Source organism: Piliocolobus tephrosceles, chromosome 3, assembly GCF_002776525.5.
Source record: "Piliocolobus tephrosceles isolate RC106 chromosome 3, ASM277652v3, whole genome shotgun sequence".
NCBI lineage: Eukaryota > Metazoa > Chordata > Mammalia > Primates > Cercopithecidae > Piliocolobus > Piliocolobus tephrosceles.
This window is the reverse complement of record NC_045436.1, coordinates 7,831,807-7,903,895: the sequence shown is the minus strand read 5'-3', so window position 1 is coordinate 7,903,895 and position 72,089 is coordinate 7,831,807. Positions and strand designations below refer to the sequence as shown.

Below are 72,089 nucleotides of genomic sequence, written 5' to 3'. Positions count from 1 at the left end.
GGCCTTAAAGTATTATTGAGGGGAGAAGTTAAGACTTATTCTTAATTCTGGAGCTTCTGTTCTCAGTTCCTCTGACAAACTTAGTGATTGACATTTCAGCTATCATTATCTGGCCTTATGAAAAACACATAATAACTTGAATATGCCCAAACATCCCACAGAAAAAGAAAATATGCTGAGAAAACTGTCCCATATTTCCTTACCTTTGGAAAAGAATGAATTACTTCAGCAAAACAGCATTTGAAAGTAAACATGGTATCTTTGGCCATAAATATGCCTCCTCTTCTTTATAAAGGTACGATGTCCTCTGGACTATATTTCTGGCCATGGAGTCAATGCCATGATAGCTTAGTAAACATGATATAAGATAAACACTCTTGTTCGTTATTTATTTTCTTTGAATATACACCTAGTTAATGCAGACTGACAACTTGAATGGCTATCTAGTTATTTTTCAATTTCCAAGTTATATATCATATTGAGGCAGTAATAAATGTTGCACTTTCAAATCTTATGCAAATATGTTGTATTTCCATATATCTCATGTTTGGCAATTTATTACTTTTATGTTTTTATTTTGAAACTATTTATAACCTATTTAATGGCAGACTTGTACCTACCATGAAATATGGGGAACACCTTTCATTAAGTGGAAGGTTTTCTTTTATGATAGACCTTACAGAAGATTCAAGCTGTTAGTCAGAGGCACTTATTTTGAGAGAGTGGCAGCTTGGGTGCTGTAATACGTTTCCTCTGTTTTAAAACATCCCAAAGAATGCTGTCAGCTCTAAGTTTCTATACCTAGTATCTACTAAATCAGATCAAGCCATTTTTACATAACGGTTGCAAATGTGTTTTTTTGAATGTTAAATCTGTTTCTATTTTTCAATCAATTTAAAATGTGTAGAAAAAGTGTTCTGATTGTATATTATCCAATTTTCATCAGCTGCCGGAAGGAAGTGCTGTGAAAATCTGTGATTTAAAACCCTTAAAACTTCTGCTTGAAATGCATGTTTTGTTAAGAACATTAAATATGCAAAGTATTTTGAACAGAATTTTGATGTATTTATTAATAGGATTTAAAAGTTTTAGGATTTCAGATATTCATAGATTTTATTATCCTTGATTTGCAAGGTCATGTATTTTAGGTCTTTATATTTCTCCTTTAGGAAATAATTGGAATCGTGAAGGAAACTGGTCAAAGAAAAATAAAGAAATAATTATATTATTAATAATAATTTTATCTTTTCTCAGAGTTATTGGAAAGTATATTTTATATAAGGTATATATATGTATATATAACCACAAATATCAATAAACACTTACCTAAAACCCATTGTATATCAATCATTTGCCTGTGAGCTGTGTAACATACACAGGTCTTCCCTTCCAGGAGTTTGTGATCTAGTGAAATGTATAAAAATATACATGTCAAAGGAGTGGCTTAAGTACTGTTGGATTTTAGAGGGGGGAAACAACTTTTTCTTCCTCTAAGACTTTATGTCTGAAGCGGGATTTGAGTTGAATAAAGGTGATACATAATAGTAATGCATGACAAAAATAATACTGAATGACAAATTTAAATGCAATATTTGTTTTATTAAATCTAAACAACTTAGATTGGATATAAAAAATAAGAGTGGAAGATACAAAATAATCCAATTACAGCAGATGCTTTTTTATAGCTATATTTTGTTTCATACTAATTGAAAAATTAGAAGCAGAGAAACTCTGTTAATTAGTACTTTATTTAGTTTTTATTATATTTAGCTTTACCTCCTCTATGAGTCAGCATTCATGTTTATCCATATCAAGAGATAGCCAAAAAATTGTGACTTAAACATACAGGGATTGATTTTCTCACTTATGGCAAATCACCGGCATAGCAGCTCCATGATGTTACTGGGGTTTCTTTCTAGCCCTTTAACCACCCACTCCTATGGTATTGAATCAAGTCCAAGACAGCACCTGGAGCTCCAGTCATCACATCTCTCTTCTAGGCCTATATCAAGAGGAAGGAACAAAGAAGGGTGCCAGCCCTTCCTTGAAGAAGGCCTTAAGGAGGTACCATGTGCTGTTTTGCTTATACACCAGTGGCCAAGAGGTTGTCAAATAGCTGCATCTACTACATGGAGGTTGGAAAATGCAGTCTTCTAGATGGATGTGGATTGCCCAGACTGAAGACAGGGTTTGGTGGTAGTGCGGAAAGGAAGGAGCCTAGTGTAGGCATATGGCTGTTTCTGTCATTCTTGCTAAACATGTTTAAGGTTCCTGATGCACATTGTGGTGTTACTAATTTGAAATGAGACACCTGACATAAGGGCTGTTACTTACTGGGTGGAATTATGTTAGGCACTAGACATATTGTTCAGTCCTTAGGTAGGCTCCACACATTCTAGTTGTCTGCTCTGATGAAGATCATGAAAGAATTCACTGAAAATGGCTGAACCTAGTTTGAGAATGGTGGACATCTGGCTGTGTGTTTAACTTACGTACAAGGCTGCATATCATTATATTTGGGTGAATGATTAGGTAGGTATGTATATAGCTAACATATTGTATAATTGGGTTGATATAAAAATAGAGGGGGAAGAAAATGAGGGGGGCAGGAAAAGGAAGAGAAGAGAGAAGAAGGAGAAACGGAATTGGGAAAGTTCTTAGCAGTACATCAAGGATAATCTGGTCTATGGTCTAATCAAAATGTATGTCTGTGTATTAACCTGTTCTGCTCTTTAGTTTCATAGTGTAGGGCATGATTCTACTCTGGGATGCTGTTTTGGTTATGACCTTTATTGTTTTTGGTAGTTGATTATTTTTATTATTATTATTATACTTTAAGTTCTAAGGTACATGTGCATAACGTGCAGGTTTGTTACATATGTATACATGTGCCATGTTGGTGTGCTGCACCCATCAACTCGTCAGCACCCATCAGCTCGTCATTTTCATCAGGTATAACTCCCAATGCAATCCCTCCCCTCTCCCCTCTCCCCGTAATAGGCCCCGGTGTGTGATGTTCCCCTTCCCGAGTCCAAGTGATCTCATTGTTCAGTTCCCACCTGTGAGTGAGAACATGCGGTGTTTGGTTTTCTGTTCTTGCGATAGTTTGCTGAGAATGATGGTTTCCATCTGCATCCATGTCCCTACAAAGGACACGAACTCATCCTTTTTTATGGCCGCGTAGTATTCCATGGTGTATATGTGCCACATTTTCTTAATCCAGTCTGTCACTGATGGACATCTGGGTTGGTTCCAAGTCTTTGCTATTGTGAATAGTGCCGCAATAAACATACGTGTGCATGTGTCTTTATAGCAGCATGATTTATAATCCTTTGGGTATATACCCAGTAGTGGGATGGCTGGTCATATGGTACTTCTAGTTCTAGATCCTTGAGGAATCGTCATACTGTTTTCCATAATGGTTGAACTAGTTTACAATCCCACCAACAGTGTAAAAGTGTTCCTATTTCTCCACATCCTCTCCAGGATCTGTTGTTTCCTGACTTTTTAATGATCGCCATTCTAACTGGTGTGAGATGGTATCTCATTGTGGTTTTGATTTGCATTTCTCTGATGGCCAGTGATGACGAACATTTTTTCATGTGTCTGTTGGCTGTATGCATGTCTTCTTTTGAGAAATGTCTGTTCATATCCTTTGCCCACTTTTTGATGGGGTTGTTTGTTTTTTTCTTCTAAATTTCTTTGAGTTCTTTGTAGATTCTGGATATTAGCCCTTTGTCAGATAAGTAGGTTGCAAAAATTTTCTCCCATTCTGTAGGTTGCCTGTTCACTCTGATAGTAGTTTCTTTTGCTGTGCAGAAGCTCTTTAGTTTAATTAGATCCCACTTGTCAATTTTGGCTTTTGTTGCCATTGCTTTTGGTGTTTTAGACATGAAGTCCTGACCCATGCCTATGTCCTGAAGGGTATTGCCTAGGTTTTCTTCTAGGGTTTTTATGGTATTAGGTCTAACATTTTATTTATAGATTTAATAAATAAATCTAATCCATCTTGAATTAATTTTCATATAAGGAGTAAGGAAAGGATCCAGTTTCAGCTTTCTACTTATGGCTAGCCAATTTTCCCAGCACCATTTATTAAATAGGGAATTCTTTCCCCATTTCTTGTTTTTGTCAGGTTTGTCAAAGATCAGATGGCTGTAGATGTGTGGTATTATTTCTGAGGACTCTGTTCTGTTCCATTGGTCTATATCTCTGTTTTGGTACCAGTACCATGCTGTTTTGGTTACTGTAGCCTTGTAGTATAGTTTGAAGTCAGATAGCGTGATGCCTCCAGCTTTGTTCTTTTGACTTAAGATTGTCTTGGCAATGTGGGCTCTTTTTTGGTTCCATATGAACTTTAAAGCCGTTTTTTCCAATTCTGTGAAGAAACTCATTGGTAGCTTGATGGGGATGGCATTGAATCTATAAATTACCTTGGGCAGTATGGCCATTTTCACGATATTGATTCTTCCTATCCATGAGTATGGTATGTTCTTCCATTCGTTTGTATCCTCTTTTATTTCACTGAGCAGTGGTTTGTAGTTCTCCTTGAAGAGGTCCTTTACATCCCTTGTAAGTTGGATTCCTAGGTATTTTTTTCTCTTTGAAGCAATTGTGAATGGAAGTTCATTCATGATTTGACTCTCTGTCTATTACTGGTGTATAAGAATGCTTGTGACTTTTGCACATTAATTTTGTATCCTGAGACTTTGCCGAAGTTTCTTATCAGTTTAAGGAGATTTTGGGCTGAGACAATGGGGTTTTCTAAATATACAATCATGTCATCTGCAAACAGGGACAATTTGACTTCTTCTTTTCCTAACTGGATACCTTTTATTTCTTTCTCTTGCCTGATTGCCCTAGCCAGAACTTCTAACACTATGTTGAATAGGAGTGGTGAGAGAGGGCATCCCTGTCTTGTGCCAGTTTTCAAAGGGAATTTTTCCAGTTTTTGCCCATTCAGTATGATATTGGCTGTGGGTCTGTCATAAATAGCTCTTATTATTTTGAGGTACGTTCCATCAATACCGAATTTATTGAGCATTTTTAGCATAAAGAGCTGTTGAATTTTGTCAAAAGCCTTTTCTGCATCTATTGAGATAATCATGCGGTTTTTGTCTTTGGTTCTGTTTATATGCTGGATTACGTTTATTGATTTGCGAATGTTGAACCAGCCTTGCATCCCAGGGATGAAGCCCACTTGATCATAGTGGATAAGCTTTTTGATGTGCTGCTGGATCCAGTTTGCCAGTATTTTATTGAGGATTTTTGCATCGATGTTCGTCAGGGATATTGGTCTAAAATTCTCTTCTTTTGTTGCGTCTCTGTCAGGCTTTGATATCAGGATGATGTTGGCCTCATAAAATGAGTTAGGGAGGATTCCCTCTTTTTCTATTGATTGGAATAGTTTCAGAAGGAATGGTACCAGCTCTTCCTTGTACCTCTGGTAGAATTCAGCTGTGAATCCATCTGGTCCTGGACTTTTTTTGGTTGGTAGGCTATTAATTATTGCCTTAATTTCAGAGCCTGCTATTGGTCTATTCAGGGATTCAACTTCTTCCTGGTTTAGTCTTGGGAGAGTGTAAGTGTCCAGGAAATTATCCATTTCTTCTAGATTTTCTAGTTTATTTGCGTAGAGGTGTTTATAGTATTTTCTGATGGTAGTTTGTATTTCTGTGGGGTCGGTGGTGATATCCCCTTTATCATTTTTTATTGCGTCTATTTGATTCTTCTCTCTTTTCTTCTTTATTAGTCTTGCTAGCGATCTATCAATTTTGTTGATCTTTTCAAAAAACCACCTCCTTGATTCATTGATTTTTTTGGAGAGTTTTTTGTGTCTCTATCTCCTTCAGTTCTTCTCTGATCTTGGTGATTTCTTGCCTTCTGCTGGCATTTGAATGTGTTTGCTCTTGCTTCTCCAGTTCTTTTAATTGTGATGTTAGAGTGTCAATTTTAGATCTTTCCAGCTTTCTCTTATGACATTTAGTGCTATAAATTTCCCTCTACACACTGCTTTAAATGTGTCCCAGAGATTCTTTTATGTTGTATCTTTGTTCTCATTGGTTTCAAAGAACATCTTTATTTCTGCCTTCATTTCGTTATGTACCCAGTAGTCATTCAGGAGCAGGTTATTCAGTTTCCATGTAGTTGAGCTGTTTTGATTGAGTTTCTTAGTCCTGAGTTCTAGTTTGATTGCGCTGTGGTCTGAGAGACAGTTTGTTATAATTTCTGTTCTTGTACATTTGCTGTACAATTGCCAATTATGTGGTCAATTTTGGAATAAGTGTGATGTGGTGCTGAGAAGAATGTATATTCTGTTGATTTGGGGTGGAGAGTTCTGTAGATATCTATGAGGTCTGCTTGCTGCAGAAATGAGTTCAATTCCTGGATATCCTTGTTAACTTTCTGTCTCGTTGATCTGTCTAATGTTGACAGTGGGGTGTTGAAGTCTCCCATTATTATTGTATGGGAGTCTAAGTCTCTTTGTAAGTCTCTAAGGACTTGCTTTATGAATTTGGGTGCTCCTGTATTGGGTGCATATATATTTAGGATAGTTAGCTCTTCCTGTTGAATTGATCCCTTTACCATTATGTAATGGCCTTCTTTGTCTGTTTTGATCTTTGATGGTTTAAAGTCTGTTTTATCAGAGACTAGTATTGCAACCCCTGCTTTTTTTTGTTCTCCATTTGCTTGGTAGATCTTCTTCCATCCCTTTATTTTGAGCCTATGTATGTCTCTGCATGTGAGATGGGTCTCCTGAATACAGCAAACTGATGGGTCTTGACTATTTATCCAATTTGCCAGTCTGTGTCTTTTAATTAGACCATTTAGTCCATTAACATTTAAGGTTAATATTGTTATGTGTGAACTTAATCCTGTCATTATGATATTAGCTGGTTATTTTGCTCGCTAGTTGATGCAGTTTCTTCCTAGCCTTGATGGTCTTTACATTTTGGCATGTTTTTGCAATGGCTGGTACCAGTTGTTTCTTTCCATGTTTAGTGCTTCCTTCAGGGTCTCTCGTAAGGCAGGCCTGGTGGTGACAAAATCTCTAAGCATTTGCTTATCTGTAAAGGATTTTATTTCTCCTTCACTTATGAAACTTAGTTTGGCTGGATATGAAATTCTGGGTTTAAAATTCTTTTCTTTAAGAATGTTGAATATTGGCCCCCACTCTCTTATGGCTTGTAGAGTTTCTGCTGAGAGATCTGCTGTTAGTCTGATGGGTTTCCCTTTGTGGGTAACCCGACCTTTCTCTCTGGCTGCCCTTAAGATTTTTTCCTTCTTTTCACCTTTGGTGAATCTGACAATTATGTGTCTTCTAGTTGCTCTTCTCAAGGAGTATCTCTGTGGCGTTCTCTGTATTTCCTGATTTTGAATGTTGGCCTGTCCTACTAGGTTGGGGAAGTTCTCCTGGATGATATCCTGCAGAGTGTTTTCCAACTTGGTTCCATTTTCCCACTCACTTTCAGACACCCCAATCAGATGTAGATTTGGTCTTTTTACATAATCCCATACGTCTTGCAGGCTTTGCTCATTTCTTTTTACTCTTTTTAATCTTTTTACTCTTTTTAATCTAAACTTAATCTTAAACTTTTTACTCTTCTTAATCTAAACTTAAAAAGATTAAAAAGTAGGGACAGAGCGAGATAGCCGAATAGGAACAGCTCCAGTCTCCAGCTCCCAGCGCGAGCGGCACAGAAGACAGGTGATTTCTGCATTTTCAACTGAGGTACTAGGTTCATCTCACTAGGGAGTGCTGGACAATCGGTGCTGGTCAGCTGCTTCAGCAAGAGCTGAAGCAGGGCCAGGCATTGCCTCACCTGGGAAGTGCAAAGGGGAAGGGAATCCCTTTTCCTAACCAGGCAAACTGAGGCACACAACACCTAGAAAATCGGGTAACTCCCACCCCAATACTGCGCTTTACCAAGGGTCTTAGCAAATGGGCACACCAGGAGATTGTATCCCACACCTGGCCGGGAGGGTCCCACTCCCAGGGAGCCTCCCTCATTGCTAGCACAGCAGTCTGGAATCTAAGGGCAAGGCAGCAGCGAGGCAGGGGGAGGGGCGCCCGCCATTGCTGAGGCTTAAGTAGGTAAACAAAGCCACTGGGAAGTTCTAACTGGGTGGAGCCCACAGCAGCTCAAGGAGGCCTGCCTGTCTCTGTAGACTCCACCTCTGGGGACAGGGCACAGGTAAACAACAACAACAACAACAACAATAGCAGCAGAAACCTCTGCAGAGGCAGACGACTCTGTCTGACAGCTTTGAAGAGAGCAGTGGATCTCCCAACACAGAGGTGGAAATCTGAGAACAGATAGACTGTCGGCTCAAGTGGGTCCCTGACCCCTGAGTAGGCTAATTGGTAGACATTCCCCACTAGGGGCAGACCGACACCCCACACCTCACAAGGTGGAGTACACCCCTGAGAAGAAGCTTCCAAAGCAAGAATCAGACAGGTATACTCGCTGTCCAGCAATATTCTATCTTCTGCAGCCTCTGCTGCTGATAACCAGGCAAACAGGGTCTGGAGTGGACCTCAAGCAATCTCCAACAGACCTACAGCTGAAGGTCCTGACTGCTAGAAGGAAAACTAACAAACAGGAAGGATACCCACACCAAAACCCCATCAGTACGTCACCATCATCAAAGACCAGAGGCAGATAAAACTACAAAGATGGGGAAAAAGCAGGGCAGAAAAGCTGGAAATTCAAAAAATAAGAGCGCATCTCCCCCTCCAAAGGAACGCAGCTCATTGCCAGCAACGGATCAAAGCTGGACGGAAAATGACTTTGACGAAATGAGAGAAGAAGGCTTCAGTCCATCAAACTTCCCAGTACCCAGTGCAAAGAAACTAAAAATCTTGAAAAAAGAGTGGAAGAATTGATAACTAGAATAATTAATGCAGAGAAGGCCATAAACGAACTGACAGAGATGAAAACCATGACATGAGACATACGTGACAAATGCACAAGCTTCAGTAACCAACTCAATCAACTGGAAGAAAGAGTATCAGCGATTGAGGATCAAATGAATGAAATGAAGCGAGAAGAGAAATCTAAAGAAAAAAGAAGAAAAAGTAATGGTAGTTCATTCTTTATTTCCACATTTGCAGATGCTGAGAGTTTACCTTAAGTAGTCCCAAATAAGTTTTTTTTCTAATATTTTATAATATGTTGTCTTCCTTATTTATTTCTTAATAAGATGATGGCTCATCTGTCTATTCATTCATCTATCTATACATAGTCCTTCCATCCATCTATATACCTATCCATCTATCAAATCATCTATCTGTCATCTATCCATCCATCCATCCCTCCATGCATGCATGCATCCATCCATCCATCTGCCTACCTACGTGTCTGCCTATCTACCTATCTGTGTGTCTACCTACCTACCTACGTACCTACTTATCTTTGTATCTATCTATCTATCTATCTATCTATCTATATATATATATATATCTACCTCTCTATCTATCTATATTATGAATGCTCTTTGTCTATTGGTCTATGACCTAATCAGTGTTCCCTCTGTCCTTGGCAGGCTGCATTTCTCATCTAGTAGAAGGGTAGAGTTCTAGTCTATTCTCGTTTCACAGTTACGAATCAACTCCTCACGTAGTTTCAGATGAAAGTGGGATTGCCACATTGGCAGCTCCTTGATACTGTGTGTGTTATCCCAGTAATTATCTCTCTGGCATAGAAGAGCAAGACTGTTCCTATCTGACAAGTCCACACGCAGAAATATATGGGTCAACCTGCAGAAATCAACACAGTCAAGTGACATAAATTCAGAAGAATAATATTCAGTACCATTTGTATAATGAACTGCACCGGCAAAAGGAAAGAAAGTGGGAGGAGGGAGATAAAGTAGAGAGCGGGAGAGAGGAAGGAAGGAAGATGGAAAAAAGAAATTCTCTGAGGAGTTTTCAGTGGAAGAAATTACCTCCAACCACATTTAAAATGTTTTCAATGACCTTCTTCACTGAATTTGAGCACTGGAAATTTCTCATTTCTCCCTGCAATAGATACAGTCTACTAAAAACTAGGTAGAACTGACAGAAGCAGTGAAGGAAAATTGTTACCAACTTAAGAGAACAATATGCCCGGCTACCGACACTGCTCGTAATCTCGTCTCATGGGAAAGCATTTAATATCTGCAGTCACATTTAAATTTGAGAAGACATGGTTTTTAAAATTCGTATATAGCAATAACAATAGTTAATGAGGTAAATTTTATTTTCTTCAAAATATCTTGTATCCCTCTAACTCATAGAACGTTAGAGATCACTATGGAGAAGCCCCAGATGTGACTTCTGTGATATTTAGAAGAGACCCTGAACTCTTGCTCCCTCTCATAAAATTAGTAGATGCGCTTGTGGCACTTCGTTGATTGCTCAGTCCAAAGTGATCTGTCAAATATCAGCACCTGGAAGCCTCATGCACATACAAAGTTAAGAAAAAAAAGTGTTTTTTTGAAACATGTTTGGATTGGATTTTAAAAATAAAATAAGTAAACTTCTTTTTAGTGTGTCGAAGTTAATTTCCCAAAATTCAACTCTTGCATAGTCAATGGGGATGGGATAAATATTATGGGATTTTCATTTGCATTGCCCTTCCTGTTCTCTGAAATAATTTATTATAATTTTCATGAGACTTCATAATATTATTCATTCACTTCATAATTGAAACGTTGTTAAACTCTGCCTCATGTTGATTCCTGACCTATCCCAGCCAAAGGCACCTTCCTCTATTCCTTCTCTCCTTTCTAACTAAGGAAGTTAGCAAGTTTGATATCCAGTGATAACCTACACAGATGATTGTGATCTTATTGATTTATAAAACAAAAATGATACTTCTGGCTTCTTAGAAATATATAGTAGATTAATTGATAGGAAAAGTGTTTAAATATTTACATATGCAAAAATGAACAATCAAATATGTAAATATCGATAACACACGCAAATAATATGCAAATGTTGATTAACAAATAAATGTATGAATGTTAGCCATTAAAAGATACAGAAGAAGATTTAAAAAAATAAAAGACATAGGGGAATTAAAGTGTGATTATCATTTCATCAGTTTATCATTTTGACTGATATATATTGTTAAAACATAGTGACAACTTATTGTATTCAAGTTTATTACCCAATTTTTAGTAACATAGTAAAAGTAGTGAATATGGTGATAGTGACAAGGTCATAGAATGCCAGAAAATTGTGAACAACTACAGTAGTCCCTGGCACTTTAGTAGATGCTAAAAAAAAATTATTTGGTAAGCTCTCTCTCTCCCACCCTTTGAAAACAGATGAGAAAAAAATCTATAGACCCTTACTTTAGTTAAAATTTCATATAAATTCACAAAGGAGTTCCAGTTCGCCTGGCAAATGACAAGCCCTTCTCCTTGTGACAAAATCAATAAAATCTACAAACCATATGTACAGGGCTCCTCCTTTGACCAACTTCCAGTGCCAGCCCCCATGTCTCTAATAGAGGTCAGATCAAGTCTTCTGTTCCTGAAACCTAACAGTTATGTTTTGGGTTTTATTTTTGGCTTATCATTCTGTTATTTGGCCCAAGTTCATCTGAGTATGTAATGAGAATAACTCATTGAGCTAATATATTATAAAATAGCCTTAGACTTGAAGCTAGAATTCTGGGGGAAATCCTAGGCATGAAAGTCTACCCCCGACCTCCACCACTCTCTCCATTTAGGGATAACTCAGCTCTACTTCGACTCCACATTCCCTGGAAGATTTATTCCCCGACCATCTGATTACCAGAATAGCACAATTTAGGATACTCTTCGGGAATGGAGATTGAAAAATCATTTAGAGGCAAGTATGATGAGTCAATCAATCATGTTACTTCTCACCAATTTTCTAAACCTAGCATCAATAAGAAGAAAGAAACTCAGTGAGAGTAATTCACAGGGACAAGTTAAAGAAAAAAGGAAGTTAAGGAGAATAAGTTAAAATAAGTAGTTCAGAAGACAGACAGAATGAACATGAATATATTTATTCGTGTCTTCAAATGTTCATTTTGTCTGTCTTCAAATATCAGAAAAAAGTTATATTTGAAGTTAGAAAGAAAGGAGTAATATTTGTTGACCACATATTATGTACAAAGCATTATTCGACGTCCTGAAATATATTTGAGATCTTGAAATTGATCTTTGTTTTTGACCCCCTTGGCTTATTTTGCTTTACTTTTATTAGCATTAGTAGCACATATTAAAACTGTCACAAGTCAATGAAATATGAGTGGGACTGAGTATGTTTCCTGGAGACTTACAGAACTATGACAGAGACAATTCCAAAAACAAAAAATGCCAGATATTAACCCTTCGGTTGCCTGGGTTTTCTAACATTCTCAGCGGAATGAAATGGTTGCAAAAATTGTAACATGTAAGCTCAACAATTGATACATTTATCTCCTTACCAGGCATCTAGGCCATAAAAACAGCCTACTTTTTAGTTTCAAACTCTTAATGGCAGTTTTCTCAATTAGAATTATCTTCTGCATTATTCCTCACATTCAGGCAACTTCTGTGATTTTGTAAATTTTTGATTGAGAGAAAAATATGCACACCATTCGGAAAGTCAAACACTGCAGGGTGAAAATACTCGAGTGTAATTTCGAGTTAATTCTGGAAGTTCAAGGTTTTAGTCAAAAGAACATATGTTTTCAAGGGCTTCTGCAGTCCCCCCGTTGGCCTGCAGAGTTCGGCTGCAAGACCCTGGCTCTCCCGGCTGTGCCTTCATTATGAGGAAAAGCCTCTGCAGAGGGCGTCTGCTCGACTCTGCTAATACATTTTAAGGGAGATGCAGAATCAAAATGAGAAGCAAATGGATTAATTATTCCTCTACGTGGGAGCTGGGAATTCATTCATTACGTTTGTTCCTCATCACTTTGTGTACTCTTGGGCTTCTGCAGGAAGGAAATGTTAAATGAGAAATGAAAGGAGTGAGCCTTTATTTTCTCAGTGTTGGAACTTCCATTTCAGTGTTCCAGAAGAGAGAACTGTTCTGAGCACTGGGGCCTGCACAGTCTGCCACATAGGCCCACTTCTCAGAATTAGAGGGTGAAGACTGATACACAGCGGTGCCCATTCTCAAGTACACCATAGTTCAGCTGGGAAAACAAAAGAGCTGGGTTTTTAACCCTGACTTTGTCCCTCACTAGTTAGACTTCAGACACCTGGCATTGAAGACTTTCTTTATCAAATCAGAGGATAAAAACCAATTACTCCTAAGGTCTCCTCTAATTCTAAACTTTGTATTTCCATATAATTAATTCTAGGCTTTGACTGCTAGGAAGGGCTTCGGTAATAATTCCACAGTCCACTCACCTACTTCAACACTTTCTTCTAAATTGGTCCAGTGGATTGAGTTTTGAACATTGGAAATGGGAGATGGAACCTGTAGTCACAAACATAGAAGTAATGGCTTGTAATCATCAGATTAAGCTCTCAAAAGGTCTGATTAAGAGAAACAAGCCAACAGAGTAAGCAGTGATTTCAAAACAACCAGCAACATCAAATTAGCAGTGGCCCATCCTGGATAGAACAATTTTTCAATTATAATTTTAATTTTTTTAATATATAAATATTCCTGCAGATTGTCCCCATTCAAAGTAATGGCATGTTTTGTGTTTCATTTTGCTTTCAGAAGCAGTTGTGCTTATTAAATATTATCTTTTTTTGCAATCAATCTTTTTTTTTTTTTGCTTGTTTAATAAGTGGCCTAGTTCATCTAATATTTCAAATGATGGGTGAAAAAGCTTATTTCTCTGACCAAATTGTAAACTCCCCAAGAGGAGAGACCAAGGAACTAATACCAAAACATTGTGCTAAGAAGCTGTGTGGGTGCACACATGTGGGTGCACACATGTGTGTGTTTAGTAGAATTGAAGAGAGGTCCACCAACTCATTCAAATCACACATGCTAGCCATGCTTTACAAACTTAGTGAGGATACCCATAATACTAGATACCATGTCACTGATCCAACTATTTTTATGTTGTTATATATTTACAGCCCACCTCTTTTCACAAAGAATTGGAGGCAATATACAATTTTTTTTTTTCTTTGAGAAGGAATCTCGCTCTGTTACCTGGGCTGGAGTGCAGTGGCAGGATCTGCCTCCTGGGTTTACTTATGTCATTCTCCTGCCTCAGCCTCCTGAGTAGCTGGGGCTACAGGCACCCACCAAAACACCAGGCTAATTTTTTTGTATTTTTAGTAGAGACAGGTTTCACTGTGTTAGCCAGGGTGGTCTCGAGCTCCTGACCTCATGATCCGCCCGCCTCAGCCTCCCAAAGTGCTGGGATTCCAGGCGTGAGCAACCGCAATATACAATTTTTACATCCCTCAGTGAAATAATAAACTATAAATAGAAATAGAAGATTAATGGCAGGGACAAGGAGAATAGAAATATGCCAATCCTAAGATGAGTCTGGTTGCTGAACATCATGTTTTGTTTGAGCTTTCTGGTCGCCAGAAGAAAGAAATGGAAGCGTGTTCAGTTCAAGGTCCCCATTCATGAACGGGAGGCTGCATCCTGCTCCCTCGGGAAGCAACACGTCTTGATAAATACATTAAATAGTTGTGTTTCCCGGGAAAAACCCTGTGGAACAATTCTCATTATTTACACAGAACTCTAGATGAAGTGATAGTTTTTTCATGGCATACTGATAAGTTTCTCTGGCAATTGGACATCACATAGAACTTTCCATCCCAGATAACCAGTTTATGTGGCTAGCCTGGATAGTTGAAGGTCTCCTGTCTTGAATATCTAGGAATAACGTATGCTAAACTGACTTGAATTACTAAGAATTTCCCCTTTATTTCTGAAATTTTTCTAACTTTAATTTTTATTATAGTAAATATATATAATGTAAAATTTATTATTTTAACCATTTTAAGTATAAAATTCAGTGACATTAAGTACATTCACAATGTTCTGTAAATATCACCATTATTTCCTTAACATTTTCATCATCCCAGATAGAAACTGTACCCGTTAAACACTAACTTCCCATTCTCACTGTCCACAGCCCTGAATAACCTCTATTCTACTTTCTGTCTCTGTGAATTTCTCTATTCTGTGTACCTCATATAAAGTGGGATAATACAATATTTGTCCTTTTGCGTCTGGCTTATTTAACAGCATAATGCTTTCAGGTTCATCCGTGTTGTAGCATGTATCAGAATTTTATCTCTTTCGATGGCTGGATAATATTCAATTTTATCCCTTTCTTTTGAAAAACATAATCTAATCTTTTCAGCCTTTAGATTTTTTCCCTGTTCCTTGAGTTGTCAAAATACTAGCAAAATAATCTAAAATAACATCTACCTATCTCTTAAATAGTCCTACAATCAAACCATTGTCTCAGTTACTTTGCTGACCTCAGGGTTTTCCTTTGATACTATTCCTTTATCTATTATGGTTTGATTTGAGACTTTCATTGAAAGCAATTTTCCCTATGGAAAATGTTTACTTAATCTGTATAAAAATTTTTATAAAAAATCTTATTTTTGTTTCTTTGTTTAACAAATTACAAACTTTCTAGATCTTGGTATCAAAGGGGCAGCTTGTGAAATATTTCTTAATTTTCTTCATTGATCAATGTAATTATCAAATATTTTCACATTGCTTTTTGTATAATGTATAAGCATTACAGTTGCATCTTTTTTCCCCTTGTCCTGAGCAGCTACTTGCTTCCTGAGAATGCCCACTAGCAATCATTGAAAACTTCTCGGTCAGTCCCACAGCCTAAGGAAAAACTCTACAAAGTTCAAAAACTTTGAAGAGATTCAAGTTTGTTTGTTTGTTTGTTTTGAGACAGAGTCTAGCTCCATCACCAGGCTGGAGTGAAGTGACAGATGTCAGCTCACTGCAACCTCCCCCTCCCGGGTTCAAGTGATTCTCCTGCCTCAGTCTCCCGAGTGGCTGGGACTACAGGCATGCACCACCACACCCCGCTAATTTTTATACTTTCAGTAGAGACAAGGTTTCACCATGTTGGCCAGGATGGTTTTGATCTCTTGACCTCATGATCCGCCCGCCTCGACCTCCCAAAGTGCTTGAATTACAGGAGTGAACCATCGCGCCTGGTTGAGATTCAAGATTTCAAGACCATTGACTAAAATTTAAACAACACAACCTCTACTTGAGCATGAAAAAAATCACTCCCATAGCTATGTCTTCGTTTCATTTGACTCATATAAAAATAATGCATAGAGATCAAGATTTATATCAAATAACATCTTAAGTTGAAACTATCAGTTCAAAACTTAAATATTTCAAACATTAAATGCCACTTACAAGATACCTTTCTATTAGGTATACCTATATCTCATAACATGTTAACAAAATAATATGACGTATTTTCACTAGGCCATTCTTAGAGATAAAGCATTCAAAGAATAGACTTAATTTTAAAAGCTAGTTCATCTTCTAAATGTGGATTTGAAAGTGCAGTCCCATACGTGTGTTTTTAGGCAAGTCATCTCTTATATGAACATTTCAATAGGTAGATAAACCTGCTGGAAAAAGATCTGGCGGCATTTTCTCCTACAAGATTTTTTTGTTGTGGTTTTCTTGTTTTTTTGCTTGTTTGTTTGTTTGGTTTTTTTTGAGACAGTGTCTCCTCCATCACTCAGGCTGAAGTGCAGTGGTGTGATCTCCACTCACTGCAACCTCTGCCTCCTGGGTTCAAACAATTCTCCCTCCTCAGCCTCCTGAGTAGCTGGGACTACAAGCGTGCACCACCACGCCCAGCTAATTTTTGTATTTTCAGTAGACATGGGGTTTCACCATATTGATCAGGCTGGTCTCAAACTCCCGACCTCAAGTGATCCGCCCACCTCAACCTCTGAAAGTGCTGGGATTACAGGCATGAGAGAGCCACTGTGCCCGGCCTCTACAACTTTTTCTTCATTACATTTTGCTAAAAATTTTGAAAGTAGCTAGATATGAAATGAACTACAAATGTATTTTAATTTTGAAGCAAACTTTTGAGATAAACATTGGTTCAATACATGAAAATCATTAATTAAATACATTTAAATCACATGGATTCTTGGCATTTTCTCTGGATTCTCTCTTTCACCCAGTGTTAATAATTTATATGTATTCTATATGTCTAATTTATATATGATACAAATCAAGTATGTCATGCACATGCACTTAATATTCAGCTATACATTACCAGCCTTAAGAAAAATCTCTTCGGTTTGTTTCTAACTTCACATGCCTTCATTTCATATTCAAACTAAAACTTAAAAGTAATTTTTAAAATTTGGTTTAAAAATCTTACATCGTTACTGCTTTGATTTTGATATTACACCTTACTAATAAACTTTGGGTTAATGATCAGTTTTAATTCAGTTTAATTCAGTTTTAATTCAGTGATATTTCTAAATTGGGTAATGAATATCTGACATTATTCCTAGTGCCTGACACCTGCTTGAATGTCCTTTACCATGAGGAAAGTTTTCTGTTGAGCCAACATAAATAAAATCTGGAAGCTAGAGAAAATAGCTACCTTGACGAAACTTGGCTCGTAAGAACCCAGCAAATACTTTAAATACATTCCTGTTTTATTTCATGAGTTCTTCTACAGTGTACTTTTAAAAAGTTTTTCTTCCTGCTCACCTTATTTCCCCTAAGTGCCAGTCTAACAGACTGATTATAATAGGCAGTAGAAACACTAGGAAAAAAATGTCCTTTCTGAACCCCAGATTCTAAGCTTTAGTTACTGGTCGGGTCTTCCCAAATTAAATGGCTATCTTTACATGTACTTGTGTGATTTAAAAAAAAAAAAAATAGGATGTTTTACAGCCAGAACTTAAACTTACAGTGTATGCATTAATAACTAAATGTATTTACTAGACTGTTAATGTAAGCTTAATGATAGACTTGACAAAATACATTAGATTTATAATGACTATTTCCAATTTCTCTTTATTAGGAAATTAGTGATAGCTTTAATCTATTAGTAGGTGGCTCCAGGACTATTCTGGTTCTCCTTTTTCCCATTTAGTTCTCTTCATTCTCTTTCTTTCTCTGTGCCTCTCTATCTAATCTTCACTGGAATGAATGTTCCCTTGAATCATGCTTTAAATCCTGGCTGCAACCACAACTGCTTAACGTATTTCCAAGGGCATTTGCCTTCTTCCGACATTCTTCACTACAAAATTTGAAGTTCAGCGCTTCATATCTGAGAACAGTGTCTCTCTTCTGCATACTCTCGGATCAGCCTCTCGGACTCCAGGATACATTGGATAATTTTATATCCCCTGGCTTTTTAAAGATGAGATACAGCTTCAAAATGGGGAACAACCTAGAATAGCCTTTACAGTACAAAAATCTTGAATTCAAATCACTCTTCCTCCTTTAAACTATCAAGCATATTCCCTCGATTGAAGGATCTCAAGGATTTAACTTTTAGCTATTTCATGCCTACAATATATGCACTATATATGTACACATGAAAAAAAAGACAAGCAATAAAAACCATACCAAATAATCCTAAACAGCTTCCCATATGAGGCTCAATTTTATTTTATTCGATTCTATTCTATTTTATTGTTTTATTTTTTTGGAGACCCAGGCTGGAGTGCGGTGGAGTGATCTCAGCTCACTGCAACCTCTGCCTCCCGGGTTTAAGCGATTCTCGTGCCTCAGTCCCACAAGTAGCTGGAATTACAGGTGCTCGCCACCACGCCAGGCTGATTTTTGTATTTTTAGTAGAGCTGGGGGTTTCTCCATGTTGGCCATGCTGGTCTTGAACTCCTGACCTCAAGTGATCCACCCGCTTCAGCCTCCCAAAGTGCTAGGGTTCAAGGCATGAGCCACTGTGCCTGACCAAGGCTCAATTTTAGTTTGTCATTTCCCAACCTGCACTCTGATAGACCCTAGGCTTGTAGGTAAATGTTTAGATAGCCCATGAAAAGAACAAATCCATATCAGATTAAATTCACTATCTGTATTAGTCAGCGTTTTCTAGAGAAACATAACCAACAGAAATATATATATATACACAAACACATATATAATGCACATATATATATGCCTCTGTGTGTGTGTGTGTGTGTGTGTGTAGAGAGAGACAGAGAGACAGAGAGACTTAGAGGAATAGGCTCATGTGATTATGGAGGCTGAGAAGTCCCACAGTCTGACGTCTGCAAACTGGAGAAAGCAGGAAAGCCAGTGGTGTGATTCAGTCTGAAGACCTTGGGGCAGGGCTCCGTTGGAGGAGAGGTAACAGTGTAAGACACAGTTCTAGTCTGAAGGCCTGAGAACCAGGAGTGCCAATGTCCGAGAGCGGAAGATGTGTGTTGTAGCTCAGACAGAAGAAAATTCACTTTTCCTCCACCTTTTTGTTCTATTTGGGCCCTCAAGAGACTAGTCGATGCCCACCCTCACTGGGGAGGGGGATCTGCCTTTGTCAGTTCACCGATTCAAATGGTCTCTTCCAGAAACACCCCCACAGACACACCGAGGAATATTGTTTCACCAGCTACCGGGGCATCATCCCTTAGCCCACTAAAGTTGACACATTAAATTAACCATCACGCTACACTTACATGGTGATATGGTTTGGATATTTGTCCCCTCCAAATCTCACACTGAAGCCTAATGCCCAGTGTTGGAGGTGGGGCCCGGTGGGGGGTACTGGATCACAGGGCGGATCCCTCATGAAAGGCTTAGCACCATCCCCTTGGTGATGCAGGCATTCACGTGGGATCTGGTTGTTTAAAAGTGTGTAGCACTCCCATTCCCAGCCTGCTGTCTTGCTTCCACTCTCACCATGTGACATGCTGGCTCCCCATTCCCTTCTGCTATGATTAGAAGCTGCCTGAGGACCTCACCAGAAGCAGATGCTGGCAGCACCCTGCCCATATAGCCTGCAGACCTGTAAGGAGAAATAAAACCCTTTTTCTTTATAAATTTCCCAGCCTCACGTATTCCTTTACAGCAATGCAAGAACAGCCTAACACACATGGTATGTGTTTTGAGGCTGTTTTTGGCCTACAATCAATACTATTTAATGGTTATGGTAGTGGTGGTAGAGGTGTGAACAATTTAATTGAATGGGCAATAATTATAAATTAATCCTCAAATTAGTGAGGTTCTTCATGACTGTTCTTCCTTTGAACAGCAAAGATACAGAAAACTATAATCCTTGGAACTGTGCCTTCCATTGTAATATTTTCTGGTTGCATTTGGGAAGAGTGCGAAAATCCTAACTTCCTCCACTGTTGATGGATTCTATGCATATAAATGTTAAAACTATACTGCAGTATTAAATAATTTGCTTTTATTTTTCTTCTTCATTATTTTAATTAATTGGGATCTTCCTTATAAGCCAAAAATCTGAATTCCACTAGCTCTTAATGAATGATACAGAAAAATATAATTTCTCCGTGAACATTAGGTTGATTGGAAAATGTCATCCTCTGACCTACTCAGCCTTGCTAATCAAGAGAAGTCTTCAGAGGGACTAACAGTTGGATTAAGCAGGCTACAATCCATCAGCCACCCCCTTTATTTGTTTAAATTACAGTTTATGTCAGGTGTGAGGTTCAGTGTATCTGAGGAAAGCCACGCCAACATGGTTGAGAGCGTATATTGTCATGTCTCTGGTAATTGGATAGTGCGCTGTTTCACCTTAAGCTGTTTTGAATTAATGCAGGACATCAGCCACCGGCTTTAGGTGGTTTAATTATCAGAATTGTCACATTTTAGTTATCAGCCCAAGGGGTGCATACTGTACTGCGGTTGATTGTGAACATGTGGTACTACCTGATATAGGTTACCTGATGGCCAGATGTGGGTCACTTCAGGAACAGACTTAATTTAAAGGAGTACTGTCCTGATTCAGAAATATTTATAAATAGGAATCTGGCTTTCAAAGAAAAAAAAAAAAAAGACTACGAAAATACAAAGCTGCTCAGTTGAAAGAAGAAAAAAATAGATCCCTTACTATCTTAGCTTTATATATAGGAATTATGCTACTATTAAAAGGTTTCTAAATGTCAATATTCATTGTGGGCTTTTAAAAAATTTTTGCACTTAAGATTATTAAAATCAAGCAATTTATTCTAACATGTTAGACTAAACTGTGCCCCCACTCTATTATTAGAATGAAATCACTTCTTATCAGAAGTGTCTATTATAAAGCAAGTAGAATATAGTCTTGTTCATTATTTTTACTTAAAGGGGCCTCAAGCATTTATATGGAAAATCATTAGTGCCTGTAGGGTGGGTGAGGTTTTCAGCTCTGTGTGTTTAACTGCACTTTTACTGAAATATTTTAGTGGGTTGTTCAACTACCGAGCACAGTATCCCAATGACCATCACAGTGCCCTAAATTCTATTGTTTTCCTGGATGCTATTGCTTTCCTGAAGCATCAGTAAAAATAATGGAACTAATCCTTCTGAATCACTGCACTCTTTTCCCAGTTCAGTTCTAATAGTATTGACTACAATCTAAGCATTTTTGCTTCACTCAACACAGCTCTTAAAGGGCTTTTCCTTTTGCAGGCATACTCTCTGTGGGTGGTCAATACCCTTATGAAATTGTCAGACTTGAAAGTAAGATGGATTGTTACTGGAACATTAAGTAGGACAGAGAGCAGATGAAATTTAAATACAAAGTTGCAGCTGTTCATAAGCTCAAAAACTTGAATTAGTTCAGCCGAACTGCTAAATTCCAATAAGAAACAAACTGAGGACTTGGCTACTTGTTCCCTAATAGGAGGAAAATGCATCTAAAATATAAATTGAAGCCTTGTCATCTTAAGAAACCAACATTTGCACTAAATTATTCCCTCCCTAAACCACCCATTTAATCTAATATTTACAAATCCAGATGGTCTTTCCTACCACTCAGCACCTGCCATCTCTGCAGTTTTTGGTACCACAGTCCCCTCCTTCACAACCTCTTCCTTGGCTTCTCTTAGCCAGTCTAATACCTTTCTTATTTTCTCTTTCTTTCTCTCCTTTCTTGCTTCTATTTCTACCAGTTCTCTTCAGATCAAATTCTCAGACTTTCTACCCTTCCTCTATTTTTCTTTCTTTATCTGGTTCCTTAGATTGCTTATCTACTCTTGCCATGTCAACTATCACCTATGTGCTCATTATTAAACCTGAAGTTTCAGCCCATGCCTTTATCCTTCATTTATTTCCAGTTGTTCACAGAATATGTCCAATCAGGTGGTCATGTTTGTAAAGTCAAATCTAGTGTATGTGATGATCAAAAATGAATCCTTTGTCTAACTTTTTCTTATGATCTGAATGTGTTCCCACCAAAATTCAGGTGTTGCCAATGTGACAGTGTGCGGGAAAGGGGAGAGGTTGTTTAAGAGCTGATTAAGTCATTAAGCCATGAGGACTCCTTCCTCATGCATAGGATTAGGTACCCTTCAAAAAGGACTTAAGAAAGGAAATTCGACCTTCTTACCCTTTGACATTCTGCCATGTGAGGACATAGCATTTGTCCAGGAGAGACTGGACAGTCACCAGACACCAAACCTGCCAATGCCTTGATCTTGGACTTCCCAGCATCCAAAACTGTGAAAAATAAATTTCTAGTCTTTGCAAATTACATAGTTTGTGGGATTTTGTTGTTGCAGCCCAACACAGACTAAGACACTTCCTACTTCAATGAATGTCTCCTATGTTACCTTGCTTCTCTGAATTGCATATTTTGAAGTTAATTTTATTGCATCCCTCTCCCATCCCACACTCAGGTAGGCACTGAGTCCAAGTCTACATGCTTCGCAACGTTTCTGGTTTATTTCTCCTTCTCGTGTCATATGATGGTTACTCTAGTTTACCATCGTGATTTTACTTCTTATTTTTAATAGTTAACTACCTAGTTTCTCAGAGTCACCATTTTATTTAATGGTGGTTATACAATAGAGTCATTTTCACCATGTATTGCATTTGTTAAAAATCTATATTAGCTTCTTTCGCATATTTGAATAAATTTGAAAGTTTCAACCCCACATTAAGGGTGCATATGAACTAGTCCCAGTTTACTTTGTCGATCTTGGGACATTGTTGATGTATCCTAAGAGGGATGATTTCTTGCCTTTTAGAGCAGTCCTAGCCACCTCGGCCCCTCACATGCTCCTGTTCACTCCTACTCTTGTCTCTCGCTTTTTCTGCTAACTCCTACCCGTCTTTATCACTCAGCTCAAAATTTTCCCTCTCCGTGAAGTTTGTCTGAGTTAACATGAGCCCACGGTGGTTTTTCTCATGTTCTGAGTGGCCTCTGAATGGCACATACAGGCTGAAACTCTCTCGACATTACATAGGTTGCTTCCAAATTGTTTTCTAATTTATCGTGAATATATGAATTTCCTCTCAAACAAGATTTAACATTCCAGAAGAGGAAGAACTGTGAATTGTACCATTTTAAATGTGTGAATTCTACCATTGAATTTAAAAATAACTATTCCTAGTTTCTGGGATGTTTCCCCAATTCAGTTATTTCTAATCCCTGTGTGAGTATCAGAGGAACTAGGTCTTTAATGGCATAATCAGATCCCATGTCAAATAAATGACATTAAGAGTGTCATTAATATAATTCCGTATTCCCAGAGATGTTCTGGAAGGTTTATATGTATTCTCATTTATTATAAATACATTGAAGCATGCTTAAATGAAAAAGACTGAATAAAAATGAATTTAAATGACAAAAACGGTGTTCCATAAATGTAAGAATTAATGTCTACATTCTCATGTAACTTCAAGCAAAAATACAGAACAAGTGGGGTTCTACTGACGAACCCACACTCTGAACTTGTTTTGCATTATTCCACCCACTAAAATTATAAACCTTTGGAATAGACCTGAATGTTAATTATTATAATGTTAAGGTTATGATAATATAGATAATAAATTATAGTCATCTAAGACACATTTCAAAAATACAGAGGCAGGCATCTCTACCTCCACTTCCCCCACCTCCTGACCCCCCAACCATTCCTCTTAGGAGGCATCCAGTATTTTGTGGTTTCCAAATTAGGTATCAATAAATGCAAAGATTTTTGCTTCTGTAATATCATCTGTGTAATATAAAATTCATTGACATTTATATTTGTGCTTTTATGAAACTACTAATCCCAAATGAAATGTTCTCGTGAATATGCAAGGAAAATGCTTTTGTTAGTATTTGGTCCTGTTTCTACATTTGATTTGTATTTGGTTTTTAAATGATTAATCAGACTAGGAGAGCACAGCTGTAGGTTAAAATGTTTTAGCAACACAAGACAGTCCCACTCTATACAGAGCCATCCGATATTTTACCAAGGCCTTTGAAATAATTTGTAATTTTTTCTATCCATTTAAAATATGTATATTTTAGAGAACTGTACACTTAGAAAAGCATTTTTATTGCTAATAAAACTACCAATAAACAAACATCAAACATAAGATGTTGTGTTTTATATGTAGGAGGGAAAAAACAGGCTTGGTTAATCCTGTCTACATTTTTGAGAAGTTGAAAAAAAAAATTGAGTTCTAGCAGGTAAGAAGAAAACACAGTTTTGAAACTAAACACCTGCAAAGAGAATGTCACCAACTATGAGTTTCTTATGTTTTTGGATAAGGAGCTGGTCTTAGTTAATAGGATATGAGGCAACGATGATGTTGCTAATTTCAGAGTTCCTAATGAAACAGTAACACTACCCTTTAACGTAAGCCTATGATCTGGTTATCATTACCAGTAATAATGTAATGAGTAATGGCACTTTCTACTGTAGTTACACGAGGGCTAGGGAGAAAAGTAAGAGCACGAAGGTAGCTCTAATTCTCTCGAACCTTGTGCCATGGAGACCTACCTCAGACTTCACACAGAGATATTCTCATTTACAGGCCTGGCGTGACTGGCTTCACCAAAATAGTTCTCCATTATTTGTTGGCAGCTGATAAACCCATCAAAAGGTAACCAATAAGTAAGAACTTATTTGAAGAGTGACATTATCTTACTACTGTCAGGGAGTATGAGCAAAACAGCCAACAGTTTATCGTATTTACAAAGAGAAGAAGTGATTGGAAGTAGAACTTTTTCTTTTTTTAAGGTCAGAATCCTTAATCCCAAAGCTGCAGAAGATTTGATGTCTTGTAAATGGTCAATTTTATCTGTGATCTTGTTAGGGGCTTTGCCAAGTCAACGGTCTCCAAGTCAGTGACAGAAAAAAAGGGAAATTAGAACTTTCTCCAGCTTACGATAGAATGATATGTGAGAATTCACGGATGCCACAGAGTAGATGTCTGAGTGTGATTTGCATCCAGTTATGGCTGTCACTGTTTGTAATGCATGCATATTTATGCACACAGTGTGCAAACAAGGGCTAATGTTTATAAACATGAAAAATATTAGAAAATTCATTAATTAGGGTCATTTGTACAATTCCATTGTCAACTTTAATCACTTGTTTCAATTGATGTCTCCTTTGGAAAGTCAATCCGCCATAGTTACTTATTTATTCAGCAAGAATATTGTGTAGGGCTATCTTCTGCTTGACCTATAATGTTATTTCTAATAACATTCATTCATTTCATTCTAATAAGCAGAAGGTTAAGTTTAACACATCAACATATGCAGTTAAATTAATAAATACATATTAGCTGTTGGATTTCATCCCCGTCAGTGAAAATAATGTGTTTGTATTGTATAAGTATGTGTCTGTTGCCTATTTTTTATCTTTTAGCGAGACCCTAAACAAAATCAGTATTTTTGGCAAATTGAAACATCTATAAAGGCTTAGGTCATTCCATGAGGCAAATAATAAGTTTCCTTCTGAATTAAACTATATAAGAGATCCTGATTAACTTATCATTAGCTATTCCATTAATAAACATTATCTCAACACACACAGTTACACAGAAGATCTAAGCACCATCATTCAGTACACACTCATTCTCCCAGTTCCCCAGTTTTTCCATCTTTCCATCTTTTCTATACAACTTTCTATCTGGCTGATTTTTTTTTTTTTTTTTTTTTTTTTTTGAGACAGGATCCTGCTCTGTTGCCCAGACTGGAGGGCAGTAGTACAGTCATAGCTCACTGAAGTCTTGAACTCCCAGGCTCAAACAGTCCTCCCTTCTCAGCCTCTTGAGTAGCTGGGACTACAGGCATGCCACCACGACATCCAGCTAATTTTTAAAATTTTTGTAGAGACAAGGTCTCACTATGTTGCCAGAGGGGTCTCAAATGACTCCTGGCCTCAAGTGATCCTCCTGCCTTAGCCTTCCAAAGTGCTGGGATTACAGGTGTGAGCTATTGTACCCAGCCTGATTGTATTCTTTATATAAACCTTTCCCCTGCACCATGCCTGCCTCAAAGTTTATTTTAATTGTGTCTCCATTGGCAAAAGTCTGTTACATACCCAAGCTTTCTGTGACTGTTTAAATGTAGTTGTTTTTCTTCATAGAACAGACTCACTTCCTGACATTCCCACTGCTATTTGCTTTCTCTACTGTTATTCCTACTGTGTCTAAAATGTAAGAACTCTGTTTAAAGAGCATAACCTTTAATAGGCTTTCCTCCCCACTCCATTTACTGTCAGGTTCTGAATCAAGGGAAAGTGGGTATCCATGGAAGAGAGCAGGCATTGGGCTTAGGGACAATGGGTGACTGATTTGTTGGGAAGTGAATGAATAGTCTTTTTCCCCCAATCTAAAAACTAGAGAATTTGTTCAAGATTTTTTTTCATTTCTATAAAAATGACCTTAAGTAAGTCACTTAATCCTTCTAGACCTCCATTCTGTTGCCTATGAAATAAAAGTGTTCAATAAGCTCATCATGATGGTCCCTTTTAAAATTAAAATTTGTGATTCTGAGATACCATGCAAGGGACTTTTAGAAGAACTGAGAAGTTTTACTGAAGTTAAGAACAATGTTCTCAAAGACATCCTGGTATTTCTTGTAATTAAAATTTAGCGTTTGCTCTTCATCCTGAAAGGTGACAGCACCGGCTTTCCCCAGATGCATCTCAAAGCCCGCTGGGAAAATAATAAGTGTGAACCATCCGAAGCCATGGTACATGCTAAATGCACACACATGAGAAATGAGGATTCTCACAAAAAGTGGAGGCATGCACTGACCACTGGGGTGTATTTGATGAGAGTGGAAGACCAGGGCTTACGACCTCCAGCTCCCTTCTCTTCGCTAACACAGCAGTGGGCTTGGGTGTTCCGAAGGAATGCTGTCTCTCAGTAGACACCAGCTTACCAGGCCCTCAGCCAGCCCCCACCCAGATGCTCCAGCTGTTCCTCCTGCACACAGCTGGGCTCTGACTAATCCCAGGAGGCCTTGCCTGGTAGAGAGAATCCGCAGCATCACAGACCTCTTACAGGGTGAGGGCCCAATTGAAACCCCAAAATATGTCTCCACACTGGGGGAGACCTTCTTCCTGGAAGTCACCTTTGAGAAACTGAAATTCTGTTGCCCACCTTGTGCAGCCTTTGTTATCCATCCTAGCCCTGGAAAATAACTCCTCTTCACCCTGACATTCCCTTCCTGAAAAGGTTTGATTCCTCCATAGGGATTCACTTTAGCCCAATTGTTCCTTCTTCCCTTCAACCTACCAGCTCCAAAGTTGGCTATTTTTCACTAGTTCTACCCCCGGATCTGTAGCCTAGCATTTCAAACAAATTATTCAGCACATGAATTCAGCATTTCAAACAAATTATTTTGGCACAAATGAAGTGGTTAGTGGAATGGGTCTTATTGGCATCTTCCAATATTCAGCCCATTTTTTATCCGTGGCTCATTGATTTCAGCTTTGACGCAGATATAAAGACATACTAAAGAGCGTGAAATGTGTTATTAGTCAAAAGAAGAGCTCCTCCATCATTCTTCTTAGCTAAGTGTATCCAGGAATACATTTACAAGTGACTATCCAATTATTCTCTTCTGAACTAATTTCATACTAACTAAAAGGTAAAACATTGTTCCATTTTTAAACTTAGCATTCTTACGATACTGACTTTACATGAAAATTTAGAAGCATCTTAGTTTTCTTACAGCTTTGCAAGAAAAAGATTCATAACTTTGATCAAAGTTTTTGATTCAAAAAGCTTATCATCTGCATCTAAATCTGAAAGTTAGAGATCACTGGAAATACTGAACTTTATCTTCTTCAATTTCAAGTGTTTGAGGAAGCACTATTGGGCAAGGACAGTTTTTATGCTGGCCAATGATAGTGACACACTTATGTAAACAATGTATTTATTAACTGTATTAATGTTGGCATCTTCTGATGCCTTCAGCGTTATGTGATCAATAAATTTATTCATTCTTTCTTCCCCTTCCTTTCTTTTCTTATTCTAAACTTATATGGTCATACTTCCATCAGAAATTGGCTTAAAAGACTTGTTCTGCCCTTATTCACTCATTAAATATCAAAATCCTCACCAAAACTGCAGTCGCATTAGAGCAATGTAAGAGCCATATGACTCACCAACAATTCTATTTCCCTATTTCTCTAACAACTGCAGTCAGTGACGTAAGTGCCATTAGAAATTCTCTCTTCATCTGCTGTAGGCCAATACGATCAAGTAAAGCAGCTTTATTCACTTCATGCAATCCAACTTCATTGAAAAGAGAAAATGGAAAAGGATCAGTTCATACTAAAAATACTTCAGAGGTACTTCATCGCTTGTTTTTAAATAAAATCTTTGAAAAAAGCAGTAGTAGGTGAGTCAACACATCTGTAGCTACACACACACATACACACACACACCCCTTTTTATGATATTTCTGTCAATGGATAATAGTTACCCAATTCCAGTGCTTTATTCTAGGATTTTTTACTGTTTTGTTCTACATTTTTACTCATCTCTTCTATATTTATATCTAAAGCCTGTTGATGGTTTATTTTTTCCATTGATTAAACTTCCTTGGCCGGGCGCTGTGGCTTAAGCCTATAATCCCAGCACTTTGGGAGGCTGAGGCGGGCGGATCACGAGGTCAGGCGATGGAGACCATCCTGGCTAACACGGTGAAACCCCCTCTCTACTAAAAATACGAAAAATTAGCCGGGCGTGGCAGCGCCTGTAGTCCCAGCTACTCGGGAGGCTGAGGCAGGAGAATGGCGGGAACCCGGGAGGCAGAGCTTGCAGTGAGCCGAGATCGCGCCACTGCACTCCAGCCTGGGCGACAGAGTGAGACTCTGTCTCAAAACAAAACAAAACAAAACAAAAACTTCCTCTGGTTATTAACATAAAGGAAAGGAAAGTGAAGGTGGTCTAAGACCCATCAACTTTGCTTATTCACATTTTCATGATCCGTAAATTATTCTCTGGTCCCACTGAAATGTATGTTGCTCTATGTTCTAATCAGCAAACTTGAACTTCCCCAACTCATTAAGCTTCCTGGCATTCATCTTTCTGAATTAAGATGTTTGAAGGTTTTCATATAACCGATTACTCTTTAGACCAGACCCCTTGCTAAATTTCTGTTGGGAAAATATTCTTTGTGGTAAATACCTCCTCTAATATTTTTCATCTGTCATGTGTATGTGATTCCAAGGCCCCAAACTTTCTGCTTGTAATAATATTTCAAAATTTTTATCATTAAATGCATTTCATTCACTATTTTTGAATGTAAGCGGTGTTTTGAAGATATTGCAATTACATCTTTAATTTTATTGTTTACTGATTCTAAAAAAGAACATTCTGCTGAAATGATGAAGCAGTTGCTAAATTACAAGGTAGTCTTTAATGTATTATTTAACTTTTATTATTTAACAATTTGTAATAAAAACAACAATTTTACATTACCATATTATTCATTGTAATAGAGATTTTCATTTTCTACATTCTAAAATACTTATACTGAATATTTTCAAATATTTAATCTAAAAATAATACCAATAATTTGGGCTAATTTTTTTTCCAGAGAAAATAAGTAAAAATCATGTGATTTTTTATGTCACTTTTAATACTGTCTCTCTGCATCTCTTAACAGTTTTTGAATATCTTGAACTGAAAGTACTAGATTCATTAGAAGACTAGTTCTAGGTCCACATGTTATCTCAGAAGTTAAAAGTAAAAAATCTTGAGGCATATATTGTCTTTTTATCCTTAAGACTTAGGTAAAATCATTTAATTTTGTTTTTATTTGCTTATAAATTTAAAAATTAAGGAATATTTTAAAACTGCAAGATTTAGAGAAACATAGAAAGAAAAATACTTGATACAGTATTTACAAAAATGTGAAAGAAAACCAACAACAATTTTTAAACCAATTTTACCCAATTCTTTGTGTGGGTTTTTTTTGTTTGTTTGTTTGTTTTTGTTGTTTTGTTTTGTTTTGTTTTTGGCTTTTGATTTTTCTTGAGACAGAGTCTCACTCTGTCACCAGGCTGGAGCGCAGTGGCGCGATCTCAGCTCACTGCAACCTCCACCTCCCAGGTTCAAGCCTCCTGCCTCAGCCTCCTGAGTAGCTGGGACTACAGGCGTGCACCACCACACCCAGCTAATTTTTGTATTTTTAGTAGAGACAGGGTTTCACCATGTTTGCCAGGATGGTCTCGATCTCTTGACCTCGTGATCCTCCCGCCTCAGCCTCCCAAAGTGGTGGGATTACAGGCTATGTTTTTTGTATAGGATCCTAACAGTATTTTTATCAACTACACTGAATATTTTATTCTTGAAGTAAACCTAATTTTTTCCCACTGACCTTTTTTCTTGATTTTTAAAAATTTTAGGACAAATTTTTTAACCTTTCATTTTATATTGGTTGTAGTATTTATTGCTGTAATTAATTTAGCAGAGAGATGTTCTCACACACTCATAAATTCATGAAAATAACAACTTCCATGCTGAAATTTTTCACACTTCATCACAGCCCAAGTATGAGTTTATCTTCAAAATTTGAGGAGGATCTTAAATCTTCATTGATTTATGAGAACATTTTAAAGGCATCCTGATTGCCAATGCCAAAAATATTTTGGCTTCTTAGATTAATTTAGATTCAAAAATAGCTTAACTTACTCTTCAAATTTAGTGGAAAAACTTTTTCCATTAAGAGTTTTAATTAACTAAAAATATGCCATTTTTCATCACTTTACCTGGTTATCATCATTCAAAATTTCACAAAAACTTAAGGGAAAGTAAATAAATTTTGGCTCAAGATGTATTAAAATATTATTAGTTGAAAATCAGTATATTCTTTCACCTATCATATATAAATATAGTCCAATAACAAACATTCAGCAGTTCCAATACGTGTATTTGTTGTTTGTTTCCCGTTTAAGATATGCCTATATATATCTCCAGTTCACAACAGACAAATCCAGAGATTTAGAATTTCAGTCTCGACTTGAAACTGACCCTCTTGCAATATACTCTTGAAGTCTCCAAGCCCCTTGAGTCCTCTTTTTCCTTCAGTGCAATTCAATAAATTCAATTCCACAAGCATTAATTGGGCCTCTGCTCTGTGTAAAGCACTCAGTGTGAAGTACAACAAAGAATAGGCTTCTGTCCTTCTCCTCCGTGATTTCACCACAGGAGAGACCTGCTCCCTTCCTTTCCCCTGGAGCACCAGAGCTGCCAGTAGTATCATTGAGAACAGAATTATAACATCTGGATAGTGCTAGTTTCTTTATTCTCTCTCAAGTGGCAAATCAGCTCCCTGAGAGGCATCTATTTCTGCCTGAGTTTTTGTGCACCTGCCCACGTGTGCACACACTCCCATTTCCATTATTTTCTCCAAGGCACGTAGACTTTCATATTTTTAATTTTCTTTCAGATGGGAGCTCAATTTTGAGGCACAGAGAGGAAACCAATGATGCTGACTTGAAGCAAACCTTCTCAATGATCAAGGGACAGGAAGAATTTGACACTAAGCTTCCTCCCCAAAATCATAGCCCTTCTGTAACTAAGAAACTTCTAATGGTGCGAGGGGTCCCACATGTATTCTACCTCTGTACCAAAAAAAAATATATGAACCTGTCTGTCATGAGGAATCAAAGCTACTGGATGGAGTCACATGTCCAGTTACCTGGTGAGGTCACTCATGGAGTGACCATATCCACTATTCATGCCACCCTAGTAAGGATCTTGAAATAAATTTTACAATTCCTCTGCCACAAGGGAAAAACCCAACCAAAACCAAGCCTCTAGCCTGTCCCCTGGGGCTACCCAGAATGGGATCCACCTTTGAGGCTAAATTCAATATTTGATCTCCCAAATGAAAGGAAAAGGCATCAGTGTTGGCCAAAACAGTTATTTAGATGGGCCTCTGATCCTGCCTACAAGAATTATTTCAGAGATTTCCAATGGAAATTACCCAATATGTCATGAGAGTCTATGAGCTTTATGATCTTTCTTCCATGGCATGTGCTCTATAATATTTGCAGATATTTACTGAAAATACTCACAGCTGAAAGCCCCTAACACACCCCTCACATCAGCACACACATTGCCACTTTCTTTCCAGCTGCCCGCTATATTTAAAATCACAGAATTTCACCGCGATGTTTTCCCACTTTTGGATCTTGTTTAGTGTAAAGTTATGAATTAAAATATAAAATACCAGCAAAAATACCGGGTATATCAGAGTCTTCAAATTATTATTATAAAGTAAATTTTTATGTTTTTATCAAGTTTTCACATCCTTCATTCCCCCAAAAAAACTGCAAAAAGATTATTTAGCAAGTTATTTTCCCCCTCTTCTGTAATGGGAATTTTCATTCCTATGACTTAGATAATATGTAACAAAGAAGCACATTACAGGACTGGATAGTGTAATCAAATTAGAGCCATATGATGCCAGACAGAAACGTATGGCTTTGCATAAAAATCTGGAAGTCCATATGTTCTCGATAAAGAGGTAAATGCATGTGCATGTGAGCGCGCATACACACACACACACACACTTCTATAAAATTTGGAGATAGATATTTTTTATATCTTAAAAGAGCCAAAAAACCCTATTAAAAGAGCAGAAAATTTGTTTAAGTTCCTTGTAGATTCTGGATATCAGACCTTTGTCAGATAGGTAGATTGCAAAAATGTTCTCCCGTTCTATAGGTTGCCTGTTCACTCTGATGGTAGTTTCTTTTGCTGTGCAGAAGCTCTTTAGTTTAATTAGATCCCATTTGTCAATTTTGGCTTTTGTTGCAATTGCTTTTGGTGTTTTAGTCACGAAGTCTTTGCCCCAAAGTATTATAAATCATTCTACTATAAAGACACATGCACACGTATGTTTATTGCGGCACTATTCACAATAACAAAGACTTGGAACCAACCTAAATGCCCATCAATGATAGACTGGATAAAGAAAATGTGACTCATATACACCATGGAATACTATGCAGCCATAAAAAAGAATGAATTCATGTCCTTTGCAGGGACATGGATGAAGCTGGAAGCCATCATACTCAGTAAACTAACACAGGAACAGAAAACCAGACACCACATGTTCTCACTCGTAAGTGGAAGTTGAACAATGAGAACACAGGGAGGAGAACGTTACACACCAGGGCCTGTTAGGGGTTGGGGGACAAGGGGAGGGGGAGCATTAGGACAAATACCTATTGCATGTGGGGCTTAAAACCTAGATGATGGGTTGATAGGTGCAGCAAACCACTATGGCACATGCATACCTGTGTAACAAACCTGCACATTCCCCACATGGATCCCAGAACTTAAAGTAAAATAAAATTTCAAAAAGAGCAGAACATGATCCCCAAATGTAGTCATAAACACTCAGTTCCCATTGGTGCCTTGGTTTCTGAGACCAAGGACCATCAATGGTATCCAAACACACACATTTAGATATCCAAAGCATGTGCTCTTGGAGAAGCGGAAGTTTTTTTCACATGATACTGAGTGATGAGGTGAAGATTAACTGAAAGTAGCATTCGTTGTAGAATATTTAAGAACATTGTGTTTTACAATCGGTATTGATTTCAGCATCACCTGTATGAATGTAACTTTTTAATTTTAAGTTTGGGAAAAAACGCCTCTATTCTTTCACAGTTTGGTTGCTTTATCCCATGAGTGGTTTCCTACTGAGGAAAACAGAAGGCCTTAATTTCGTCAGCAAATAGTCATTGGATGCCCCACCTAGTACTATGGATCCTATTCACCACACTCTCTCAAGGAAGCATCTATATTGCTTTAGGATCTACTTACTTTCTGATTCAAAAAAAACCCAAAAAACAAAACTCAATTTCTGAATTAGTTTTTATGTGTGTTTATATATTTGCTATAGATTGTTCAACTCTTCCACCAATTTGAAGAAAAAAACAACCTTGGAGGAAAGAACATTTACCTTCTCACTGCAGTTAAACAGTGTCTAGAATTGTATTATGCATACAAAAGGTGCTCTGTAAAAGTCTGCATTTCTAAGAAACAAGTTCAACAGCTGATGCCTGTGACTGTTCCTGTCCCCTCCTTTCCTTGCCTAGAGATAGGAATGACTGGTAACAATTCCAACTTCATTAGGCGATACTCACCTCTGGTCCAGCCTGTCATCTCTCCAACAGAACACATCATCCCTAATCAACTCAAACCAATTACTGTGTGACTTTGGGTAATTAACCTCCCTGTGTCTCAGTCTCAACTTCTGTAAAGTGCAGGACTTGCAAAATATTGCTGCTAGGTTCTTCCATACCTAAAACACCTTTGGTCTAAAAATACATCACCTTGGGGAGCAAGCTTCCTTCCGTGCAAGTCAAGATTTGAATGCAACCTGGGGCCCTGCAGAGGGCCCCTCCTGATTCTACCCCTACTGTGCTGGCTATACCTTCTCTTCTGACCGATACATCCTCATTCTGGGCCTGACCACTGAGTGTGTTACCCAGGGCTCAATCCTCCTGCCTCTTCTTTTTCATTCTACACTCAAGTCCTTGTTGAGTTTCATGGTTTTAGATGTTGTCTCTATAAAACAATGATTTCCATTTATATCTCTAGCACCAGCCTCTCCCCTGAACTCCAGATATGTATATAACTGTCCCTTCAACATCTCCTCTTGGATGTTCTTTGGGCATCTGAAACTCAAATTGAAAACTGAGCTCTTGATATCCACTTCCATATTTACTGCAAAAACTGTTAATATTCTTAAGTATCAAGATCTCTTCCGAAGCCTGCAGTCCCAGAGCATCCCCATGATCTGACTGTTTCACATCCTCCATCGCCACCACCTTTGGATGCAATCCACTATCATTCCTCACATGATCTACGGAGGATCTAACACCCTCCTGACTGTCTCCTGCTTCTTCTCTTTCTTCCCCAGAGCCTATGACCCACCTAGCAGCCTTTTAGAACTAAGTGGATCATGTAATTTACATGATTAAAATATTCTAAGGATAAACACTTGAGGCGATAGATGCCCTAATCACTCTGATTTGATCATTATCCATTGTATGCCTATATCAAAACATCACATGTACCCCATAATTATATAAAACTAGTATGTGCCCATGTTAATTAAAAATACAAAAATCCAAAAACCGATTCCAAGATTTTCTGATCACAATTAAAGTGTTTATGTATGGCCTACAAGGCCTAAAGGGATGTGACCCCTGGAAGACTCTCAAGTCTGTGTCACTCACTCACTGGCCTCTTTGTCACTGTTCACAACACTCTGTCCTGGTTGCCAGCCATGTCCCTCCCTCAAACGCTCCATGATTCTCTCCTTCACTGCATCCAGGTCCCTGCTGGAGAACCATCTCTTTGTTCCAGGCTATATAAGATAGTGATATGGTTTGGCTCTGTGTCCCCACCCAAATCTCATCTTGTAGATCCCGTATTCCCACGGCATGGGAGGGACCACGTGGGAGATGACTGAATCATGGAGGGGGTGGGTCTTTTCCCATGCTGTTCTCGTGACAGTGAATGGGTCCCATGAACTCTGATAGTTTTAAAAATGGGAGTTTCCCTGCACAAGCTCTCTTTGCCTGCCACCATCCATGTAAGATGTGACTTGCTCTTCCCTTGCCTTCTGCCGTGATTGTGAGGTCTCCCCAGCCACATGGAACTGTAAGTCCAATACATCTCTTTCTTTTGTAAATTGCCCAGTCTCAGGTATGCTTTATCAGCAGCATGAAAATGGACTAATACAGATAGTACATGCTCCTGTGTTTTCTCTATTCTTCTGCCTTGGCTTATTTTTTACAGCACATATTGTTCCTGGCATAATTATGCATATTTCAGTATGTATTTGTTATCTACTTCACTTACTGGTGGTAAGCCTTCATCAGATCAGGGACTAGATTTGCTTTGTTTACAATATAGATACCAAGTGTCTGCAACAGTGCCAGACACATAGTAGGCATCTAATAAATATGTATTAGACCATGACTCACAGTCTTGATTCATGAATTCCAGCTGCTGGGCAAATCTAACTTGAGCTGCTGAGGTGATCCTATAGAAGAGCTCAGTTCTAAAGGATTTCCTAATGTCACACATGATAGGGATAGTAACAATACCTACCCACTATGTGGCAGATAATGAGCTCAGCTTTTTTTTTCCTGGCTCTTTTAAAGATGTTTTCTTTTACATGAACTACTATGAAAGAAAAAATTAAATAACAAATAGAAATGTTTAATATGTTTTGATGTTTTCATATGATATACTATTTATTTATTTATTCATTCATTCTGTCACCCAGGCTGGAGTGCAGTGGCACAACCACGGCTCACCTTAAAAGCCTAGTATGCTTCCTAATTCTCTTGATTAGTTAGCATTGACAAGTCAACTTGAAATGGCTAGAGAGAGTCTACCAGGTCATCCTCAGTCTGCTGTTCCTCCTCCTGTCTGTGTTTCTTTGAGATTTCATCATTATCTTCCACAGCCTTTCCTTTTCTTCGTAATTACATTAAGTGCAAACTCAGCAGGATGACATTTCTCCAACTTCGGCTTCAGAACAGCAGTTTCTTCAGATCTGGGTGGTATATACTTTTTTACTCAATTTCTCCTGCTTTTCATTACATCTAGTAACTGTGACAAGCAAGTTCTGTTCTGTCTCAAAACCAGCCTGTCCAATAAACAACTTTCCATAGTAATTCCAGCCCTGAAGGCACTAGATAAAATGGCAGGCAGGGCAATTTGGGAAGGTGTGTATAAATGGTAAGCAGCCGTCAATGTGATTCTGTTAAGAAGTTCATCAACTGTTTTCCTCAAAATGTCTGGATTCTCCAGCATTGTATAGTAAGTCTGTGAGGAAGCACTCCAGTGGTCTATAGGGGTTGTGGATAGTCAGATGGAAATTTAAGTTGCTGTATAAAATGTAGTTCATATTCCAAACTCTGTTCAAGTGTCTCCTCCTGTCTGAGAGAACTCTCCCAAAGGTTTCCAACAAATTGGGGACTAGATACATTCAGTTTATCTACTTTATAGGCCAAAAATGCACATGTGAGCATTGTTATCCGGGAGTGATAGTTATTCCTTATTTACCTTATTTAATCCTCAAGAAAAAGCTACCTCAGATTCTCTTTCTGAGATGAGAAACCAGAAGGATGGGCTCCACAGTTAAGAAGTAAGTGATGAAGCACAGACTGTGTGCTCCTAAGTTTCTCTCTTTAACACAGAGCACAAAGTCAAATGCCAACAGGACCAAGCCATATTGAAAATGAGGGATACAGTTTGGGAATCACCCAGTGTCCTTTCTTGCTTTTTCTTGTTTCTTGTTTTTGTTTTTGTTTTTGTTTAGAGATGGGTCTTGCCATCTTGCCCAGGCTGGACTGGAACTCCTGGGCCCAAGCGATCCTCTTGCTTCTGCCTCCCGAGTAGCTGGGACTACAGACGTGTGCCACCACTGTACTAGGCTTCTTCTTGCTTTCTTTTGTCCACTCATTTTTTTATTTTTTGAGACGGAGTCTCGCTCTGTCTCCCAGGCTACAGTGCAGTGGCACAATCTCGGCTCACTGCAACCTCCGCCTCATGGGTTCAAGCGATTCTCCTGCCTCAGCCTCCCCAGTAGCTGGGATTACAGGCGCCCGCCACCATACCCGGCTGATTTTTTGTGTTTCTAGTAGAGATGGGGTTTCACCATGTTGTCTAAACTGGTCTCGAACTCCTGACCTCAGGTGACTTGCCTGCCTCTCCGCCCAGCGTGTAAACTCACTTTTAATAGAAATCAGAGTGCAGATAGCATTTCTCTGTCATGAAAAAAATGGTATAGTCACTAATTCATGATGATGCTTCAAAGTAAGGGTGCGACAAGGAGCCAGGAAGACTCTGGCAAGTTGGAGTATATGGGCATATCCTGAATGGGAAGCTCCCACACGTCCCTAGCCAGTCACTGCCATCAAGTAAGGCTGGCCCAGAGTAACCAAATCTTCCCCTTCCTCAAAAAAAACTAGAAATTCAGATTTTTATATGAAATATCCCAAGGTTTTAAATGTTAGGTTTAAAAACATGGACAAGCACCAGAGACCACAGAAGGCTTGTCTGCAGGCCAGGACACAGAGACATGTCAGCCCACAGACACCCTGGCTGTAAATCCTGGCCAGAGTCCTGTGCTGGGTATTACAGTGAAAGGATGAGATGTAGAGAAGGGAAGAAGGAGAGAGGGCGACATGCGAGACAGCTCAGAGATACATCATAAGGAAGGAAGGAAAGGCAAACACAAGACAGCGCCATTGCCCTATGGGATCATCACCCCACAAGCTCTCAGAGGAGGGAGAATTACTCCCATCTGGGGCAGCCAACGCAGGAATCGTAGATCTGAGCAGACCCTGAAAGAAGCCAAGTGCTTGAATGAGTAGAAAGGTACCTCCATGTTTCAAGATTCAGACAAAACAATGAAAGTGAAATGTTCTGAAATGCACGAGACACTCTACACATTTAAAGAAGTATTTCCTATTTACAAACTAGAGCTGGCATCATATAGGAAGTTTAATTGTCTATTTCTTGCACATAGGGGTTTGTTACCATCTTATTAAGACAACCTGTATTTTTGAAGAGTGCTGAGCTGTACAAGTTCTATTTTTAAATCAAATGGTTGTATGTGTATATTTCATACCTGGGAGTGCAAGTCACTGTATCTGTCTTATTCCATCCTTTCTTCCTTTGCATTTATTTACAGTTTCTTTGCTGAAAAAAAATCAGTTGATTGTTACGTTGTTAGTTCCATAAAGGCAGTTTTGAAAATTCAATGTGCCCGTATATTTTAAAGTGACTTTCAATAATTAGGGACTGATTTGAAATGTCCGGTAGTGGCAGTTTCCCTTTGGCTTTCGGTAACCTTTCCGTCCTCAGTCTGGTAGCTGAAGGTTTTTGGTTTGTGGCTTTTAAAGTGGTGTTAAGGGACATATTTCTGCCTCAGAACAGAGCTGTCCACCCGCACGTAGCCCAACTACACTACGCTCATGCAGTTATAAATTGAATAATAATTTAATTTTAAAATATTTAAATTTAATATTTACATTCCATATTGGGCGATACATTTTAAAGACGGCAATTTTCTGATGAATGTTTTTAATTTTAAGCACTCTAATATAAGGAATAATAAAAATGACATTTTAGACTGTTCTGAATTTAGGAGCATAAATAGAGAAATTCGGGGCCTAGTTTTCAAGAATAGATGCTAACAGAATAAACAAAATTAAACCTGTCATTATATAAAATTTTTATTCGCCCTGTGCTTGATATTCTAATATGCATTTTATGGAGTTTGTAGGAAGTTTAATTTTTCGTTTGGAGTAAAAGATAGTGTTACACAGTATAGGTGATAAATCAGGTTCTCATAGTTATGTGTGTGATCCTTAAAAGGTGAACGCACTAAATATACCTCAGAGACACAGCCATTAACCTTAAAGTGGTTGCAGATTTGACCTGTGGGAAAAAAAAGCGCAAGCGAGGTGTAGAGGTTTTTATTAATACTCCCACTATTTGGTTATAGGTATTAGAATATTTGAACGTAACGTTTATAGGCTACCTCCATAGAGTCTCCTGGAAATCTTGATTTCACTGGTTTTCCAACTTGACTTCTGCCTTCCGTTTCTGAATTCATTTCTTACTGTCGTACTACTGGCACCTAGAAGAATTTCTCTCGACTATTTTAACAAGCCTTCAGCTGACTGTTTTCCCTACCTTATCAATTCCCACTTATGTATCTTCACTCCTGTCATTAAGGCCATAAACAATGGAGTGAGTCAGACAGAAGTTTAAATTCCATTTCTGCTATCATTTAGCCCTGTGTCTTTGTGAAAATTATTTAATCTCTGTGATTTTGAATGTCTTTATTCATTAAATAAATACCTTCTCTGGTATTGTGGGGACTAAATCAGATGGGTCTATTCCCCACATCTCGACCACAGAATGTTTCTTGCCACGGATAAAGTCCCATACTGAAATGGGATGATTAGAGACACAGTCCCTCCTCAGCTCATCTAGCTCACCTTGGGTAAATCATTAGAATTCCCTAGGTCCAGCCGCCGCACCCAACAACTCAGGGGGCAGACGTGGTGACTCAGCCCGGCTGCTGTTCTTCCCGATCCACATGCTCATTGCCTCCGCACAGCTGGGGAGAGTTTCCCCACCCACATCACACTATATTTGTTCATGGATCATCTAGTAATTATTTTTTAGATTTTAAAAAGCAATATGATGCAATGAACAACAGATGCCTTCCCATCCTTTTATGCCTACACACTAGGTGTTCGAGGGCAAAGGAAACAGCAGGTACTTGATAAAAGCTGATTACGTAAATGTTCTCCCCAATACAGTGTATAGCATTAAGCTACATAATACCAAATCACTACAAGCAGCACATCTTCTAGACTTAATTTCTTTGAGTCTATGACTGAATGTTGATGCTGTTTGTACGACAAAACAATCTTTTATGTCAATATATCCACTGAAATTTTATAGAATTTTTTACATTTATTTCTACGTTATATATTAGTTTTTAAACAAATGTATACAAAAGAATATCAAAAAGTCTCATTGTTATACTATTCATGTTGCTTTTGCTATTTTTATAAAGAAAATAAAATGTTTGCAAATGTAGACACATGTGTAACATAAAGTAACGACACCTTCCTGTCCTCAGTTATTCTAAGTTGGTCATTTTATCAGTTTTATGTTTTAGTCCAGAATATATCTGTGCATATATATAGCAGCCTATGTGCACACACATTCTTTTCTTATTTATACCTTATAACATGCTAAGTAAGTGCTCACTTTTTGCTCTTTATAAAATATATATATAGGCCGGGTACGGTGGCTCACACCTGTAATCCCAGCACTTGAGAGGCTGAGGAGGACAGATCGCGAGGTCAGGAGTTCAAGACCAGCCTGGCCAATATGGTGAAACCCCGCCTCTACTAAAAATACACCTGTAGTCCCAGCTACTTGGGAAGCTAAGACAGAAGAATCACTTGAACCTGGAAGGTGGAGGTTGCAGTGAGCCAAGATTGTGCCACTGCACTCCAGCCTGGGCGACAGAGTGATTTTTTTTTTTTTTTTTTTTTTTAGAGAGGAGTCTCACTATGTCATCCAGGCTAGTCTGGAACTTCTAGGCTCAAGTAATCCACCTGCCTCAGCCTCCCAAAGTGCTGATATTCCAAGTGTGAGCCACTGTGCCTGGTCTCACTTTTTACTCTTAATACTACTCCTTGGAAACATTTCCTTATAAGTTATGCAAAACCACACAACTTTTAAAAAGTGACTCCGTAATATCCTATGATATGGCTATCTCATCATTTCCATTCTAGCTCCCTTTTCACAGTTTCCTTAGCTGTTTCCAGTTGTTGGCTACTGTCATTGCCATTGCTGCTTCAATGCGCATCCTTTTACTTTACATCTTGGAAAACTTATTTGAGTACATCCCAACTCTGTGATTAGGATCAAAAGGTGTGTAAATTTATTTGTAGCTTATTTTATTTAAAAACTTTATAATCCTTTTTCATGTTTAACCCTCGCAAAATCACTGCCCATTTTACAGATGAGACAAAGTGGGTAATTTGGTCAGAACTCATGATCAGTTAATGTGTAGAGACAAAATTAGCGCTGAAACCTTCCTGCATTCTTCATTTCTTTTCTATCACTTCAAGCTGCATTTCCAATGAATTCCAAAGAAAAGGTCATCTGGAAAATTGGGTGTCTTCATTAAATGGATTAAGGTGGTGGTTGACAAACCTTTGAAGAACCACATGGAAAGAGATGCAAAGAAAGACACGCTGTGCTGTGTTTTTCTCCCACAGACTGACCTCTTTGGAGTTACAATACAGCCAAGCTTTTTTCTTTCCTTGTTTACCAGGTTCTATGAGAGAGGATAAAGAGAAAGATATTCCTGTTGATGAAAATGATGACAGATAAAATGTGTTTGAAGGCTATAAAAACTCCTTACATCTGGAGCAGCTGGCAGCCTGGGATTGGACTCTAAGGGGAGCTCATAGATATCTAATTTGAGCAATGGTTAAAAGTAAACTTGGGAACAGCTGATTCAGTGCAGTTATCTCTGGCTCTGGGAAGTTTTTGTGATGTTTAGAGGCTGGCACATAAAAATCCACATGACACATATTTGCTGAGTCTAATATCCTTATGAAAATGAACAGGGATGATTTACAGGAATATATTAGACACAGATGTTCTTATATAAACCAGAATATAACATGATATAGGAGGTAATGAGCCATTAAAATGGGCAGAAAATACTTGCTAATGTTTCAATAATTATGTACATTGAAATACACAAATAACATACAAATATCAGTGGCGTAGAAATCAATTAGATTAGATAAATTGTTAGTCATTCAGCAAATAATTATGGCCTACGACAAATAAGGCATCTTGCTACAAATCACAAGATACAGAATCTTTGTACCTCAAGTATATTTCAGGATCACACACGAGGGATACTGTCTCCAAAATGAAGAAACCTAGTACTTTAATAAAAGCAGAGACGAGGTGGGCTAGGGCCACAAAGCTATTTAAGCTATTGTGATTTTAAGCACTAGGCTAATCTTCAGCTCAAATTCCACATTGGAGCTTTCAGGAATGAGGAAGAGGAAAAGGCAAGGGAAAGTTGACAACTTAGTTGGATAAACTTACATGACAGGATTCTGATACGACAGTTCTCCAAGCTTCATTAGGAATTTTCATTCCAAGCTCTGATACATGCTGCCCTCGTGATGCTTAAAATCTACAGAATATGATGAGCATACACAAACTTCTCTAATATGAAATGGTATAGTGATATATGTGATGTGAGTCAATAAAATAAGTACAGCTAGAACAGTAGCAGTGGGAATGGAAAGAATGAGATGACTGAAGAACCATTGCTCAGGAAGAAGCAACATGAGGGTTTTTAAGATTGGTGCAGGTGGTCTAGTGCAGTGGCTCACGCCTGTAATCCCAACATGTTGAGAGGCTGAGATGAGTGGATCACTTGAGGTCAGGAGTTCGAGATCAGCCTGGTCAACACAGTGAAACCCTGTCTCTACTAAAAATACAAGTTAGCCTGTAATCCCAGCTAATCTGGAGGCTGAGGCAGAAGAATCACTTGAGCCCAGGAGGTGGAGGTTGCAAAGAACTGAGATCATGCTACTGCACTCCAGCCTGGGCCACAAAGCAAGACTATCTCAAAAAAGATTGTTGCAGGGGATGAAAGAAAAACAAGAGGTGAAGCTCGGGATTTTGAATCTCTACTTGAGAGACAAGAAGAAAGGTGGCACTATTGGGCCAGATGCAAGGAAATGTGAGTTTGAAGTAGAGTTACCGCATGCTGAAGTCAATGAGCTGGCAGGGCTTCTGTGCAGAAATATCCAGCAGACCTTCGGAAATGCATAAATGGAGCTCTAAAGCAGTAACAGCACAAGGGTCACATGTTTGATTTTACTCTGCTTAGAAAGGATACTTGAGTACATGGGTGAAGATAGGAATATATGCAAAACAACACAGAGAGGACAAGAAAATAGACCAAGATGAGCTGTCCATCTCACTGAAGCAGGAACCAATGCAGGAATGAAAGAGTGATAAGGTTCATGAGCCATGTTTACTAACACAGAAACCGAGACAGGAAGGAGATCTGAGAAGAACTGGATGATTTGAGTTATAAAATATACCTTGCAAACAAAGGAAGTTGAGGACTGAGAAGGTGCCATTGAATTTTGTCCTGTTGGAAGTGAATGCTCAGTGCCACCAAGTGAAAATAGCACTTGGGCAGAAGTTTCTCAGCAAGGCAATTTACTTCTATAGAAGGGTGTATCGTGCGGATGGAGCAATGGCAAGAGCACACAGAACAAGGAAGGGGAAGGGGGTCTTATTCCTAACCCAGCTAGTCCCTACTGCTGTGCCTTTTCCCTATTGGCTAGTGTTAGACTGCAGAGTCTAAGCTAATTCCAAATGGCTATTTTAAAGAGAGCAAGGGTACGAGCTGGAGTGGTGGGGTGAGTAGTTTTGGTGGGAGGGGCAGTCACAGAACAGGTGACTAAGGAAACCTAAGGACACCTAAGGACAGAACAGGTGATAGAGGCTAGGAGGGGGTTGTTTACTGAAACTAGGGGCAAGGAGGGTAAAGAATGAGGAAGTCAAACTTTAAAATGGAGAACAAAGAACAGGGAAGCTGAACATACTGACATATTGGTTCTTTGAAGAGGAACTCAGAATTCATTGTACTTAACAAATTTTCTCTCTCTTGAATTTTAAAGGTAGTTAACAGGCTAAATTTTGAAGAGGAATTTACTGTATCCTACAGTCCATAGGATGTGATTGGTGATATCTGCACTTGAGCTTAGCCAGGAGGCTGGGAAGCAATGTGATTGGTGATGTTCAATGGAGAAGATGGTGGCAGAGCAAAAGCCAAATCACATCTTAGCCTTGTCTATTGCAATCACCTCTCAACTGCACTTTCTACTTCTAACCTTTCCTTTCTTCAACCATCCTTCTTTCTACCCAAAGTTATCTTTGTAAAAGCCAAATTTAGTGATATCATTCCTTTGGTTAAAATGTTTTGATGGCTCCCGTTTCCTGAGGACTTCAAAGTTCTCCCAATTGAGGTCACGCTCAACTGATACCATTTGCTACAATCAACTGTATATTATTTGCCCTTCTTTAGCAGGTCTGAATTTTTCATACCTTTTGCCTTTGCTAATGCTGCCCCTTCAAAATAAAATACCTCCTAATCTCTACCAATGGCCTACAACCTATCTCAGGTATCTCCTCCTGTGTGAGGACACCCCTAATCCTCCAGGCAAAATGAATACCTCCTCTCAATGCTTCCATAGAACTTTTCAGGGATATCTATTGGGTTACTAGATCACGTTAACTGAATAATGATTTTTTTATATATTGTGTCTCTCCTAATGTGGTACAAAACATACGACAGTATTATATTCATTCTTACAGCCCCAGTACCTAGTATTGTCCACACATGTTGTTTTTCATTGCTTTTGAATGAACAAATGCATAGAATAGCTGCTAAAATATAAGATGTTTGGGAATGGAGACAGCTGAGCATGTTTGAAGGCAGAACAGAAGGAATAAGTCAAGGGAAACGATGGCGAACGCTGAGAGAGGGAAAGGAGGAGATCATTAATGGAGCTACATCCCGAAGAAGACAGGATGAATGATATAAATAACACAGATGGTGAAGTGAGACTTGGGAAGAAAAAGAGACAAATTTGCAACTGAACCAGGAGACTGTGGACAGGAGACCATAAGTGAATTGATGATCATTGAGCCCCTTTTATCCACCAGGTACTGGGATAGGTTATGTATCTTTGCTCATTATTTAGCATTACTAGCCTTGTAACCTGTCCATTTATAGATGATCAGGCCAAATTGAAGGGTTTTAGAGTTTGGTTTTAGTCACATAAGTCAAGTTTGAATCCTAGGCCATTTTCTCTCAGTCTCCTGCTTTTTCCATGAAATAAAAATTGTCAGTGGTTGGAGGCCACAGTAGGAGATCAGGAGGACAAGGCACTTTCCACTGTTAAAAGGCAAAATTAAAGTGACTTAGAGGGAGTCTGGGCTGCATTCGTAGATAAGTGAAGCCAGAATGCCGCTTACATTCACATAGGCATATTTCATCCCGCTCCTTTACCAATTTGGGCTGAGAAAGAAAAGGCCACTGTTATGTTTTAGAGTTTCAATAATCTTCTGAATGTTTCCAGCACTTTCCCTTGGATTCAGGAAGACTGTATTAGATACTTTATTTCACAAATACCCACGAAGCACATGCTATTATGTGCTCAGCATGGGGAATTTCTTACGAGATATCAAATAAGAATCAGATATAGTCCTGAAGGAAAAGATATTTTAATGGAACTTTGATAGAAAGAAAATCACTATTCCATGAGGAGAATATTATACATGCTGTAAAAGTGATTCAAAGAAAAAGATGAGACAATAATTGATCTGAATTTAATGATATATTTGGACCAGATTATATATTAAACCAAGAAGGCAGAATAGGCATTCCATCAGAAAGAAAGGAATAAAGGAAAGGAGAGAGGAGGAGCAGAGAGAGGAGGAGAGGCGGGAAGGGGAGGAGAGGGGAGAGGAGACGAGGGAAGAGGGGAGGGGAGCAGAGGGGAGGGGAGGGGAGGGGAGGGGAGCAGAGGGGAGGGGAGGGGAGGGGAGGGGAGGGGAACAGAGAAGTTTGACTGTGAGGGACAGGAAGGTGGTTCAGGGAGCCAGAGGTAGTCTAGTGTGTATCATTGGAAAAGGCAAAAATTAAACTCTATGAGTAACATGTACAATTTTGAGTTACAGGCTAAGATATTATTAAGGTCCATACCCAGCAGGCACTAGGGAGCCACTGAGGGTTGAAGAAAACTCCAATACAGGCAGTGTGATTTTACAGATTTGGGTCAAATTTATTCTTCAAGTAAAATCCTTCTGTGGCTTCTCACCCCTGTTAGAATAAAGTCTAAAATCCACATCAGGCCCCTTCAAGTCATGCATCACCTGGTTTCAATCAAGCAGATTTTCAACTCATGATGGTGCCTCAGTCCTCCCAGCCCAGGGGTTTAACATATTCTGTTCCCCCGAAAAGGCTCTCTCCCATTCTTCCCTTGGGAAATGCCCCACTTTCTCTCAAATCTCATCAGACACATCACTTTCTCAGGAAGAAATGATCCTCTGGTATTCTAGGCTAGATGAGTTCCCCTAGTTATACCTTCAAGGCAAACTGTCCTTTCCAACATCGAATTAGAATTGTAATTCTATACATATTTGGATCATTACTTGGTAATGCCTGTCTGCCAAATTAAACTGTAAATTCCATGAAAGCAAGAACTATGTAAAACCAGCTAATAAACATTATCTCCGTGTCTAACGCAGAAGAGTAATACATAAATCGGCTCAAGCCTATGAATGGTTGAAAATGACTTATTTGATGTAAGGCCCTGAGATGAAAAGACAAGGAAGCTGTTAGACATCTAGAAAAAGGGTTGTTGAAAGTATGACACGAACAGAAATGGAGAGCTGTGTTTGAGATGTATTTTACGAGTAGAAGCAGGCCAGGCATGGTGGCTCACACCTGTAATCCCAACACTTTGGGAGGCTAAGGGGGCAGATCACGAGGTCAGGAGATCGAGACTGTGCTGGCCAACATGGTGAAACCCTGTCTCTACTAAAATTACAAAAATTAGCTGGGCGTTGTGGCGCCTGCTTGTAATCCCAGCTACTTGGGAGGCTGAGGCAGGAGAATCGCTTGAACCTGGGAGGCGGTGGGAGCAGTGGCCGAGATCACGCCACTGCAATCCAGCCTGGCAACAGCGAGACTCTGTCTAAAAACAAACAAACAAAAAGAGTAGAAGCAGTGGGACTTGAAATTTATTGGATGGATGATGTCTAAGTAATTTGAGAGGCCTGATAAAAAAAATATGTAACATGTTCCATTGATTTTCTGTCTTTCCTGATTTTAAAGAAATCCTTTCTCAGGTCAACTACAGTATCTCCCAATATTGCCATTCCTTTTATCTTATGCATTCTTTATAGAACAGTCTAAAAATATTTATTGAGTACCTACTATGTGCCTGGCACTCTTATGGGTGCTTGAAACATATCAGCAAACAAAGCAAGCAAAGATCCCTACATTCGTGGAGCTTACATTTTTGGCAGAAAGATACAGAACCTAAAGAGTAAACTGCAGATATAAGCATATTATAGTGTGCATTCAAAGGTGGTAGGTATAGGAAAAAGAAAAGTAGAACAGTGTAAAAGGGATCGATAGAAACAGCCCAGTGGCACTACCCCAGTTATCTAGAGCACGTAACATGTATTAATTTTAAAAGCATCTCTCTTTTCTTGTTTGTTTTACCTTTCATGAAACCCAGAAACTTTCCAAGTAGGCATTCAATGAAATGTAATTGCTCCTTTTCTCATCTGTTTCCTGGAGATAAAATCCTCAAGGGCAGAGAAGAAGCAGGATATCACAGAAGTGGGAAGAAAGCTTCCTGGTTGGAGCTGGGAGGGAAAGTTCTGTACTAGTACCCTACCCATCAGTTCAGGAGATCTCAGCGCCTCTCCCGACACAGCGCTCAGCATCTCAGCATCTTAACATAGTTCCTCAAACTTCCTTTTTTTTTTTTTTTTTTTTTTGAGACAGGGTCTTGCTCTGTGGCCCAGGCTGGAATGCAGTGGCATTATCTCAGTTCACTGCAACCTCCGCCTCCCAGGTTCAAGGGATTCTCATGCCTCAACCTCCCGCGAGGCTGAGACTGCAGGTGCCCACCATGACACCTGGCTAATTTTTGTATTTTTAGTAGAGACAGGGTTTCACCATGTTGGTCAGGCTGGTCTCAAACTCCTGACCTCAAATGATCCACCCGCTTCAGCCTCCCAAAGTGCTGGGATTACAGGCGTGAGCCACTGCACCTGGCCTGTTCCTCAGACTTCTAACCAACTCCTTAATTTTGTTATTATACTCTGAAAATATTTTCTTAGGCTACTTTTCTATTTCTCACTTTTCATCAGTTTCTTCTCTCCAAAAGTCTTTCATGGCCTTACTAACCTACAGGAAAGCACTGGACAATGCCTTTTATTTGTGGGTGAAAGTTATTTCAAATAACTAGTTTGCTACGTTTAATTTTTCATTCATGAATTATAATTTTTTCATGGCTTTCTGAATAGTATTAATAAAATTTGCATATTCATTCTAACAGTAAATAACATAATAAAAGATAATAAATATTTAATGGCTTTTCCTTAACTTTTAGAAAACAGTTGGAACAATTCAACCTGTTAAGACAGTGTTTACTTAGAAACTGACTTCTCAAAACAGAAGGTAGATACATTTTTTAATTGCTCATAACCTAAACAGTAAGAAAAGAATAAATTAACTTCTTCATTATCTTAGTCTACAGGAAGACTATTTTTTAAATGAAAGAACAGTTTGTTAAATAGATTCCAATTATTTAAATCAATTAAAACTTAACTACAACAAGTTTAAAAGTCAAATATTTAATTATTATTTTCATTTATTCCCAATAATGGAGTTATTTTGTTATATTAAATTAAATGTACTGATTATTTTGGCTTTGGGCAGACATGACTTTAATGTGTTTATAGGTTTTCAATTAATACATCAGTGATTTCCATAAAATTCTAGATGCTAGACTTCTCCTTTAAAAAAAAAGAAGTTTAATACTCCTCATTTCTTCCTATCTGTCTGCTTCATTCATGTATACATTCATATTCTCCTCTGTCCCTGAAGGTATATAAATTGACAATCTCAGTTCATTGATCAAAGAAAAAGTATCAGAAATGAACCCTATTCCTCAAAAGGCTTGCAACGTAGTAAGAGTGACAAAAAATAAGTAATAAATTCAAAAAATAATTAAATACAAAAAGGCAACTTTAATAGGATGTTAACTTTGTTAACATATATTGAATTTTCAGTTGAGATACTATCCCCACTCCTCAAAACAAAACAAAACCTGGGAGCAATGCCATAGGTGCCAAACCACCTCAAAGGTAGGAAACAGACATTGAGGACTGATCCAATGTGAGAGAATAAGAATTCCTTTGGGAAGCTGTTGGAGAGTTGTGGTACCATGATACCAGGCAGGGGAGTGTTTCCCTGTAACCTTAATCCAGTTGAGGAGGACTTAAGCACAGTCACCCAAAATGTTTAATGTGTGTCTTTGGTATCTCAGAAACCCAGAGACTGATGTCTGACTTTTCCAGCACCAACTTGGTGGCCTACTGGAACAGAAAGAGCTGAGCTGGGAGTAAGCTACACAAACATCACAGGGTTCCTCCCCAGCAGAAGCAAAGCCTGTGTGTGTATAAGTGTGTGTGTGTGTGTGTGTGTGTGTGTGTGTGTGTGGCTGGTGTATTGGCAAGAAAAAAATTAGAGAAAGATTTGAGGTTTTGGTTTGACACTGAATTCAACTTTTTAAAACCAAACCTGAGGGGCCATTAACTTTTTACCTGAGAGTCATCTTTAAAAGGATGAGATTACTTGAGATTTTACCCCAAGGCCTGGAACTACAGTTTGTTAGGTCGAAAGGTGGCAGGAGAAGGAAACGATGACATTGTTTCCTTCAAGTGCCCTTTCTAGTCCTGTGCTTTCAGTGAAGTGACACAATCGATTGGAGTGCAGGACCACCAAGTTCACTATGAAATATAGAAAATTATTCATCCAAATAAAAGAGATGCATGTGCATTGCAGAGAACAACACAATTTTCATGAAAAAAGATTGGCAAAGAGTTGGGGGCCAGTTACAGAAAACTTTAGAGTTGGGACATCATGAAGTCTGGGGACACATTCAACTGTGGCCGCGTCGCCTTAAAAGCTCAGCGGATCATTCTGCAAAACTAATTAAAACCTGAAAATTGACTTTGGACATAGAGAATAAAAATACACTATGTCTTCAAATGCTCTGCATTTTCTTTAAGAAATTTCTACTAAATGGCTTATCAAAGCCTGCTATTAGCCCCCACTGTTAAATATACCAAGTAAATCAAGATGTAAACAAACATATTAAACTACCATTTCGTTAAGAGCACAATTTGAAAGTTAATCGGATAAGAAGTGAATAAAGACAGGAAAGGAAACAGTGTGAGTGAGTGGTTCAAAAGAAGTGATAGACTGGAAACATCATTTGAAGAGCAATACAGCGAAGAAGTAGATCAAAAGATACCTCCTCCCAGGAGTTTCTTGTGTCACTTAAAATAATTTTTCATGTATGGAGGTAAGCATGGTTCTAGGAAGAGAATTTTGAACTTAAAATCAGTGGGTAAAAACTGTTGTTGTACCTAGTTGTACATCAAACTCCTGAGTATATTAATTGTACACTCATTGTATGAGTGAGTATACTAATTTATGCTAATTGTTGGGAAAGACAGTGCCCCCCTCCGTCTCTTGGGCTCTTACATGTCTTACTGGGTTTATCAAGAATGCAAAGCACTGACGGCTCTTTTCTGGGGCTGTTTCTCAGGGTCATGTTTGCAGAGCAACCTAGACAGATGATGTCAAGTCTCTCTCTGGGACAAAGATCTTGTTTTCTTACTGCTTGCTCTAAAAGCAATGGATTCCCCAAATTCAGTGTTCCCTGGCTACAGGCAAACCCACTGTGAGTGTAGCATCCATCTGGGCCCCTCCACATCACTCCCATGAGATTTGAAGAAGGGACAAAGGAAACAAACACAAACATGATGATGCTCATGCTGCTGACTGAGCTTTGAGTGCCGAAGTCCTTTGTTTCTGACCCAGGAGTCTTGTGTTTTGTGCCAGTATCCAGGAAGCATTAATTGGCTAGTTTACTTGCTTGTATGCAGGGTGAAATATCAGACCCGACATCATCATTGATATGTGTAGTCTTTACCATGCACATGACTTCCCCTGGTTAGGTATATCACTCAGGAATATTCAAAATACTGTATTTGGAATATTATGTTATGCTACTAGTCTAATCATTCCTTACTTGTTGGAGAACTGTTCATTGTTACTGCCTCAAAGCAAATTAATAACATGTATATACCTGAATAATTCAGAATCCTTTCCTTACTTTTTTAAGATTAAGCTTGATCAACAATTTCTCTTCATTTGAACCTCCCAGCTCTTCCCCTTTTCACCAATTTGTATTAGCTCTCTTTCTCCTCCAGAGACCTGTTTGAACACACAAGACACACAACTTGAATTAAAAATAGAGAGATGGTCTGTTGGGGTCTCTTCTCTACTCATACTGTGACATTGATTGCAACTTGAACATGCCAAGGAGTTACCTCAACCTTATAACAATATATAAAATAATAAACAGATGTGGCAACATAAAAATATTGCTATAATCTTGTAAACGGCAGGTTGAAGTAAGATAATTATGAGGATGAATAGCCTTATTAGTGTCAAATACAATAGTATTTTCCGTAAGTGTGTGACAGAGCGTCTTCTATTCCTTTGCAACCAATGGTGAAGACTGGTGGAAATATGAACTTTTTCTCAGATTCATAAAGGCAGAAGAAGAGATAGTGACATAATTATAATTATATTAAGAAGCATGGTTGATTGGTTGTCAGCACACTTACATTTAACAGTCTTGGGTGTTTTTACATGATAATGGCATAATGACAGTAATGAACTTAGAAGTTATTCTTAGCAAAGTATCACAGCAGAGTGCAATCGATTTCTGCAGAAGCTATAAATGCAATCTCCAACCTTATAGGTTATTGTAAATGCAAAGCACAAATTCTCATTCATAACTACTTAATTAAAGAACATTATTGGTTTACCTGTAATTGCTTTAATTTATCACAGTGTTACAATTTATAAGTAATGTGTGTTATTCTTCAGTAGTTTTATTGTAATTACACATAATTTACAATTCACATTACCGGATTTCTAATTATCCTCTAAATATTCTTGGTTATAAAAATGAAAATACTATTTTAAGGAGAATAGGATAATTAACAATGTATTAAATCTATTGGCTGTCAAGCATTTAACAAACAATAAAGTCAACTAATTCAGGCAATTTCGTTGATGGGTTATAAAATTTTATAAAGTTATGGAGTGCAACTTAGTCATTCCTTGAGACGCCACCATTAATAATGCTGTTTCAAATTAATCTTGGTAGAACTCTGGTCCACATTATACTTGGCAAAACAACACATCCAGCATCTCCTTTTATGTTTGGGTGGATGGCACTGGAGAGGGGCCAGTGTAGGTATCCATCAGAATATTCCTAAACAAGCTTTCCTAACGTTAGAGTTTCCAAGTTACTTGACTTAGAAGGTGGAATGGTGACAATTTCAATCTATTGAATCTATTGTGATTCTAGAGATTGGGAAAGATAATGTGGTTAGCTTAGTAAAATCACTATTTTGAATTTCCTTCAAAGTTTGTAAACAGCCTTGTTTTGGCATGATGTAGCAGTAGGCCAAAGTCACATGACCTCACCCTTTCATTTGAAGATAACTAATGAAAGACATATGGTGAGCCATAATGTTCTATAGAATATGCAGCCACCTCTACAGTGTGGTTTGAAAGGTCTTCAAAATTCAGTATCTTTTAAATAAACCTGAAATTTCTATCATTAGAAACAATCCTTGCGGTTAGGCATTGATCCAGAAAGCTTCCATAAATGCAACTGTAATATGTACACTGAATGAAATATGAATGGTCTTCATCACTGAATTCACAAGAATTCATTTTTAGATGAGTTGATATCAGGCAAGAGGTAGAAGGGACAGAGAAAATACTGTCAGAAAATAAAGAAGATAAGAAAGTTCTGTTGAGGCAAGAAACCTAGCTAAAGTAACATAAAACTATGTACGGTAGGATGGGGATATGTCCAGCAACCCAAAGAACCTTGTGATGTTTCTGTGTGCCAGGACAGAATAGATCATTGAAGAAAATTGAGACTGGCATCCTTGCTTGGTAAGTTGGTCTAAGACCAATCATAAAATCTCCCTGCTAAGGTTTTTTGGGTTTTGGGGTTTTGTTGTTGTTTTAAATCCTGGTCCTCGAAGCTATTGCACTTCCCTACCTTTAATGAAAATGGAGCTTTCTATCATTCAGAATAAAAATAATTGATTATAACTTTTTAAATGGTATCAAAAGATATGGTCCTGGTGTGGCTGGCAAAATGGCCAAATAGGAACAACTCCGGTCTGCAGCTCCCAGCAAAATCAATGCAGAAGGCGGTGATTTCTGCATTGCCAGCTGAGGTACCCAGCTCATCTCCTTGGGACTGGTTAGACAGTGGGTGCAGCCCATGGAGGGCAAGCAGAAGCGGGGCGGGGTGGGGGGCATCGCCTTACCCAGAAAGTGCAAGGGGTCTGGGAACTCCCTCCCCGAGGCAAGGGAAGCCGTGAGGGACTGTGCTGTGAGGAACGGTACACTCCAGCCCAGATACCACACTTTTCCCATGGTCTTCGCAACCCACAGACCAGGAGATTCCCTCCGGTACCTACGCCACCAGGGCCCCGGGTTTCAAGCACAAAACCAGGCAGTTGTTTGGGCGGACACCAAGCTAGCTGCAGAAGTTTTTTCATACCCCAGTGGCACCTGGAATGCCAGTGAGACAGAACCATTCACTTCCCCGGAAAGGGGGCTGAAGCCAGGGAACCCAGTGGATCCTACCCCTGCGGAGCCCAGCAAGCCAGGATCCACTGGCTTGAAATTCTCACTGCCAGCACAGCAGTCTGAAGTTGACCTGGGAAGCTCCAGCTTGGTGGAGGGAGGGGCGTTTGCCGTTACTGAGACCTGAGTAGGTGTTTTTCCCCTCACAGTGTAAATAAAGCCACCAGGGAGTTCAAACTGGGTGGAGACCACAACTGCTCAGCAAAGCCGCTGTAGCCAGACTGCCTCTCTAGATTCCTCCTCTCTGGGCAGGGCGTCTCTGAAAGAAAGGCAGCAGCCCCAGTCAGGGGCTTGTAGATAAAACCCCCATCTCCCTGGGACAGAGCACCTGGGGGAAGGGGCAGCTGTGGGCACAGTTTCAACAGACTTAAACATTCCTGCCTTCCTGCTCTGAAGAGAGCAGTGGCTCTCTCAGCACAGTGCTCAAGCTCTGCTAAGGGACAGACTGCCTCCTCAAGTGGGTCCCTGACCCCTGTGCCTCCTAACTGGGAGACACCTCCCAGCATGGATTGACAGACACCTCATACAGGAGAGCTCCAACTGGTATCTGGTGGGTGCCCCTCTGAGACAAAGCTTCCAGAGGAAGAAACAGACAGAAATCTTTGCTGTTCTGCAGGCTCGTCTGGTGATACCCAGGCAAACAGGGTCTGGAGTGGACCTCCAGCAAACTCCAGCGACCTGCAGCAGAGAGGCCTGATTGTTACAAGAAAACTAACAAATAGAAAGGAATAGAATCAACATCAACATAAAGGACATCCACAAAAAAAGCCCACCGAAGGTCATCAACATCAAAGGCCAAAGGTAGATAAATCCACGAAGATGAGGAAAAACCAGTGTAAAAAGGCTGAAAATTCCAAAAACCAGAACGCCTCTTCTCCTCCAAAGGATCACAATTCTTCACCAGCAAGGGAACAAAACTGGATGGAGAATGAGTTTGATGAGCTAACAGAAGTAGGCTTCAGAAGGTAGGTAATAACAAACTCCTCTGAGCTGAAGGAGCATGTTCTAACCCAATGCAAGGAAGCTAACAACCTTGAAAGAAGATTAGACGAATTGCTAACTAGAATAACCAGTTTAGAGAAGAACATAAATGACCTGATGGAGCTGAAAAACACAGCACAAGAACTTCGTGAAGCATACACAAGTATCAATAGCCGAACCGATCAAGCAGAAGAAAGGATATAGGAAACTGAAGATCAACTTGATGAAATAAAGCATGAAGACAAGATTAGAAAAAAAGCAATAAAAAGGAATGAACAAAGTCACCAAGAAATATGGGACTATGTGAAAAGACCAAACCTATGTTTGATTGGTGTGCTTGAAAGTGACGAGGAGAATGGAACCAATCTGGAAAACACTCTTCAGGATATTATCCAGGAGAACTTCCTCAGGCTAGCAAGACAGGCCAATATTCAAACTCAGGAAATAAAGAGAACACCACAAAGATACTCCTCAAGAAGAGCAACTCCAAGACACATAATTTTCAGATTCACAAAGGTTGAAATGAAGGAAAGAAATGTTAAGGGCAGCCAGAGAGAAAGGTTGGGTTACCCACAAAGGGAAGCCCATCAGACTAACAGTGGATCTCTCTGCAGAAACCCTACAAGCCAAAAGAGAGTGGAGGGCCAATATTCAACATTCTTAAAGAATTTCAAACCAGAATTTCATGTCCAGCAAAACTAAGCTTCATAAGCAAAGGAGAGATAAAATCCTTTACAGACAAGCAAATGCTGAGAGATTTTGTCACCTCCAGGCTTACCTTACAAAAGCTCCTGAAGGAAGCACTAAATATGGAAAGGAAAAACCAGTACCAGCCACTGTAAAAACATTCCAAATTGCAAAGACCATCGACACTATGAAGAAACTGCATCAACTAACTGGCAAAATAACCAGCTAGCATCATAATGACAGGTTCAAATTCACACATAACAATATTAACCTTAAATGTAAATGGGCTAAATGCCCCAATTAAAAGACACAGACTGGCAAATTGAATAAAGAGTCAAGACCCATCAGTGTGCTGTATTCAGGAGACCCATCTCACATGCAAAGACACACATAAGATCACAATAAAGGGATGAAGGAATATTTACCAAGCAAATGGAAAGCAAAAAAAAAAAAAAAAAAAAAAAAAAAAAAAAAAAAAAAAAAAAAAAACAAAAAAAAAAAAAAAAAAAAAAAAAAAAAAAAAAAAAAAAAAAAAAAAGCAGGAATTGCAATCCTAGTCTCTGATAAAACAGATTTTTAAACCAACAAAGATCAAAAAAGACAAAGAAGAGCATTACATAATGGTAAAGGGATCAATGTAACAAGAAGAGCTAGCTATCCTAAATATATATGCACCCAATACAGGAGCACCCAGATTCATAAAGCAAGTTCTTAGAGAACTACAAAGAGACTTAGACTCCCACACAATAATGGTGGGACACTTTAACACCCCACTGTCAATATTAGACAGATCAATGAGACAGAAAATTAACAAGGATATTCAGGACTTGAACTCAGCTCTGGACCAAGCAGACCTAATAAACATTTACAGAACTCTCCACCTCAAATCAACAGAATATACATTCTTCTCAGCACCACATTGCATTTATTCTAAAATTAACCCCATAATTGGAAGTAAAACACTCCTCAGCAAATGTGTAAGAATGGAAATCATAACAGTCTCTCAGACCACAGTGCAATCAAATTAGAACTCAGGATTAAGAAACACATTCAAAACTGCACAACTACATGGAAACTGAACAACCTGCTCCTGAGTGACTACTGGGTAAATAGCAAGATTAAGGCAGAAATAAGTTATTTGAAACCAGTGAGAACAAAGACACAATGTTCTAGAATCTCTGGGACAGAGCTAAAGCAGTGTTTAGAGGGAAATTTATAGCACTAAATGCCCACAGGAGAAAGCTGGAAATATCCAAAATCGACACCCTAACACCACAACTAAAACAACTAGAAAAGCAAGAGCAGGCAAAATCAAAAGCTAGGGAAAAACAAGAAATAAGTAAGATCGGAGCAGAACTGAAGAAGATAAAAACAAGAAACACCATTCAAAAAACCAATGAATCCAGGAGCTGGTTTTTTGAAAATGTTAACAAAATAGATAGACCACTAGCCAGACTAATAAAGAAGAAAAGAGAGAGGAATCAAATAGACACAATAAAAAATGATAAAGGGGATGTCACCACTGATCCCACAGAAATACAAACTAACATCAGAGAATACTATAAACACCTTTATGCAAATAAACTAGAAAATCTAAAAGCAAACGGATAAATTCCTGGACACATACACCCTACCAAAACTAAACCAGGAAGAAGTCTAATCCCTGAATAGACCAATAAAAAGTTCTGAAATTAAGGCAGTGATTAGTAGTCTACCAACCACAAAAAGCCCAGGACCAGACAGATTCACAGCCGAATTCTACCAGAGGTACAAAGAAGAGCTGGTACCATTCCTTCTGAAACTATTCCAAACAATAGAAAAAGAGGAACTCCTCCCTAACTCATTTTGGAGGCCAGCATCATCCTGATACCAAAACCTGGCAGAGACACAACAAAAAAAGAAAATTTCAGGCCAATATCCCTGATGAACATTGATGCAAAATCTTCAATGAAATACTGGCAAAACGAATCCAGCAGCATATCAAAATCTTATGCATCACAATGGAGTCGGCTTCATACCTGGGATGCAAGGCTGGTTCAGCATACACAAATCAATAAATGTAATCCATCACATAAACAGAACCAATGACAAAAACCACATAATTATCTCAATAGATGCAGAAAAGTCCTTTGACAAAATTCAACTCCCCTTCATGCTAAAAACCCTCAATAAACTAGCTATTAATGGAACATATCTCAAAATAATAAGAGCTATTTATGACAAACCCACAGCCAATATCATACTGAATGGGCAAAAGCTGGAAGCATTCCCTTTGAAAACTAGCACAAGACAAGGATGCCCTCTCTCACCACTTCTATTCAACATAGTGTTGAAAGTTCTGGCCAGGGCAATAAGGCAAGAGAAATAAATAAAGGGTATTCAACAGGAAGAAAGTCAAATTATCTCTGTTTGCAGATGACATAATTGTATATTTGGAAAACCCCATCGTCTCAGCCCAAAATATCTAAAGCTGATAGGCAACTTCAGCAAAGCCTCAAGATATAAAATCAATGTGCAAAAATCACAGCATTCCTATACACCAATAATAGACAAACAGAGAGCCAAATCATGAGTGAACTCCCATTCACAATTGCCACAAAGAGAATAAAATACCTAGGAATACAACTTACAAGGACTGTGAAGCACCTCTTCAAGGAGAACTACAAACCACTACTCAAGGAAATCAGAGAGGACACAAACAAATGGAAAAACATTCCATCTCATGGATAGGAAGAATCAATATCATGAAAATGGCCATACTGCCCAAAGTAATTTATAGATTCAACGCTATTCCCATAGAGCTACCATTGACTTTCTTCACAGAATTAGAAAAAACTACTTTAAATTTCATATGGAACCAAAAAAACAGCGCATATAGCCAAGACAATCCTAAGCAAAAAGAACAAAGCTGGAGGCATCATGCTAACTGACTTCAAACTATACTACAAGACTACAGTAACCAAAACAGCATGGTACTGGTACCAAAATAGATATGTAGAGCAATGGAACAGAACAGAGCCCTCAGAAATAATGCCACTTATCTACAACCATCTGATCTTTGACAAATCTGACAAAAACAAGCAATCGGCAAAGGATTCCCTATTTAATAAATGGTATTGGGAAAACTGGCTAGTCATATGCAGAAAACTGAAACTGGACCCCTTCCTTACATCTTATACAAAAATTAACTCAAGACAGTTTAAAGACTTAAATGTAAAACCTAAACCCATAAAAACCCTAGAAGAAAACCAAGGCAATACCATTCAGGACATAGGCATGTGCAAAGACTTCATGACTAAAACACCAAAAGCAATGGCAACAAAAGCCAAAATTGACAAATGGGATCTAATTAAACTAAAGAGCTTCTGCACAGCAAAAGAAACTATCATCAGAGTGAACAGGCAGCCTACAGAATGGGAGAAAAATTTTGCAATCTATCCATCTGACAAAGGGCTAATATCCAGAATCTACAAGAAACTTAAACAATTTTACAAGAAAAACAACCCCATCAGAAAGTGGACAAAGAATATGAACAACACTTCTCAAAAGAGGATATTTATGTGGCCAAAAAACATATGAAGAAAAAGCTCATCATCACTGGTCATTAGAGGAATGCAAATCAAAACCACACAATGAGATACCATCTCACGCCAGTTAGAATGGAGATCATTAAACAGTCAGGAAACAACAGATGCTAGAGAGGATGCGGAAAAATAGGAAGGCTTTTACACTGTTGGTGGGAGTGTAAATTAGTTCAACCATTGTGGAAGACAGTGTGGCAATTCCTCAAGGATCTAGAACCAGAAATACCATTTGACCCACTGATCCCATTACTGTGTATATACCCAAAGGATTATAAATCATTATGCTATAAAGACACACACACACGTATGTTTATGGCAGCACTGTTCACAATAGCAAAGATTTGGAACCAACCCAAATGCCCATCAATGATAGACTGGATAAAGAAAATGTGGCACATATACACTGTGGAATACTGTGCATCCATAAGAAAGAATGAGATCATGTCCTTTCCAGGGACATAGATGAAGCTGGAAGTTTCTCAAGAAACTAACACAGGAACAGAAAACAAACCACCGCATGTTTTCACTCATAAGTAGGAGTGGAACAATGAAAACACATAGACACAGGGAGGGGAACATAACACACTGGGGCCTGCCAGGGAGTCGGGGGCAAGGGGAGGGAAAGCATTAGGAGAAGTAGCTAATGTAGATGACAGGTTGATGGTTGCAGCAAACCACCATGGCACGTGCATACCTATGTAACAAACCTTCAGGTTCTGCACATGTATCCCAGAACTTAAAGTATAATAAAAAATAAAATAAGAAAATGTGTGACTGCATGAACCTTTCTGAAGCCTAATCAAACCTGAGGTTAGAAGTTCCTGAATTGAACTTTAGAAAGAGTAATAAATATATTGTCTTGCAGTTATCAATCAGAAAAAAAAGATGTGGTCCTAAAATCATAAATTGTATTTACAGTTCAAGGCATATCACCATAACTGCCAATCATCTACTAAATTCATCTGCCTTGAAATTTGGTTGTCGGCCGGGCGCGGTGGCTCAAGCCTGTAATCCCAGCACTTTGGGAGGCTGAGACGGGCGGATCACGAGGTCAGGAGATCGAGACCATCCTGGCTAACACGGTGAAACCCCATCTCTACTAAAAATACAAAAAAAAAAAAAAAAAAAACAATTAGCTGGGCATGCTGGTGGGCGCCTGTAGTCCCAGCTACTTGGGAGACTGAGGCAGGAGAATGTCATGAACCCGGGAGGCGGAGCTTGCAGTGAGCAGAGATCCATCCACTGCACTCCAGCCTGGGTGACAAAGCAAGACTCCATCTCAAAAAAAAAAAGAAAGAAAGAAATTTGGTTGTCATGAATAAGCTAAGTCCCATTTTGAAATAGTACACCAATTATACTCACAACCATGAACTGTTAATAGCACAAATCTATTCTATGAACTTTTGTCATCTAATATTGAAATACTCACACCCCCATCCAGTACCGCATTATATTCAGAGACATAACCAAAGAGGCTTCCAAAGACTGTAGCCATTTCCAGCAAATCAAGGGTTAATAGGTCTATCTTGTGTCTTCCATTAGTGGGTGTCACTGTGAAGAAATTAACAAAGCCCTATTCTGAAGACTTTCGGGACCAGCTTGGAAGCATTTTGTGATAATGGTGCTCATTGTAACTGGATTTGACCTGTGGTTAATTCATATCAGCAACTAAAAATGCAGGCATTTAACTACACTGAATTTAATTCTAGCCCAAACCAAGCTTTTTAGTCAGCCTACAATATCACAAGAAATATTGTAGAATTGAATAGTTAGCTGCATTCAATCAGACTCAATATATTTTTTGTGTATTTTTAGGTGAGAAATGTGAAATTAAGGTGTATGGGATGTCTGCATTTCCTTCTCTTCCTGGCTGTCTTTATTTAATATGCTCAAATCCGTTATTAGGTAATGAATGTGTCTCAATTATTTCTAGAAACAGGTTGATGAAACTGACTTTTCTACAGTAAAATTCCCCTTTGTGTGTGTGTGTGTTTTGTGTGTGTGCTTTTAAATCACACTTAAACATACACAGGGATATGATGTTGGACAATGCGCTAATTGAAGGGAAGAGTTTAATGGACCTCACAGAGGGTAAGGACAAGCCGTACCTCAGTTGATTGCTTCTCGCTTAGGACTCAAATGCTATCCCATTCTTACTTCTGGGTATGACTTGAGTCTGTACAGCGCACTGCATAAATGATTTTCCATGGCTTTTTAAAAGGCGGTGCATATTAATATTTTAAACTGAAGTAATTGCTTCTTGCTCAGCAATGGGTTTCATTTATGAGTGTTTATCCTCAGCAAATGGAAAGTATGGTTAATCTCAGTTAAAAATTGGTTCTTTAAATAGCTCTAATTACATTCTGTTTATATTTATATGTATTAGACACTTAAGATTTAATCGGTAGCAGTTCTAACAAACCATAATGTTTATTAGCTGGTTTTAAATTATTGTTATGGATGGGAGTTGAATAAGAAAATAAGTGATTTGTCTACTATCAAACACAGAAAATAAAAGATGGATCAATGCTTAAAAATGAGTTTTTAGCATAGCTTCAAATTTTAATATAATTTATGAGAAAGAGGTCATATTAGGTCAATTCGTTTTCTTTTTTCTTTATTTTTTAAACTCTAACAATAGAAAAAAAATGTGGTGTCTAATGGCATAAGATTCGTGGAGCTTTTGTTTTCAAAAATTATTAAGATCCTTGTGTTCGAGTGCTAGAAAAGAAGGAACTAAATTTTGCATTTTAATTCATATTTATTCAGAAGAAAAACTTACATGAGATATAACATGTTGATTTTTTAATGAAAAAAATTTAAGTTGATGTGATGCTAGGTTAAGTCAGTTTAAATTGCTTAAATTCTATATTTTGATTAAACAGAAAAGACCTTGTTGGATTCTGCTTCTTCCCTGAGAAATTTATCAAAGGACTTCCTCTAATCTTTGAATAAGACTTCTGAATTACACATGGCTCACACACAGTGAGTTAGGAAACTCACAGTCATTTTATTGACATTTAATTTTCAATTTGTTTTATTGTAATTTTCAAGATATGCAAAATGAAGTATAATTCAAAAGACAATTTATTAATAACACCTGTATCTCTATGGAACTAAAAACATTTGTGATTATTTTCAAAAGGCAACAGTATTCCCAGAAAAGAAGTTTGTAGAATTATTAGTGTCATTTTATAAATAAGGAAGATGAGGCAAATATTACAACTTCTTTACATTGTGAAAAATGTAATCATTTTATCTCCACCTTAAACTCCGAGCTCTGTCCCAAGAGCTATAAGCCACCATAGCCTGCTAGGCTAGTTCTTCTTTTGTAGAAACTCATTCCTCTTTTGTTTTCTATTTCTGTTGCTACTTTCTAGAGAATGTCCTTGTTACCTTATGCCTGAAAACAAAGCCTTGCAAATTCAGTCTAGTCTCTCTCTGCCCAGCTACAGGACTCCACTATGGCACTTGTCCCCTTAAGCACCCACAATCATGCCACTCTTCACTCTCAAAGCTGCCAGGAGATGGCCCCTCTCTATTGGATAAAAGCCCATGTGCTCGTCTCTGCATGCCAGGCACTTCTGGATCCGGTGCCTTTACCAGGCCTTCCAAACTTACCTCCCAGTGGTCTGCAAAACTCTCGAATCCCAGCCAAGTCTCATGTCCATCTCAGGTTTTTCCTCCTCTGTACTGATGCCTTTCCATTTTCTTGAAGGATATTCTACCGACATCGGGCCTTATGGAAATCTCCCCTATTCTTGAAGCCACAGACAAACCTCATTGCCAATATGTCACGTTCCAGATCTGGGTTCCGAATGCATTTGTTTTATATCATTCATACGTCATGTATCCTATTTACCTCATTGCATAAATATTCATATCCTTGTTCATGTCCAAGCTATGTAACGCTAGCTTGGCGCATAATAGGTACTCAGATCATATTTGTAAATAGATATTTATTACAGGATTAATGAATGTTGCTCAGTGCTGAGTGCTTTATTTTGCATAATTAAGAATCAGAGCTGGGTGCAGTGGCTCACACCTGTAATCCTAGCATTTTGGGAGGCCAAGGTGGGTGGATCACCTGAGGTCAGGAGTTCGAGACCAGCCTGACCAATATGGTGAAACCCCGCCTCTACTAAAAATACAAACAAATTAGCTGGGCGTGGTGGCATGCGCCTGTAGTCCCAGCTACTTAGGAGGCTGAGAAAGGAGAATTGCTTGAACTTGGAAGGCGGAGGTTGCAGTGAGCTGAGATTGCACCACTGCACTCCAGCCTGGGCGACAGGGTGAGACTCCGTCTAAAAAAAAAAAAAAAAAGGAAAGAAAAAGAATCAGATATCAGATGTGAGAGTGGCTGACAAGGAATATTTGAATTAATTAATTAATTAATTACTTTGTAGAAATTGTGAGTCATCTCTTTCACCTACCCTTCACACTCTTTCAATAACCGTTTCTTTCTCTTCATCATTTCCTGATTTAGTCCTGTGCAAGATGTTGGTGCCAGCCATCTGGGGGTGAACAAGACAGTCTTTGTCACCATGAGTAATAGTCTTAGAGAATAGCAGGGAAGACAAACGCAAACAATAATGGTAGTGAAATGTGTTGAGCGTTATGGCTGGGATTGACAGGAAATTATGGAAATGAAGTGCAGGGGACCTATCTGGCTTAATCTAGGGGACAGGAAAGACCTTCCTGAGGAAGTGAGCTTTAAACCAAGACCCAAGGAAAGCCGAGGACTAAAACAAGCAGAAGGGGAGAGCAGCAGGCCCCTATAATTACCAAGGCCCATGCTAGGCTCTAGGCACAAAGGTGGAAAAGAAAAGAATGCTTCCTGCCCCCCACGAAGCTTTCATAAATAATAAAACAGTTTGCAATAAGCACTGTGAAGAAAGCAAGCAATGTGTTGTTATAAAGAGTTAACAACTGGGGAGAATGCCATCTAATTACATATAGTAGCCAGAATGGACGTTTCTGAAGAGATATCACCTAACCTGTGGTCTGCAGGATAAGCAGGAGGTGGCCATGGGCAAAGCAGGTATGGGAGCATTCTAACTGAAAGCAGCAGCCTGTGCAAAGCTCTGACAGTGGAGGAAACTTGGACCATCCAGAGAAGACAAGGAAAGCCAAGGTGGCTGCAAAGCTGTCAGCAGAGGAGGTAGCCTGAGATGGGATTAGCAAGGTGGCCTTCCCAGACTATGGAGGGCCTCCGAGGCAAAGAGGAACAGTTTGCTTTTGACGCTCAGTGCAGTGAGAAACCATTAATGGGCTTTAAGCAAGGGAGCAGCACGACCCAGTTTACACTTTAAAGTACAACTTCTGCAAGAAGACGATTCCTAGCGAGGGAAGAAGAGGAGGAGGGCATCCAGGCTGATGGTAGCTTAGACTAGGGTAGGAGCAGTGATCATTGGAGTGGGAGAATTCTACATCCATATGGGAAGGACACTGAAGAGGACACATGCATTGGATGCCGGGGATGAACAAAAGAGGAATCAAGAGCACGAGGACAGACATGGTCATGACTGCACAGACGCCTTTTGCTAACTTCTTCCTTTTAAGCCTGTTTCTTTGCCCCAGGGTTGTTTCACACCCTGGCCCTATACAAAAGCTGAGAACTTTCTTGAATTCTTTACTATAAATTGAATTCATAAGACCTTAGAACGAGCTTGGAGGAAAAAAATTGTGAACTCTGATAAATGTAAATGTGACTTTCAGTCTTGAACCCGGCTGCTCAGTTGTCCCAGTTACCTTTTTCCTGGAGCGGAAAGTTTTAAAAGTCTCTTCAAGCTACCTCCATCCGCAGTGAAGAGACCATGACCCCACTGAAGATGTGGTTTTCAGGTGAGCTTGAAGAGATGCCTCTGAATTAGCTCCTCCCTATTCCATCCAAGGTTCTGTGGCCCCTCCTGTATCACCAAGCCACTGAGGATAGCAGCTGGGCCACACACACCAGTTTCACCCCTTGTTGGTTCTCAGTTTTTATCATCCCTTGGCTCTGGCTGTATGCATAAGTAATTTCAAGTAGATCTTGATGTGGAACTGAGCTAGTTTTATTTCATGCTTGCTGCTACATGTAGCTAAGCTTATATTCTAGACATTATAATGTTTTATACCTAGAAGGAGACTTAGATGTCATTTTATCAGATGTCTTTATTATATAGATGAGAAAACCAAGATGTAGAAAGTTAAAGTCATTTGGGGCACATCATAATACTCCAGAAAATCATAACCTTTGGAAAGCTCTGTATTCTAATTCTAACCACATCTCTTGCCAGCTGTACTAATTAATTCATCTCTATACCCTCCTTCAATTTTCTTATTTTAAAACAAAGATAATAATTCCTACTTTGCAGAATAGTCGAGGGGGTCAGAGATAATGTACAACAAGCATGTGATATTTACAAAACACTCAATAAATTGTCATTATTATTATATATTCACTTTTCGTTGTCCACTGTTACAGTGACAGTATCACTTAGTAGCCGATAAAGGCCTAAAACTCCTATTTCCAACCTAATGCTCCTTTTGATACACAGCATACAGCCTGATAGAAATTTTCATGGGTTCGTGGACTCTTACCTGGTCTATTTAGGAATAACAAACAAACGCATCCCCCAGCTTGTGCCCATTTCAAGCCCTTTGAGAGTTTTTTGTGCCCTAGAGAATTAGGTACACAATTTGTAACTTTATTCAGCAGTGAAATGCCACTGTGGTCGCAAAAAAAGCTAAAGCAATATTTCAACCCTAAGAACTAGGTCTGGCACCCAGAATAAAAGACTCTTTTAATAGGAAGAATAATCTATCAATTTTGTGAAAGGGCTTTTGGAAAAGGCTCAAAGTCCTACTGCAATATAAAACATAAATGGTACATTGTCCTAGTTTTTTGCTGGAAATTGTACGTTAGCACTAAAGAACAGAATTTCTTTTGCTTCAGCCTGCATTTTTAGAATATGCTATAAAGACAACTCTATTTTCTAGGAGTTAATAAGTAATGTAGGGGAAAAAAAGATGGCATGGATTAAATGAAGATAATAATAATTATAACAATAATTTTATGCACCTTTTCATACTTCAAGTATAAAAGAAAATTTGTTTCTACCCGTGAAAGAAAAATCCTCTCCTTATTATAATTGTTCTACACACTTTCTAGTATTTTCTTACACTGAGATATGGTTATAATCCTAGTCCTGCAGGAAGGAAGGTGTGTGTCTCTGTGTAAGGGTGCAGGGAGCTCGTTTCTGGTATCAGCCACTTGAGTGTGCTCTAGAATTGGCATGTAGCCTGTCTGTTCACCAAAAAGGTGATAGGATTCCTAGGAAAAGCTCCTGGAGATTTCAGAGTGATGTCCTCCATGGGAAACAGGCCAGGAAGATATAAATAAGAAACGCAGAGAAAGAGCCATGACTGTGATCAGCCTGTCAGTGTTTCAGTACAGTCAGGCGTGCCTGTGAACATTGGAGAGAGGAGAAAATGGTAAGATCGGAAACTTGTGCTCTAAAAGCAAAACAAAATTGTTTTTGTACCTCTTCCGTGATCTGTTTATTTCTCCATTTCTTTCTCTTAGTTTTAAAAGCTCCGATCATCTCAGCTGAACTAAGGGGAAAAATGTGTCTATTGTTGGACAGCTGTATAAGGGGACAGCTGTATAAGGGGTCGGGGTGGGGCTGCTCAGCACATGGCGGGGGCCAGAGTGAGTGGAGAACACTGCTCGATTAGAGAACCCCAAGGCAGAGAGGTATCCACTGCCTCCTCCAGGGTGAATCTTTTAGGGTCTTGGTTTTATTTTAGTCCTTTTATTAAAGCTAGTGTTCTTCAACAACCACTGTTTCATTTCATTGCTTTAAATTACATTCCAAATATTCATTTCTTTTGCCCTGGTCTCTATAATAAAGACTTTCAAAATATCATGGCAAGCAACTGACTAAGTGGAGAAACATTGAAAGCTAGAGGAATTTAAGCTGCAATGTACACTTTACGCAAATGTTCTTTATGTTCTAGCTTAGATTTCTTACGGATTTTTGCTACACTATTTTGAAGCAAATCCATCAATAAAAAATAACAATGATAATAATAACTTTGAAGTATGCTCAATGAAAATATATACTCAAATTGTCTGTTTTTCATAATGTAAAGTTGGTCTGTTCCTTTAGAAGATAAATAGTGCCAGTCTCCCTTTTCTTCATGATCTGAACATTAAAATATTTTTTTACTTAGGAAATTTCAGCTTGCTTTACTAAAAGAATATTTCAAACATACAAGAAAATACAGATGTCCTCTAAACCAGCTCATACAGTGTACACATACTTAGCTTTGCCAGAATCACTGATTCAATCAGTTATCTATTGAGTATTTTCTACGCATTGAATCCTGCTCTACTGAAAAACAAAGTTCCAGTCCGGTGCAGTACATATGCTGTTAGGAGAACACAGGTAATAAATAATAACCATAATAAATAAACTATATAACATAATAGAATATAGTATGTGTTACAGAAAATTAAAGCAGAGTAAAGGGAATAGTGAATCTCATGGTGGGATATGGTGATAGGACTGCAATTTTATGATAGGGTGGACTCATTGCAAAGGTAAATTTGTGCAAAGACTCCACAAAGGTGAAGTGAGCTAAGCAGGTATTGGGAAACAGCACAAAGGCCCTATGGTAGCCAGGCCTCAAGGTCAGTTTAGTGTGGCAGAGGAGTGACATGGCATAACTCTTCTTTTTAAATTTCACTGGTGCTGCCGTGTTGGAAATAGGGTAGAATTAGAGAAGTCTATGAGGAGGGCATTACAGTCTCCCAGGCAACAGTTAATGGCATCTCAAAACAAAAAGGTAGCAGTGTTTGTGTTGGCAAGTGGTTAGATTCTGGATATATTTTGAGGATAGACCCATCTGAATTTCCAGATGAATTGGATACTGGGTGTGAGAAAGAGAAATCAAGTATTTATTCATGGTTAGCAGGCTGAATAACTGGAAAGATGGAGTAACCATTTCCCAAGCTTCAGAAGACTGCAAGAATGGGAAGGGGAGGTGGAATCAAAAATGTAGATGTTGCAAAGAGCTCTTAAAGGAGTTTGGAATATTTACTCCTACCAGCCATGCATGAGATCATGTGTATCCCTCCATCAGAATTCACTTCTATCATCTGAAAACTCGTGTCTTTAAATTCGGAAATACCCACAGCCATTATCACTCAATACCACCTCTTCCTCGTTCTCTACTCTCTCTTTCCAGAACTTTTGTTCAATGTTTTGTATAGCTACTTGGCTCTATTTCATCTGTTATTACTTTTTTATTTCACTATGCTGCATTCTGGATGACTTCCTTAAATATACCTTTTAAATTACAGTTCTTCCTACCTGTTGCCTGATCTGCTGTTAAACTCATTTACTTTTTATTTCAATGACTATAATTTTCACTTATAAGGTTCTATTTAGTTTCTCAGATCCACCCATTATTTTCTAGATGGGTGTGTTCTTTCTATCATTTGTTTTATCGCTTTAGTTATTTTAACCAAAGTTATTTTCTAATTTCTTTCTTAGCCTTGCATTATCTCAATGACTTCAGATGCTAATTCATCTTTTCTTTACGTCTGATCACTCCCTCTCACTTGTGAGTGATTTGCTTTCATCATTTATAGTTTTGTTGCTGTCGCTGTGGAGTTCCCAAGGGTGAGGAATATCCCTTGTGCCTGGGTTATGGACATGATTCTAGAGGTTTGTTTTACCTTTTGTTTCCCTGCCAGCTCCAGTTGTTTCACGGGACTGACATGAGTGTCTCATGAATTGGAATGAGACTGTCCATATCATAGGTAAATATTTTAAATTTGATCCCCACATCGCATGTTGAAGAGGCTAGGAGTTAACATTTCTCACAGGAGACTTCTATCAGAACACAGAAACAACAGGTTTCCCTGCCTCTCCCCTGGATAATGGACAAAAATTCCCACAAAAGAGGCAGCCCTTCCAGTGACCTGCTTTTGGCAGTGATCTTGGTTTCTGATGCCTTCTTGTGTGAGGACCCAGGCCGCCTCTTCTGGCTCAAAATGGACACTCACTTCTTAATCTCCAGGTGCCAACTGGCACCAATTTGGTATTCCCCAGAGGACCTTGGTGTCAGTTTAAGATCTCTTTCTGTTTTTTTCACCTAGAAATTTCCTATTCTTTCTTTTCAGCATTGCTATGATGTTGTGCTTTTTAAAAAGTTTTCCATTACCTTTAATCCAAAATTATCAGTTTGGAGTTAGAAGTGGTTAAATAAGATTTGTGCAGCCACTGGTGATATCTGATCATCTCTGTGACATATGAGGTCCTTCAGGCCTTCTGAGTGCCCAACGGAACCCTTACTTTCTAGACTGGGGAGAGGCCCAGAGTCCTCGGTGAGGGATCAGTGGGGTAGCTGTTTACCAACCAACACTCAAGACTTTCTTAGCCACCAGTGCAGCTATGTGGATGTGTATCAGTCAAATATCAGACTGCGTATAGTGAGTTTTCTTTTCTTACTGCTCTCTACACATAATTCATATTGTCATTTACAACAATTAGATAAGGAGCTCAAAGGAAAAACAGTACCCCAGGGGATAAAAGACTGGGAAAAAATATTTGGCCATTAAATTATGCAAAGCAACATGAAACTATTTTAAAGTCTATTTAGATTGCTTTGTTTCATGAAATGAGGGAGAAAGGACAAAAATATTTTTAAGTATGAGAGTCAATTTCATATCCTCACTCTGGTACAAAATAAAATACATATTATAAAGGTACTTAGGATTATAGTCACTCACATTTTAATTAGTTCCAGGTACTTCAACATTTAATCACAATTTAAAAATCATTATGTTCATACCTTTGATAATAGGTTAATAATATTGACATTGGCACTTATTTTCTAGAAATTGTAAAGAGAATCTTGGCATATTCAAGGAGTCACATAGATTATATCTGTAAGACTTGCCATTCAAACATTTTGGGAGTAAAACACCTTTTGAACAAACTTGTGTTTTATGTCTGCAAATGTAATTTGTAGGGCAAAGGAAGGGTTTTGGTATGCAGGCTTTTCTACCTCCTGAATGTGGTAGAGTCCCTGGATTCTGGGTAAATTGTAATACCCTATGTATTTGAGCATAGAAGAGTTATAGATTAATGTCAAGGTTCTCAGTGATGCCTAGAGTTAGGCATCATGTTTGCCTTGCCTTGGAAACTACTTAAAAAGACCTGCGCTGGATTGTTGCTATGTGTCAATTATTTCCAGCCTTTAGCCAATCAGATTATAAGCAGGGGAGAGTAGAACAGGAGGTTGGGTTCATTCAGATATTTCCAAAATTTTGTCAAAAATTGTTACTGACTCCAAAGATTCTTTTTCCAGCATTAGTTGGTTAAGAAAATGCTTAGTAACAAAAATTTACTATTATGTCAGTGATTGTGGTGGATGAATTTTCATTTCTATGCCAATTCAATATACATTTGAAAAATAGTGGTGTATGCAAGCTGTTATTAATTAAACTCACTTATTTAATCTGTTTCTTTGATGCATAAACAGATTCTGGGAATTGCTTGTGACACCCCTTTGCCCGCCAGAATCTGGAGTTAAATGTTGAAAACTGTTGTTCCACATGCAAAGGCTTTATCATTGATATTCAGCTGTGGTTCAGCTTCATCATAGCCCGATCAGCTGACACAGCAATCACCCCAATTATTCAATTTTTTGGTCTAACACATTTCTCCAGGGCTCACAGCCTGTGATGTGGATAGGATAACAATCATAGTAACTCAAATTATAGCTCTTTCTCTATCTCACCACACAGAACCTCAACCTCCTAGACAATATCCTTAAGTTTCTGAGAGACCCAAGTTATGTGTCTCTCATGCTCACTAATAAACTTCATCCCACAGAACTGGTTTTGTCCAGTTCTGTCTGTTGTACAAGCCCTTTTTATCTCTAGGTACCAGGAGTGGGTATTAGTCAGGGTTCTCCAGAGAAATACAACCCAGTAGGATCTTTAGGGATATATAAGGGGGACTTGTTATGAGAACTGGCTCGCTGGATTATGGAGGCTGAGAAGTTTCATGATCTGCCAGCTGGAGCCCCAGGAAAGCTGGTGGTACGATTCCATCTGGGTCTGAAGAGGGTAGTTGGGGGGTCCCAAGGCCTGAGAACCTGGAGCTGTGATGTCCAAGGGAAGGAGAAGATGGACGTCCTAGCTCCAGAAGAGAGAATATTCACTCTTCGCCTGCTTTTGTGTTCTATGTTGGCCCTCAGCGAACGGGATGGTGCCCACCCACACTGGCGAGGGAGGATCCTCTTCATTCAGTCC

The 72,089-nt window shown here is 38.6% G+C and overlaps 1 pseudogene; it reads right to left on the bottom strand.

Annotated features, from left to right (window-relative positions):
* Positions 1 to 36,750: 36,750 nt before the first annotated feature.
* Positions 36,751 to 63,510, bottom strand: LOC111548507 (annotated as a pseudogene).
* Between the last annotated feature and the right edge of the window lie 8,579 nt (positions 63,511 to 72,089).